The sequence below is a fragment of the Odocoileus virginianus genome, chromosome 16, assembly GCF_023699985.2.
Source record: "Odocoileus virginianus isolate 20LAN1187 ecotype Illinois chromosome 16, Ovbor_1.2, whole genome shotgun sequence".
Lineage (NCBI taxonomy): Eukaryota > Metazoa > Chordata > Mammalia > Artiodactyla > Cervidae > Odocoileus > Odocoileus virginianus.
The window spans coordinates 57,997,143-58,069,231 of record NC_069689.1 but is presented as its reverse complement, the minus strand read 5'-3'; the positions used below and the strand labels follow the sequence as shown (position 1 = coordinate 58,069,231).

Below are 72,089 nucleotides of genomic sequence, written 5' to 3'. Positions count from 1 at the left end.
ATCTCTATGCTTACAGACACTGCAGTCTAGTGGAGGTGGCAATCAAAAAAATCATTCAGAATGAGTATAAAATTGCAACAGTGATCAAATCTAGGAAGGGTAGGCACCAGGTAACTGGAGAGCCAGAATAAGAGGCTTGACTTTATCAGAGAAATAAGAAGAATGACTTAAAATCTGAAGGTTGTAAAGCACTTAACTGGATTAAGAATAAGAACGTGCTTTCCAGGCAGAGAGCAGCATGAAGCAGGAAGGAGAAGGCCAGCAGGGGCAGAGGAAGCACAAGGTGAGTTAAAGCCACCTCGTTAAAGTGGGAGAGGCCATGCCCAGTTTCTTCTGTAGCCTTAGAGCAGTAAGAAGCCACTGGGGGTTTCTTTTTGGGGTGTGTGTGTGTGTGTGTGTGTGTGTGTGTGTGTGTGTGGCAGGGGGTATGGAAAGATTGGAGAGAAAACTAGTGAGTGAGTTTAGGAAGCTACTGAACTGATGTGGATGAGCTATTACAAAAACTTAGAATACCAGGGTGGTGGATGAGACACAGAAGAGCAGTTAGATTTAAGAGAGATTTAGGAGGCAAAGCTGATAGGACGTGGTGATAAACTAAATTTAACAGGGAAGTGAGGCATAAAGGGGCTTCCTAGGTGGCGCCAGTGATAAAGGAACCTGCCTGCCATTGCAGGAGACATACAAGACAACGGGTTCAGTCCCTTGAGGCATGAAGCGTCGGTCTAGGTTCCTGATTGCTCAGCTGAAGAAGTGGAGGTGCCATTCACCAAGAAAGGAACAAGCAAAAGGGGCCAGAATTGTTGGGGAGAAATATTTTGATTAGGGGTATAGTATGTTTTGAGGTGCCGTTGACTATCTGAGAGGCCTTGTGAAAACTGGTCTGGATCTAAGAGAAGTGGTCTAAGCAGAGATGTAAGTTTGAGAGGCATTTCCATCTAGTTAGTGATGGCAGCTATGGAGGTGGAGGAGCTGTGCTCAGGAGGGAACATGGGATGAGCAGAGGAGAGTGTGCAGACCCAAGTGCTGAGGAACTCTAGCACTTCATGACTGAGTCTAGGAGGGTGAAGCGACATAGGAGACTGAGAAGAAATAATGAGGAAGACGGGGGAAAGAGATTTCCAGAAATAGAAAGAGTGGTCAATAATGAAAGTTACTACTGGAGAGGTCCGGTAAGATGATGACTAAGACTGTCTGATGCATTTCACCATATAGAAGTCACTGTGGACCTTGAAATTACCAGAGAGGGCTGTGCTGAAAAACCAGGTTGAAGTAGGTTGACAGGGGTGAGTTAACAAGTCTAAGAAGTTATATTGTGAACAGAGAAGGGATTCAGTGAGTTTTGTTTTCGGGAGGTTATGACCACATACAGAAAATACTGATTAGTAAAAAAAAACGATTTGAATAAATCATAAAATAAGTGACCACAGCCAATAGAAAAGAAATGCCAATAGAAATATCAATAGAAAGTCAATGCCAAAGAACAGAAAGCAATTTGGAAGACTTTCAGTAGTAGTAATCAAAATAATCATTCTTTATGTGTACAAAATAGTCATGTGTATGCTGTACCTGCATATATGTGTCAGTCCTTAAAACAACCCTGTATGAGGTAGATGACATTACAGTTCTATTTTATATATAAGGAAACTGGGACAGGTGAAGTTATCCAATATAATACATGTAGCGAATGACAGAGCCAGGATTTGGGCCCAGGTGGTCTGATCAGTCCAAGTCTGTGGTCTTCTCCAATTCAACAGACAGCCTCAGTGTCTGCAATAACGTAATGTTTATCAAATGCCCAGGGTGGCCGGGATACTCTTATGACCCTCATCCCTGGCAAGAGCTGCCAGAGGATCAGAAGATGAGTAAGACTTACATCCATGCTATGAATATGATTGTTGTCTAAAGGCCAGAGTCAGATGTACGTGACTCCTTTAACTGATTATTTAAAGATGAGCAGGAAGACAGCATGACTCAACAAAAAGACAGCACACCCAAACAGTTCATTAGAGTCTTTAATAGGATGAATAAGGGTTTTGACAAAGTGGACCCAGGGGATATAGTTAAAATTTTTTTCAGATTCATTTAAACCTTTAACCTGTGATTTCCTTCCAGGTTAGACCAAAAATTCAATTCTTGGAAGATTTTATTTCTGTAAGATCCAATTAACCAATGATTCATTGGAAAGAGGTTTGGAAAAACGGATTTTTAAAAAATATTTATTTTTCTTAAGATATTTAGTCACTGGGTAGGACATAAAGGAATTCAGTAATCTCTTTCAAGTAGTTTACCAGCCATCACCATTTTAATATCTTTTAGACTTTTCTAGTGGAAGACTTGAAAACTTTAATACTGAATTGAAAGAGTTAAAAACAAAAGAACCTGTGAGGCTATGTTTCAAACTTATATATTTCAGGTCGGATTATCGTCCTTACAAAATAGACAAACAGCCTCGCCATGCACCAGAAGAATATAAACCAAAACAGGGGGTGATTGATCTTGGCACCACCTACAAACGGGATTTTAATTCTTACAAAGTACATCCTGTGGTGATAGTTCGGCCTCTGGAGAGACAACAAGTTAAAAAAGGAAAGCTGGACACTGTCCCAACCTATAAAGGTAACTTGCCATCTCCAAAATTAAAGCACCAAAAAACAAAAATTTAACCTTTAGCTTTGACATCCAACATGTAATCGCAGTTCTGGCAGACTGCCAAACTTAAGTCTCCAAGGCTTAGGAGAAAACTTCTTTCTCTTTTGTCAAAATAATATTGCATAGTGAGGAAAAAAGACCATTTGCTTGGTTGAGAGTTAAGAGACCTGGGTTCCTGTCTAAATTCAGCCACTAAGTTTTCTCTATCTCAAACCATGAAAACAAAGGATACTACTGAACAAGCATTATGTCCTATTTGTCACATTATGCCATTTTGAGTTGGCACTTCTCCTTTCTTCCCAGTATGAAACTACTGAGCATTCTGAAGGCTTTGAGAAAGTCAAATAAATAGCAACCCTCTTCACCATTCAGGTTCTGAACCAACCAAAAGAGTTGGCAGGGAGAGAACCAAAATATTGCCTTTTATGTTGATAAAGGCTGGGATAGAGGATGACACTTACCTCTGTTAACAGATGGTCCCTGATACTGAACTTCAGGATAAAACAGGCGTGTTCACCCAGTGAGACAATGTTGGATCTTCACACAGGCCACCTGCTCCTCTTGGCCTTCCAGCATGGAATACCTTCTGCCTGCTGGCAACCAACTGCAGGGAAAAAGGGGCTGGACGATGTGTGACCAGTTTCTTTCCAAAAATCAATCTGGTCTTACAACACTGTTGCTTTGGGCAGTTCTTTATTTTCCAGCAATAGGCTATCTGGTTAGTTCATACTATTTCTATATTTTTTGTTAATAATGTAATTGCATATTTAGGCTTACAGTCTTTTTACTCATATATGATATAACTGAATGGCTATGTCCTAATATGAAACCTTTTTATAAAAGTGATGCCATCCACAATAACAATAATGATTTATATTTTCAACAAATAATAAATGAATACACACTTATTCTTTAAACATCACTCTTAGCAGTTCAATGGGCAAGTAAAGTGTATGTTCCCTGGAAAAGGAAATGGCAACCCACTCCAGTGTTCTTGCCTGGGAAATCCCATGGACAGAGGAGCCTGGTGGGTTACAGTCCATGGGGTCACAAGAGAGTCACTCTTTTTAAGACTGAATGACTAAACAACACAGTATATGGAATTAGTATAGTATGATCTATAAGTCAGCTCAGTAGGGAGATCAGGAACAATGTTCTTTGTTTTGTTTTGTTTTTTAAGTTATGAGCATATAAGACCATACAAGGAACAAATTTTTAAGATAACACATACAGTGAGCATATCAGGGCTTCCCTGATAGCTCAGTGGTAAAGAATCCGCCTGCAATGCAGGAGACCCCGGTTCAATTCCTAGGTCAGGAAGATCTGCTGGAGAAGGGATAGGCTACCCATTCCAGTATTCTTGGGCTTCTCTTGTCATTCAGCTGGTAAAGAATCCACCTTCAATGTGGGAGACCTGGGTTGGAAAGATCCCCTGGAGAAAGGAAAGGCTATTCACTCCAGTATTCTGGCCTAGAGAATTCCATGGACTGTATGGGGTCACAAAGAGTCAGTCATGACTGAACAACTTTCACAGAGATTTTCACATACAGTGAACAAAGATATTTTTATAATATAGCATATAGTAATTGCTAAGATATATATTAATTGCTATGCATAGGAGATAATGTATTACATAATAATTTGACATAAAACTGGTAAAATGTTTGTACTGGGTCTTTTATTTTATTTTCCATTCATTTTTATTAGTTGGAGGCTAATTACTTTACAATATTGTAGTGGGTTTTGTCATACATTGACATGAATCAGCCATGGATTTACATGTATTCCCCATCCCGATACCCCCTCCCACCTCCCTCTCCACCCGATCCCTCTGGGTCTTCCCAGTGCACCAGGCCCAAGCACTTGTCTCATGCATCCAACCTGGGCTGGTGATCTGTTTCACCCTATATAATATACATGTTTCGATGCTGTTCTCTCAAAACATCCCACCCTCGCCTTCTCCCACAGAGTCCAAAAGTCTGTTCTTTACACCTGTGTCTCTTTTTCTGTTTTACATATAGGGTTATCATTACCATCTTTCTAAATTCCATATATATGCCTTAGTATACTGTATTGGTCTTTATGTTTCTGGCTTACTTCACTCTGTATAATGGGCTCCAGTTTCATCCATCTCATTAGAACTGATTCAAATGAATTCTTTTTAATGGCTGAGTAATATTCCATGGTGTATATGTACCACAGCGTCCTCATCCATTCGTCTGCTGATGGGCATCTAGGTTGCTTCCATGTCCTGGCTATTATAAACAGTGCTGCGATGAACATTGGGGTGCATGTGTCTCTTTCAGATCTGGTTTCCTTGGTGTGTATGCCCAGAAGTGGGATTGCTGGGTCATATGGCAGTTCTATTTCCAGTTTTTTAAGAAATAGCCACACTGTTCTCCATAGCGGCTGTACTAGTTTGCATTCCCACCAACAGTGTAAGAGGGTTCCCTTTTCTCCACACCCTCTCCGGCATTTATTGCTTGTAGACTTTTGGATAGCAGCCATCCTGACTGGCGTGTAATGGTACCTCATTGTGGTTTTGATTTGCATTTCTCTGATAATGAGTGATGTTGAGCGTCTTTTCATGTGTTTGTTAGCCATCTGTATGTCTTCTTGGGAGAAATGTCTGTTTAGATCTTTGGCCCATTTTTTGATTGGGTCATTTATTTTTCTGGAATTGAGCTGCAGGAGTTGCTTGTATACTTTTGAGATTAATCCTTTGTCTGTTGCTTCATTTGCTATTATTTTCTCCAGTCTGAGGGCTGTCTTTTCACCTTGCTTATAGTTTCCTTTGTTGTGCAAAAGCTTTTAAGCTTTTGTTTATTTTTGTTTTTAAAGCTTTTGTTTATTTTTGCTTTTATTTCCAATATTCTGGGAGGTGGGTCATAGAGGATCCTGCTGTGATTTATGTCGGAGAGTGTTTTGCCTATGTTCTCCTCTAGGAGTTCTATAGTTTCTGGTCTTACATTTAGATCTTTAATCCATTTTGAGTTTATTTTTGTGTATGGTGTTAGAAAGTGTTCTAGTTTCATTCTTTTACAAGTGGTTGACTAGTTTTCCCAGCACCACTTGTTAAAGAGGTTGTCTTTTTTCCATTGTATATTCTTGCCTCCTTTGTTGAAGATAAGGTGTCCATAGGTTTGTGGATTTATCTCTGGGCTTTCTATTCTGTTCCATTGATCTATGTTTCTGTCTTTGTGCCAGTACCATACTGTCTTGATGACTGTGGCTTTGTAATATAGTCTGAAGTCAGGCAGGTTGATTCCTCCAGTTCTTCTTTCTCAAGACTGCTTTGGCTATTCGAGGTTTTTTGTATTTCCATACAAATTGTGAAATTATTTGTTCTAGTTCTGTGAAAAATACTGTTGGTAGCTTGATAGGGATTGCATTGAATCTATAGATTGCTTTGGGTAGTATAGCCATTTTGACAATGTTGATTCTTCTAATCCATGAACACGGTATGTTTCTCCATCTGTTTGTGTCCTCTTTGATTTCTTTCATCAGTGTTTTATAGTTTTCTATGTATAGGGCTTTTGTTTCTTTAGGTAGATATACTCCTAAGTATTTTATTCTTTTTGTTGCAATGGTGAATGGTATTGTTTCCTTAATTTCTGTTTTCTCATTGTTAGTGTATAGGAATGCAAGGGATTTCTGTGTGTTAATTTTATATCCTGCAACTTTACTATATTCGTTGACTAGCTCTAGTAATTTTCTGGTAGAGTCTTTAGGGTTTTCTATGTAGAGGATCATGTCATCTGCAAACAGTGAGAGTTTCACTTCTTTTCCTATCTGGATTCCTTTTACTTCTTTTTCTGCTCTGATTGCTGTGGCCAAAACTTCCAAAACTATGTTGAATAGCAGTGGTGAGAGTGGGCACCCTTGTCTTGTTCCTGATGTACTGGGTCTTTTAAACAACCATAGTAAGATTTTCTTTTTTTCTCCGTAAAGTTCACTTAAAATACAATAATACTGATAATCTTGATGCCTTGACTATTTACATGTAACATATACACATGCACACACACACTCACACATCCAATACTAGTTCTGGCTTCTCATTACCTGGGCTTCCTATAGATTCATGTACTTCTACTCCCACAACCCAATGTTGAGGATTCCTGGATTCCTTCTGGCCTCCCCTCTCCTGATCTTTCCTAATGAGGAAAGGTTATCCTTGTATTTCCAGGTTGGGGGCATGAGACAAGAAAACCTATGGGCCAAGGGGACATGTTACCATCCTGTGTGATGACCACACTACAGCCTCTGTAGATCCTTCCATAAGGACAGATCTGTAGCTGAAGAGGAATCACAATGGGAAGAGCCTCTCACTATAACTGAACAGTTAGAGCATAGAGGGAAGATGGAAATGGGATATGATTAAAAACAAAAAAAACTACAAGATGGTGAGAAGGGCGTCATCTAGATTCTGGAGATGTGGCTCTATGGAACTGGTGACTCTTAGACAGAAATTTATCTGCCCCCAGCAGCCTTGGTTTAGAAACTTATTCAGACTAAAGTGTACATAAAGAAAATAGGTCAGTATTTGATTTGATAAATACTTTTTAGGGATTACTCTTCTGTGTGCCAGGCACTACAAGGAATAGAGATCTGAATGGAGCAGGGTTGCTGACATTTAGAAACTTTACAGGTGAGGGGAAAAAAAGCAATATAGCATGAAAAATTAAATAGTCACACAAGAAATAAATGAGATATCACAAGGAGGAGGGAATGATTCATTAGAAAATTATGAAACAATTAGTGCTTCAAAAATTTAGACTGAACAAGATATCACTGCAGGCTAGTCTGAGAATGCATCAGAGACTAGTAAGTATTGATGTATGGAAAGAGGAGGGACGTCCTAAAAGCTAGAGTGAGATGAGCAAAAAGTCATAAAGCCAGAAAAATAAAAGGGTATTCAGTGAACATGGTGTGGACCAGAGAATTTCAGGATCTGAGTAATTAGTGTCTAATTCCAAAAATGTAGGTTAAGATTGTGATGTTTTGGTTGTTAGACTGAGGAGCTTAACATTTTTCTACTAGCCACTAAAATTTTTTGAGTTCTGCTACCAGGTAGGATATAGTAGATGGCAGAAAGCCATAACCTCCACTGAAACAGCTAAAAACATACATAAATTTTTTAAAATCTTTTTTTAAATAGAAGCAAAGAACTAAATTTACAGAGATGGAGGAGCCCTTCCTAGATAAGCTGAGGTGGCCAACTGTTCACTCCTCTGGAAGCATCTGTCAAGTCCAGGCGAGGCTGAAGATTGGGGTGGCATAAGCAGGGGACTCTTCTAGGGGGAAGGGAAATCAGTGGAGAACCTCACACATAGGCAGGTATGACAGTTAGAATCTATAAATACCCCAGATGCAGGGCTGGTTTCCCTTGTGGGGTGTTTGCTAAGTGTCGAGGGGGCATGGTGGGCTAGAAGACTGGGCTAGAAAGAGCTCACAGAAATGTCCCACAGTCTCTCTTGGGAACAGGTGCTTGGAAGACAAAGCCCCACTAGAATGAATGCAAAGCTACAAACACATCACAGGTCTTGTCCGAAGAAATTTGTAATTAGAGGAAGACTTTGTCTAATTAAAGATGTCACTGAACGCCAGTCTTGCTCAGTTCCTGACTGGATCAAGGTGGTCTGCCCCACATCCTATCTGCCCAACAGAGGGAAGAGCAAGCTGTCTTCTGTTGAAAGTAACACTGATTTTAGTTTCTATGATTTTCTTATGCATAACGTCCAGCATAAAATAAAACCTTATAAGACCTATGAAGAATCAGGAAGTATTTGAAGAGATAATGGTCAAAGAATTTCCAAAATTGGTGAAGGAATTCAGGCCACAGATTCAAGCGCTTATCAAACTGCAAAATAAACACAAAGCCATGTCTGGCAACTGTCATCAAACTTCTGTGGTTTTTTTTTTGTTTTTTGTTTTTAAATTTTATTTATTTGTTTATTTACTTCTAACTGCACTGGGTCTTGCTCGCTGTGCACGGGCTTTCTCAAGTTAGGCAAGCGGGGGCCACTCTGCAGTCGCAGGGTGTGGTGACTTCTCTGGCTGTGGAGCACGGGTTCTGGGGCACTCAGGCTCAGTAGCTACGGTGAACAGGCTTAGTTGCTCCACAGCATGTGGGATCTTCCCGGACCAGGGATTGAACCTGTTTCCCCTGCCTTGGCAGGCAGATTCTTAACCACTGGGCCACCAAGGAAGTCCCATCATCAAACTTCTGAAAACCAAGTAAAGATAACTTCTTAGAAGTAGTAAGATCAAAACTACGCGATTATCTACAAAAGAAAAGTTAGAAATGTACTTAACTTCACCAGAAACTATAGAAGCCTGAAGACAATGAATGACATCTTTAATGTTAAAAGGAAAAAAAATTGAGAATTTCAAACCCAGTGAATCCTAGAATTTTATATGTAGTGAAAATATCCTTCAAAATAATGTAAAATAAAGAGGTTTTTAGGGAAGGAAAAAAAAGGAGAAAAAGTGTTAGTAGCAGATACATACTACAAAAGTAATTAAAGGAAGTTCTTCAGGTTGAAGGAAAATGATTCCAGAGAGAAGCACAAAGAGCAGCAGTCAATGGGTCTGTAAAGAGAAAATTGATGAAATGGAATGCTGATTCTGTTAAAAGATTGCAAAGTTGAATAACCCTAACAACAATGACCAAGGAGAAAAATAAAAAGAGAAGATACTAACTACAAATATCAAGAATGAAATAAGGATCTTGCTGTAAAGCCTATAGAACCTTATTTTACAATATTTATTTTTCTATTTCCTTATTCTTATTTTTGAGGATTTCATCAGGTTGCTATTCATTGCATGATTGCTTCAGATGGAAAAACTTATAATTTAGAAAGTAAAATAAACAGGATTTGAAAATGACTTGAAACAGAGAAGGGAGTGAGGCAGAAAAAATTAACTGGGTGAAATCTTTACATGAGATGCCAAATTCAAAATAGTGTTTTATTGTTGTGTTATTTAGGGAAAATGAGTCTGAGCAAGATGGTGAACTCAGTTGGGGCAAACTAAGTTTCAATTTACCTCTTGGACATTTGAATAGAGATTGTCCAGGAGGAAGATAGATATGTTGGTTTGGATTTCAAGGGAAGTCTGCAGTAGAGATTCAAGTTTGGGAGTCATCAACTTACAGGTAGGATTAAAACTGTGAGACAAGTTTGATGATGTGTAGATTGAGAAAGAAAGGATGGAGTCCCCCAACTTTATGAAAATTGGTCCCACATTCTTGGTGCCATAAGACAACGCAGAGAACAGAGCCCCAACTACCAAGAGAAAGAAACTGCATATGCCGCTGAGGACTTTTGTCCTCAAAGAGGAACCCAGAACAGCTCACTGTGTAAGGATGGAGTTGGAGCTCTGCATCTGGATGTTCATGATGAGCAAACACATGCAAGTACCTCATGGACTTAAAGCTGTTTAGAAGAAAGCAAACTTCCCATCTAAACTGAATGGCCCTTATCTAACAAGTGCAGTACTGTAGTTGCCAAATGACCAGATGCATTGTTAGATGTAGACGGCATTATGTTTGATTTTTTTTCCGTAAGTGTCATAAGAGACTAAGAACCAATGATATTAATAAAGGCCATGATATTTTGAAGGTATTACTAGAGTGTTATTAATAAATATTATAGGAAAATAATAAATTTCCAGGCATATGAGCATAGGGATATTTAAAAGAGGCAAACCAATTTTCTGCAGATCTCTGGAATCAATACATTGCTATCAAATCTCGTCTCTCTAAAATTTTGCTTCCTTTTTGAAAACCAAACTTTTTTGGTAAGGGAGAGTATTCTTTTCTATTTAGTTTCTCTCAAGAAATTAACATCTTTTGTAGACATTTTGGCAACAAAGGGTCTCCCTGTATGTTCATATTGAACCATAGACCTTCCATTAACATCCTCTGGTTTCCTTAGTTACTGAAAAGTAGTGCTACAATTTTATACTTGAGGTAGCAAACAACAGAGTCCTTCATGGTGACTCAAGAAGAAGCGAGTTTGTGGTAAAGCTTCCTGTGAGGTGGAATTGGAAAACTATCACGTGCAGCAGAAGCTTGAGGGAGAACTACCCCTTGCCCACCCCACCACCGCCATCAGCTAGCTAGCTTTTCTCACAGCATCCTCACTCCCCTGGACACATCTTCTCTGATCGCCCTCCAAGGTCTAGCCTTCCCTGCCTATGTATCATGTCACTTTCCTTATGAGTCTATTCCAAAGTCTTCAGCTCACCATAGCTCTCCAATTCTGCTTCATGGCACCTTTCACATTCTTCTCCCACATGTATCTGAATTTGTTTTCAAATGTAAGTTCACAAGACCAAGAACGTGCATGACCCAGATCATGTTTTCTTACCAGGTCTCTACTATCCGAAAGATTGCCTGCTCTTAGGTTATTCACTCTTATTCAAACATCAGTAGCTTGAAGGTGGTGGGAGTAATCATTATTTGGTCAAAAACGTGGTTATTTTGGCAGAAATGCCTGTGACTGAGAAGCTTTTCTCTTCAAAAGAAGTATCCACAGAAGGAACATTTGAATTTTTGCCTTTCCAATAAACACTGCATGGCCTTTAGCCTAGACTCTAATTCTTTATCATGTATATCTTCTGTCTCTTATAAATTAATTTTTGGTATTTAGAGATACGTATTTTGGGGTGAAGTCAATTCCATAGCATTTCTCAGCTTTCTCCCTTTCTCATCTAGAAACAGAAAGCCTAAATAAACCTCAGTTAAAATATAGGCACTTCAGTTTTCCATCCATGGTCGGGGTGAGCTGCAAGAATAATTAAGGTATTTAACATGAAATCCCAAGTTCAGCCCTGATGTTTATTTCTAAATTCCATACTTAGTCTCTCACACTTTAGAGAGCATTCATTCAGTCTGGGCCCCTCACCTCCAATGAAGCCCATTTCCCGAGGAGGAAAAATCGAAGCCAGTGCTCCTCCTGGGATAGTACAAGTTACCTTGGACCTTGTATGTTTGCTCAGGGAGTCCTGTTGGCTTCCAGGGGTACAGTGGAGCTGAAGTTTTCTCTACTTTGAGGAGTCCCCCCAAAGTAAGGAGTAATATCCACATCACTCTTGCCCACACAGTAGGGCCCTTGGTTTTATGTTAATCCCTAGCTTTTATGTTTCACACTTCAGCATGTTATAACAAAAATCCCAACCAGTTCCTGGGAACACAACCCTAATCTCCTAAATTCTGCCTTCACCCAAAACAACCTTTTTGGTTTTCAAAAACAATCAACAGTCAGGCTCAGATGTTCCATTCCCATGTTAAATCACAAGAATCTGAAAGTGGAAAGTTGTGTGTATTAAAGTGGGGAGATAGGAAGAGGAAAGTAGAAGTGAAGGAAAAAAGGAATAAATCTGAGGGGAAATCAGTGGAACTTCCTACTTAATTGGTGTTGAGATACCTAAAGGAAATGCAAGGACGGCAACGAGAGAAGTCAATCATGATTTTCAGAAGGTGGTGGTGTCCTTCAGTATTTAAAAATGCTCTCTCTTTTAAATTTTCAAGATGATTATAGAGCTTGGGACATTCAGAAAAGTGAACTCTACAAGCCACAACAAACTTACTATCCCCCTACTGTGAGATTTGGAAATTCAACAACATTTCAGGATGACTATGTCCCTCGGGAGATAAAGCCTAGACAAAGCTGTAAACCCAGCCCGGCGGTCAAACGCTCTACCATCCCATTTAGCGGGAACACAAGTCATCGCCTTGATTATGTGCCTCATCGGCCAGAATTCAAGCTGGCAAGGCCAAAAGACAGCTACAAGCCACCCGACCAACCCTTGGAGGACCTCACAACTCACCGATGCGACTTTCAGGGTCTCGTCGGTGAAACGGCAAAGATCTGCCGACCTGCACACACCAGAGTGGCCCAGGACGCTCCATTCGAAGGAAGCACTGAGTTCCGGGACAGTTTTCAAGCGTGGGCACTCCCAGCACCGCAAGTTCAGAAAGTGCCGGAGTGCGTCCCTCCCGCAGGCACCATGCAGCTGCAGAGCACCAGCCACCTCGACTATGTCCCGCATCAGGCCACGCGTGTGCTTCCCATCAGGCCCGCTTCTCGTAGGAGAAATCATAACTTTCCTTTCCAAGGAAAGAGCACCACGATGCAAGATTTCCCAGCATGGGAAAGCTGCCGTCAGGGACTCATTAAGCAGGAGCCGCAGATCCCCAGCCCATCCGGAAAATTCGATGGCCTGAGCACTTTCAGGTCTCACTACGTGCCCCATGAACTAATTCCCACCGAGAGCTGCAAACCTGCGGACGCTCCCTTGAAGAGGTCGCTTCCGTTTGATGACGTCACCATGTACTCTCTGGAGTATATGCCCAAGAAACTGGAGACCTGCCCGGCTAGCTACCCTTCCCCTCCTGGCTACCTGTTTGAAACTACAGATTCCCGAGGTCATAAATTCTTCCGCAAGATCGCTCCCGCGGTGAAGGCCTTCTAATTCTCAAATCAGGTTTAAAAGGAAGCGGACTTACAGCATGTTGGCTTCTCAAGGACAAAATCAATTTTCTATAGTAGAAAAAAAAATTTTTAAGTGAAAACTAATCATTTTTTAAATTTTTAAACAAGAAATTTAGAAAATCTGTCAGAAGAAATCAGGATTTTAAAATCCATTTCGAATTAACATTTTAACCAAGATTATTCTTTAGTATGCATTTCTGAGACTTAAATTATGTACATTCCCATCAGAACTATTTTTAATCCCAACATACTGTTTGGTAACTTGTTTCAATCTATTATCATTTATACTTGTGTTTATACTTAAGTCAAGTATATGGTTATTCACATAGGTGTGATCATTCATCAAGTGCCTTAGGACTTTTCTAGAGCACCACGGAAAATGACACACGGATTCTTCTTTCAAGACCACAGTATTTTTCTCCTTAGACTTCAAGGCATCTATGAGGTGTTCCCCTGAGTCAGGTTTTCATTGGTGGCTGTTAAGATGGCTGCACTGCTCCTCACAGGGTTCAGGTTAGTAAGAGGCACCCTAACGTTGAAATCTAAGGCTCCGTGGGTTGGAAATCGAAGCACCTGAGTTCACAGTTCCAATGATGTTAATTTCTATCTGTGTTACCCGAGGCAAGGGACTCTTGTCTTTGAGTCTCAGTGTCTTCATCTGTAAAAGAATGTCTGCTCTGCCTACCTCACAGAAACTTTGCTCTGAGCATCAGGTCCTGTGATGCCTTGAAATCCACAAAGTAAGAGTGCTAACCAAGAATCAGGGGTTGTTCATAAGTCACCTAATCTCTTTTTGTACCTGTTCCTCCATTTTCATATTAGGAGAATTCCCTACTCCATACTCCCTTTTGGCCTGTAGCAAGGATTGTAGAATAACCTAGCCTGCTTCGAGCTGATGAGGAGTATGACTTCTGAGAGGAGTCTTCCCCCCTAAAACTTCACAAGCATCCTAGGAGTTGTTACAGAGAATGGAGAGTGTTGGTAGGGGAATAATGTGGTTTGAATGACACTATTTCCAAAAAAGAAAAAGCATTTGCAGAAGTTTAGAGTATGCCCAGCAGCTCTGAAGAAAATGTTCAGGGTAACCGCTGGCAATTATGCACCCAATTGCCGCTCCCAGAATCACAGTGCAGAAGAAGAACCAGGCTCAGTAGGAGCACAGTTACAGTGTGAAGAGCAATGCCAAGAAGGGAGGGAGGGAAGGAATGGTGGCACCAAGTGAAGTAGACAGAACAGACTGTATATATAAATGCTGAACATTCCCTAATGAATGAGACTCTCCCCCCCAACCCCAGCCACGCCATGCCGCACTTGAGATCTTAGTTCCCAGACCAGGGATTGAACCCGTGCCCCCTGCATGGGAAGCGTGGTGTTCCAACCACTGGATTGGCAGGGGAGTCCCATGAAATAAATTCTTACTGGGTGTTTTTGGGGGTGATATGATTTATTTTATCTCAAAAGTTTAGTCTTGTAGTTTTAGAATTGTTTCAAAACATATATCCATAACTAAGAATAAGTCCATCAACTTTTGGTTAAAGTCTTTTTCATTATGTGGCAGTAAATTGTTTTCATTTGCTTTTGTATTTATTAGAGGAAATTATGTTGAATTATATATATCTAGTAATATTAATAAAATATCACTTAATGAAATTTCATGAAATCATTTCTTCAACCAATTTTCTCTGGAAGAGACCTTGTTAATAAAGTATTTTCTAGGTTAATGTATGCATGATTCACACACACACACAGTCACACAACATTTTAAAAGCACTGGAAACTAGTAATATTTAACCATCTGCCAGATTTAGAATGAGTTTCCACTAAGCCAAACTTGGATGAATCTGGTGAAGAATGGGGGACATTTGGAGACAAAAAGCAGTAGAAAGTTACACCCCCACCCCATCCCGTCTCTACCCTGTCTCCCTGCATATCCTTGTTGTGGAAAATAAGACCACAGAATTAGAAAGAAAGGCTCTGTCATTCATAAGAATTGGAGGGACAACAGCACCAAGAGTGAACACTATGTGCACCATGGACTTTGGGTGATTATGCTGTGTCAAGGTTAAGCCACCCACTGAGACACCCACACCCTCTGGGCACAGGCTATTAAAGGTTGGGAGGCTGTGCAAGTGTGGGGGCGGGAGGCACAGGTTAACTCTCTGTTTTTTCCACTCAATTTTGTTGTGAACCTAAAACTCTTCTAAAACAATAAAGTGATTAAAGAAGAAAACCAAAAACTAGGCAGCAGGAAGAACAGAGGGGGGTGTTCAGCAATCGGAGACTGGGAATCCCCATTCCCCAGCCCCTTAAAACATCTGATTTATAGACTTTTGTACAAACTACCCAAGGCCCTCTCTGGGGCTTCCCTGGTGGTTCAGCTGGTAAAGAATCATCCTGCCAATGCAGGAGACGCAAGAGATGCAGGTTCGATCCCTGGGTCGGGAAGATCCCCTGGAGGAGGAAATGGCAACCCTCTCCAGTATTCTTGCCTGGGAAATCCCGTGGACAGAGGAGCCAAGTGGGCTCCAGTCCATGAGGTTGTAAAGAGTCAGACATGACTGAGCAACTGACACACACAAGGCCCTCCCTGAGAGTCTCTTTGTGAGAGCAGCCTGTGAGGGGAAGAGGAGACCTCTGAACATTCATCAAAGAAAGGGAAGATGAACCTGATAATCCTAAATTAGCAAATTTCAAACAAAGCTGTTTAAAAAGAGTGCTGATAACATACTTTTCGAAGGTCACAGTATCCAATACAACAACAAGAAACTTTCACCTATTCTTCTCTTTCCACTCAGTGCTGTTTTACGCGGACATGCAGATTTTCATCTTATGTCACAGACTTAGGATTTTCACCAATGTCACCATCCCCTGCCCCTTCAACTGCACACACAGGTTGCCAGCTGCTCTCTAGGGCAGCTAGGTCTGTGTCTCCATCACCTCCAGCATCCCCAGCAAGACTTCTTTACTTGAATCCATTAGGGAGGTAGAGTGGTTAGCAGGGAAACATGGCCAGGAGATGCTGATGGTCAGCAAGCCTTGGAAGACGGGAGCCAGAAGAGGGGTGAAGACGCTAGTTTCTTCCATAGACAGACTAACGTATGTGACCTGGTATATGTTGCCTTCCCTGTCTGAGCCCTGTTTCTTCATCTACAACACAGACTTCAAAGGCTGTGTATCCAGAATATATAAAGAGCTTTTAAAACTCAACAGTAAGAGGAAAAATGGATAAAAGATCTAAACAGCTACTTCACTAAAGATTATACACAGATGGTGTATTAGTTTGCTAAAGTTGCTGTAACAAAGTTTAACAAAGCAAGTGGGGTAACCATTTTACTTTCTCACTGTTCTGGAGGCTACAAGTCCAAGGTCAAGGTGTTGGTAGAGCTGGTTCCTCCTGAGGACTGCAAGGGAGAATCTGTTCTGTTCTTCCCCCTGCTTCTGGAGCATTGCTGGCAACCTTCAGTGTTTCTTGGCTTAGCAATCTCAGCCTTTATCTTCTCCCTATGTGCAGGCACCTGGGTCCAAATTCCCCATTTTTGTAAGACTACCAGTCATGGGACTTCCCTGGAGGTCCAGTGGTTCAGATTTTGTCTTCCAATGCAGGGGTGTAGGTTCCATGCCTGGTCAGGGAACTAAGATCTCACATGCCTCATGACCGAAAAACCAGAACATAAAACAAGCAAATATTACTACAGATTCAATAAAGATTTTAAATAATGGTCCACATCCAAAAAAAAAAAATACCAGTCATATTGATATTCACAGACTCAGGTCTTTGACCCACCCTAATGTTGCACACCCTAATGGTCTCATGGTTTGCTGATAATTTGCAAAGACCCTAATTCCAAATAAGGTCACATTCTAGGAGTTAGAAATTTTTTGGGGGGGAGGGGGAATGGACAAAGTTCAATCCATAAAAGATGACAGAGGAGTATATGAAAACATACTCAACATCATTAGCCAACAGGGAAATGCAGATTAAAACTACAATGACATACCACTATATTCCTATTAGAATAGCTACAATACACACAGACACACACCTGACAAATGTACATCATTAGTCAATAGGGAGATTCAGATTAAAACTATGAGACACCTATTACCCAGTTGTCCCACACTGCAGGTGGATTATTTACCATCTGAGCCACCAGGGAAGCCCAATCAGACACCACTATGCACCTATTAGAATGGCTACAAAATACACATGCACACCTGCATGCATGCTCAGTCACTCAATCATGTCTGACTCTCTGCAACCCCATGGACTGTGGCCTGCCAGGCTCCTCTGCCCATGGGATTCTCCAGGCAATAATATTGGAGTGGGTTATCATGCCCTCCTCTGGGAATTTTCCTGACCCAGGGAATGAACCTGCATCTCATGTCTTCTACATTGGCAGGTGGGTTCCTTACCACTGGTGACCTCTGGGAAAGCCCACACATATACACATACAGACACAAACATGACAATCTTGTACTGACGAGGATTTGAGCAGCTGACACCTATATGTCGTTAGTGGGAACATAAATTTTGGAAAACAGTTTGACAGTTTCTTCTAAACATGCACTTATTATATGAGCCAGAAATCCACTTCTAGGTATTTATCAAAGAAGAATGAAAATTTAAGTTTTCCACAAAAGCCTGTACATGAATGTTTATACAATTTTACTCATCCTCATTCCACACTGGAAACAATCCTGATGTCTTTTAACTGGAAGAATTACACATATCTCTACTATACTCAAACAAACTCAATTAAAGGAACAAACTGTTGATTTCCCAATATTATGCATGAATCTCAAAGGTGTTTTGGTCAGTGAAAGAAGCAGGGCCTCAAAGGCCACATAATGAATGATCACACTTGCATAAAATTCTGGAAAATGTAAAACTGTAGGGACAGGAAATAAATCAGTAATTGCCAGGGGGTGGGGCATGGAGAAATTAGTGATTACCAAGAAGCAAGATAAAGGGATTTGGGGCATAAAGGAGCTGTTATGTTAGAAAATGTGGTGGTTGACAAACAACTGTATTTGTTAAAACTATGAGAACTGTAGGGGCTTCCCAGGTGGTGCCAGTGGTAAAGAATCCTCCTGCCATTGCAGGAGATGCGAGAAAATGTTTCAATCCCTGGGTTGGGAAGATCCTGGAGAAGGAAATGGCTACCCACTCCAGTATTCTTGCCTGGAGAATTCCATGGACAGAAGGGCCTGAAGGGTACTGTGTATGGAGTCTGCGAAGAGTCAGACATGACAGAGTTCACATGTGTGTGCGCACACACACACATACGCATGAGAACTGTAAACCACAGAGTCAACATGACTGCATGTCAAATGATAAAAACCATCAGCCAGGAGGTGGGGAGAACCCAAGAAGGCACACAGACTGTGACAAAGGAGTGTAACTGTACAACAGATGAACGCCATAACCACACTGAAGGGGGCGGGGGAAAAGGGGGTGACCTGAGTCACCCTGGAAGAGGGTTCTGCTTGGAAGCTGTAAGGCAACAGACAGAAACAATGATGTAACCGCTCTACATTCTCATTGGTCATATTTTTTCTTTCACAGGGAGTATGCATCATCAATTCTGAGACTACTTGATATGTATATGAGAGTCAAACCAGAAAAATACATTGCAAATAATGCACCCCACGCTCATCCCTCTCAGAGAAAGAAGTTGTCAAAAAAAAAAAGAAAAAGATATAATTGTATTATACTTTTATTATAAACATGACCTTTATGGTGCTGGATTGGCATCCAAGATTTCAGTGTAAATTCATACATGTGGAAGGAAAACAGTTGTGTGTGCATGTATGCACTTGTGTGTATGTGTGTGCACATGCATGCATGTGCATGTGTGTGTGTGCATGCATTCATGCACTAGTTTATATGCAGTCAACCTTTTAACTCTCCCAATGGCCAAACATAATGATTTGAGCAACAAAACAATGACAGTGTTGGATTTCAACCCATTTATACATACATACATACATATATATATGTATATATATATATGTGGAAGGAAGGAAAGAAGGAGGGAGGAAGTAATGGAGGGAGGAGGGGAAAGAGGAAGGTCAAGTAGGTTGGCAGTAAAGAAGGAAAAATGGGTTAGAGAAAAAACACAAAGAGCCAAAAGACATACCAAACTGAAGAGTACAAATTACATTAAGATATACATTTTCATCCATCAGATTGGCAAAATTTTTAAAACACTGGAAACCTATATAAAGTTGGTAAAAAGGGGGACTCTCATATACTGTTGGTAGAGACATTGTGATGGTAATTTAGCAGTATCCAGATGAGCATGTCAGTCAATTTAAGTCCATATCTAAAATCTATCCTATAAGAGTATTACCCTTTAGGCATAAAGATATATGTTCCAGGATGTTTACTGCAGCATTTGTTTGTGATAGCAAAAAACAGAAACAATTAAATGTCCATCAGCAATGACAAGAATGAGGTAATAGTAAATACAACAATTTAAAAGAATGAAGTGACCCTTATGTACTCAGATGGAGAAAAGTCAATAACATATTGATCAGTAGGAAAAAAAGCAAGTCTCATAAAAAATATGTCTGGTTTATTATAAAGAAAGCACAAACCAGGTGTGTTTGTAATATAAATATATCTTTGAGCATGCAAAGTAAAACATCTCTGATGATACATATCAATCAGTGTATGGTGTCTATCTTATGAACAAAATTGGAAACTAGGTTTTCTGTTGAGAATCAGGGTGGCTGTTCTGAACATTTTCCATTCGAGAAGAATAGTTCTGGCTGGAATTGTGTTGGGAATAGGAAATGCAGCTGACACTACATCGACAAAACATAGTGAAGTTTCAAAATGGAAACTGAGCCAATGGTCAGAGTCATCTCATTTTCCCCAGAAACTCATGATGTGGAGGAGGAAGGAAGAGCCATAGAGTGAGCATCTGCTGTGACTCAGGCCGCTAAGTGCTTCACACTAAACCAGTTAATCAAAACCTCCCAGACACAAGACAATCTACAGAATGGGAGAAAATATTTGCAAATGACACAACCAATAAGGGCTTAATTTCCAAGATGTACAAAGAGCTCATACAACTCAACAACAACAATAAAAAACCTATCCAAAAATAGGCAGAAACCTAAATAGACATTTCTCCAAAAAAAGAAATACAGATGGCCAATAAACACAGGAAAAGGTACTCAACATCCCTAATTACTAGAGAAATGCAAATCAAAATTACAGTGAGGAACTACCTCACACCAGTCAGAATGATCATCATTAAAGAGTCTACAAATAAATGCTAGAGAGGGTGTGGAGAAAAGGGAACCCTCCTTCCCTGCTAGTGGGAATGTACGCAGGTGCAGCCACAGTGGAAAACAGTATGGAGGTTCCTCAGAAAACTAACAAGAGTTACCATATGATCCAGCAATCCCACTCCAGGGTATAAAATGGACAAACTAAAAATCAAAAGGATACATGCATCCTGATGTTCATAGCATCACTATTCACACAACCAGACATGGAAATGGCCTAAGTGTCCATTGACAGAGGAATGGATGAGGATGTAGTACATATATACAATGGAATACTACTCAGCCACAAAAAAGGATGGAATAATGCCATCTGCAGTGACATGGATGCAACTAGACATTATCATACTAAGTGAGATGTCAGAAAAAGAAAGACAAATACCATGTGATATCACTTATGAGTGGGATCTAAACAATGACACAAATGAACCTACATATGAAACAGAAACAGAATTAGTGACAGAACAGACTGGTGTTTGCCAAAGGAGAGGAGGTTGGGGGAGGGACTGAGTGGGAGGCTGGTGTTAGCAGAAGTAAGCTTTTATATACAGCATGGATAAACAAGTTCCTAATGTGTAGCACAGAGAACTACATCAATATCCTATGATAAACTATAATGGAGAAGAATTTTAAAAAGAATGTGTACATATGTGTAACTAAATCACTTGGCTGTAGAGCAGAAATTAACACACACTTGCGTCAGCCAACTACACTTCAATTAAAAAACAACTTCCCAACCATAATATGACACGGACAGTAATACCCCATTGAAGATTAGGAGCTCAGAAAGTTCAAGGTCACACCAAGAAGAGAGTGGCAGAACTCCAGATTCCATTGGTGGCCCTCTCGGCTCTCTCCTCACTTTCTCTGGCTGGAGCATGTTCCCCTAGGGTGGTGGAGCTGCCAGATGGAAGGCGTCTGGATCTCAGAGTGACCTCAGGGAGCAGAGCTCTTCTATCCCCTAAACCATCTACCAGTTCAGACTTTTATACTGGACGGAAGCAATCTTCTTGTGTAAGCCCATCAACAAGATAACAGTTCACTTTATTCTCTGCCAACCCACTGTCCCAACATCCTAATCAAACAGTTTCTAAACAGAGGAATACATTTAGAATAATTGAAAACACTAGGATCCAGATTTAATCTGTAAATTAAAGAGAACTGACGAATTTGGAAAACTCAGCAGTGGCCATGGGACAGGAAAAGTGACCTTTTCATTGCAATCCACAAGAAGGGCAATGCCAAAGAATGTTCAAACTAATGTACAATTGTGCTCATTTCACATGCTAGGAAGGTTATGCTCAAAATCCTTCAAGCTAGTCTTTAGTAGTCTGTGAACTGAGAACTTCGAGATGTACAGGTTTGGTTTCGAAGAGGCAGAGGAACCAGAGATCAAATTGCCAACATTCGCTGGATCATAGAGAAACCAAGGGAATTACAGAAAAACTTCTACTTTTGCTTTCCTGGTAGCTCAGATGGTAAAGAATGTGCCTGTAATGCAAGAGACCCGGGTTCGATCCCTGGGTCAGGAAGATCCTCTGGAGAAGGGAATGACAGCCCACTCCAGTATTCTTGCCTGGAAAACCCCACAGGCAGAGGAGCCTGGCAAGCTACAGGCCATGGGGTTGCAAAGAGTCGCAGATGACCGAGTGACTGACACTTATTCTTCTTTGCTTCATCAACTATGCTAAAGCCTTTGATTGTGCAGATCACGTGGATCACAACGACCTGTGGAAAATTCCAAAAAGAGAAGGGAATACCAGACCACCTTACCTGTCTCCTGAGAAGCCTGTAAGTGAGTCAAGAAGGAATAGAAAGAACATGAAACAACAGACGGGTTCTAAATTGGGAAAGGAGGACGTCAAGGGTGTATATTGTCACCCTGCTTCCTTAACTTATACATAGAGTCCATCATCCAAAATGCCAGGCTGGATGAAGTACAAGCTGGGATCAACATTGCTGGGAGACATATCAACAACCTCAGACATGCAGAGGATACCACTCCACTCTAATGGCAGAAAGTGAAGAGGAACTGAAGAGCCTCCTGATAAGGATGAGAGAGCAGATTGAAAAAGCTGGCTTGAAATTTAACATTCAAAAGCCTAATAAGACCATGGTGTCCAGTCTCATCACTTCATGCCAAATAGAAGGGGAAAAGTGAAAGCAGTGACACATTTCCTTTTCTCAGGCTCCCAAATCACTGTGGATGATGACTGGGTCATGAAATTAAAAGATGCTTGCTCCTTTGAAGGAAAGCTATGACAAACCTAGACAGCATATTAAGAAGTGGAAACATCACCTTGCCAAAAAAGTCTGTACAGTCAAACCTATAGTTTTTCCCAGTAGTCACATAGGGATGTGAGAACTGGACTGTAAAGAAGGCTGAGCACTAAAGAACTGATGGTTTCAAATTGCAATGCTTTTCAAGGGAAGACTCTTTCGAGTCCCTTGGATTGCAAGGAGATCAAACCAATTAACCAATTTCCTAAAGGAAATCAATTTCCTAAAGGAAATCAAGGTGATGAGATGGCTAGAAAGAATCACTGACTCAATGGACATGAATTTGAGCAATCTTCACAAGATCTGAAGGACAGGGCTTCCCTACAGACTGCATGCTGCAGTCCATGGGGTTGCAAAGAGTCAGACACGCCTCTGTGATGAAACAGCAAGAGCATAACATACACCATGGAGGATGGCATCATAAGAAATCATAATTGAACTGTGCATTATGAGACGTAGTGTATGGGCGGGATGATGCCATTTTCAGACATCACAGTGCTTATCTGAGGTGGGAAAGGTTGTGTGCTGACCTAGGGTGGGGCCAGTACCTCTTTGTGTCATCACAGCCGGACTCAGAACTGTTGGGGTGCTGACAAATTATGTGATGCTGCTGCATCCTTACAATGCGACCCAGGCAACGTCCAGGACACTGAAACGAAAGCACAGTGCAGTATAAACAACCTTGTGAGAAACTTCCCTGTTGGTCTACTGGTGAAGACTGTGTTCGGGACACAGGGGGCATGGGTTCGATCCCTGGGTGGGGAACTAAGATCCCGCAGGTGGTGAAGCATGGTGAAAATAAAGACTGATCTTAAAAAATTAAAAGAAAACAACCTTATGAGCTCATCATGCTGGGGTACCCAAACCATGTGCTGTGGCGCCGTTGCCAGAGGCCAGCTTACAGGGGGTTAGCTGGCCGAAGGAAAGTTGTTGTTCAGTTGCTCAACTGTTTCCCATTCTTTGTGACCCAATGAACTGCAGCAGGCCAGACTTCCCTGTACTTCACCATCTCCCGGAGTTTGTTCAAACTCTTGTCCATTGAGTTGGTGATGCCATCCAACCATCTCATCCTCTGTTGCCCCCTTCTCCTCCTCCTGCCCTCAATCTTTTCCAGTATCAGTGTCTTTTCCAATGAATCAGCTCTTTCCATTAGTGGCCAATGTATTGGAGCTTCAGCTTCAGCACTGGTCCTTCCAGCGAATATTCAGAGAAGGTAGGGAGGAGGGAAGCCCAGCTGTAAGGATCAGATTGCCCTCCTTCAGAGCCAGACAGCTTCCTAAGTTTCCTTCCATCCTCTTTTCCTCCTCAGAAACTGAGACCACCCCTGGGGAGAAGGAGTGAAAAGCACAGGGCCAATCCCTAATTGACCAGGTTAACGTTCAGAAATCACTGTGCTTAAAAAAATTAAAAGCACATGCTACAGCCAAGTTTGTGTTTTCCTGCTTAGAGCAAAAATAGAGGCTTGTGTGTAGGGGTGAGCTGAATTATAGGAAGAAAATTAACATTCAGCTCTTAAATTTTTCTGTACTAATAACCCATATCAATGTTTTCTTGTCATTTGTTTTATGCTTGAAAAGGTCTTTCCCATCCTGGGAGTTCTATTCCAGTTTAATGACTACACTAAAGCACTTTAACCAAGGCAGAATTTATTCTGTTGTATGTGGTGAGTTTGGGCTCTCATTTTATTTATTCCTCTTAAATTAGTTGACCACTTTCTCTCTTATACAATTGCTTTTTTAAATTTTCCAACAACATTATTGAGATACAATTCACATAGCCTAAAAGTCACTGTTCAATGTATACAGTTTACAGTAAATCCCCTACATAAGAACCTTCAAGTTGAGAACTTTCAAAGATGCAAATGTGCTCCTGTATGTCAGCTATTCTAACTGTACAACTGTACTTTTCCAAGGTCGTATAATGTAAGATGAAGAACGTTTTATTTTGTGTTTGCTTTTTATGTGTTATTTGTGTGAAAAGTATCATAAACCTATTACAGTGCAGTACTCTATAGCCAGTTGGGTTTGTTGGGTACCTAGGCTAACTTTGTTGGACTTACAAACAGGCCTAGAGACACGCTTCCTTTCATGTATATGATTTTTAAATATTTTCTCCCACTCTGTGGGCTGTCCACTTTCTTGATCACATCCCTTGTAGCAACAAAGCTTTAAATTTTCATGCAGTCCCATTTATCTACTTTTGTTGCTGTTGTAGCTTGTTTTTCGTATCATATCTGAGAAACCGTCTCCTAATCCAAAGCATGAAGATGTATGGCTACAGAGTTTCTTCCAAGGGCTTTATTGCTCTAGCTCTTAAATTTAGGTCTCTGATAAATTTTGAGTTAATGCTTTGTACACCTTATATGCTAGGAGTCCAAGTTCATTCTTTTGCATTTGCATATTCAGCTGTCCTTCACCAATGAGGAAGAAATTGTTTTTCCCTCATTGAATTGGTATTGTCACTCTTGTAGAAAATCAACTGACATAGATATATGGATTTATCTCTAGACTTCCAACTCAATTTCATCAATCTATGTGTCTATGCTATGTTAGCACCATGTTGTTCTTCAGTCACTAAGTCACATCCGACCCTTTGCGATCCCATGGTCAGTGTGGACTGCAGCCTGCCAGACTCCTCTGTCCGTGAGATTTCCCAGGCAAGAATACTGGAGTGAGTAGATCCAGGGATCAAACCTGCATCTCCTGCATTAGCAGGTGGGTTCTTTACTCCTGAACCAACTAGGAAGCTCATGTTAGTACTGCACTGTCTTGATTATTATTGTCTTGTTGTAAGTTTTGAAACTGACATGTCTGAGCCCTCTAACTTTGTTCTTTCTCTAGATTGCTTTGGCTATCCTGGGTCCTTTATATTTCCATATGAATTTTACGATCAGCTTGCCAATTTCTGCAAAGAAGCTGGTTTTTTTTTTTTTTTTTTTTGCTTTGGGATTTTTTTGTCCATGTATTTTTATTACTTTACAATATTGTAGTGGCTAATACTTTACAATATTGTAGTGGTTTTTGCCATACATCGACATGAATCAGCCATGGATTTACAAGTGTTCCCCATCCCGATCCCCCCCTCCCCCTCCACCCGATCCCTCTGGGTCTTCCCAGTGCACCAGCCCCGAGCACTTGTCTCATGCATCCAACCTGGGCTGGTGATCTGTTTATCCCTTGATAATATACATGTTTCGATGCTGTTCACTCTAAACATCCCACCCTTGCCTTCTCCCACAGAGTCCAAAAGTCTGTTATGTACATCTGTGTCTCTTTTTCTGTTTTGCATATAGGGTTATCATTACCATCTTTCTATATTCCATATATATGCATTAGTATATTGTATTCATCTTTATCTTTCTGGCTTACTTCACTCTGTATAATGGGCTCTAGTTTCATCCATCTCATTAGAACTGATTCAAATGAATTCTTTTTAATGGCTGAGTAATATTCCATGGTGTGTATGTACCACAGAAAAGCTGGGGTTTTGATGGGGACCGTGTTGAATCTGTAGATCAATTTACTGTCACGTGAATAACACTAAACCTTTTGATCCGTAAATACACGACGCCTTTCATTTGTCTAGGTCTTCTTTACCAGTACTTGGGCTTCCCCGGTGGCTCAGACGGTAAAGAATCTACCTGCATCGCAGAAGACCTGGGTTCGATCCTCAGGTGGGGGAAATTCCCTGGAGAAGAGAATGGCTACCCACTCCAGTATTCATGCCTGGAGGATGCCATGGGTATGGGAGCCTAGCAGGCTACAGTCTATGGGGTCCAAAGAGTCGGACACGACGGAGCAATCAATGCATTCTTTAATGTCCTTTAAAAAAAACTTCCTGTAGTTTTATAGTGTTCATTTTTTAAAAAGTCTTCTTCCCTCTATGATTAACTGCTTTTGGACATTGAACTTATTTTAAACGGATCTGTTTCAGGACTTTTATCATACTGCACGACTTAAGTGTGTTCTGCACTGATGCTGCACTGTTTTACTTAACAACAGCTTTGCAGGACACTCTGACATCAGATTAGGAAAGCCTTTCTATATTCCTATCAATATGTTTTTCTGAAAATCTCTTGTCCTCACTCACTCTCCCATATGAATGTCAAAATCATATGAGGTTCCGTGAAAAGAATTCTATGGCAATTTGAATTGGAAGTACATGTTCTGGTTCATTTAAGGGAATGGGCCACTTTACAGCATTCAGAGTATCTTTACTTATCCAAATTTTCTGTTATGTGTTTCAACAATATTTTGTGTTTTTCTTTATGGGTTCGGTGAGGATTAATTTTATGTGTCACTTCTCATCCGTACCTGGTGAAGTGACATTTTAATAAGGTTTGGACTTGGAATTGATGTTTGAATGGTTTAAGAATTCTGAGGATGTTGATGTAAAAGAACAAAATTAGAACATTTCCTAATACCATATACAAAGATAAACTCAAAATGGATTGAAGCCCTAAATATAAGGTCAGAGACTGTAAAACTCTTAGAGGAAAGCATAGGCAACACTCGATGACATAAATCAAAGCAACAACCTCTATGACCCACTTCGTAGAGGACGCTTTGCTAAAGTTAAGTTGGCCTGGCATGTTGTGACTGGGACCAAGGTGGCCATTAAGGTCATAAAGAAATGGAAACAGAGCTTCTCCAGCCTCCAAGAGTTCTTTCGTGAGATAAATAGTATGAAGCTGCTAGACCATGAAAACATCTTGTAACTCCTTGATGTCATTAACACGGAAGAAACTCTCTTCCTGGTTATGGAATACATGCGCGGGGGAGACATGCGCACCTCCCTGGATGAGCAGGGCCGCATGACCGAGAAGGAGGCCCAGCGTCCCTTCCGGCCGCTCCTATCGGCCCTGAACCACGGCCGCGAGCGGGGCACCGTGCACCGGGGCCTGAAACCGAGCAACTTGCTCCTTCATGCTGACCGAATGTGAAGACTGCAGACTTAGTCTGAGCACCGAATACCACCCTGGAGAGAACCTAAACACATTCTGCGGCAGCCCTGCCCACGCAGCCCCTGAGGTATTCCTGGGGTCGATGTACTTAGGTTAGGCCCGCCGGTGGATGTGTGGAGCCTTGGCGTCATCCTGTACGTCATGGTGACTGGGTACGAACCCTTCCGAGGACGAGATTACCGGGAGATGAGGCAGAGTGTGCTCACAGGGCGTTATTATGTGCCCGACTACCTATCATATGAAATAAGAACATTAATAGCAAGCATGCTGACCCTCAACCCAACGGACAGAGCTACTTTACACCATCTTCGGCAGCATCCGTGGGTCTAGATGGATAAGGAGCCACTCCAGCCACTCTGTGAAGAGGACTCGGAGGTGACAGTGCAGAAGCTTCTGGGCTCTAGGTGGGCTGAAAGCCAGAGCTCAGAAAGCCTGAGCTTGAACAAACCCAGGGTGGGGTCCCAGTCCATCCTTGTGAAGCCCTCCCTTGCCATGAAGGACTTCATCATCCAAGAACTCCAGCCTCCAAGCCCTGAGATTCCCACCATCATACCAGCCTGTCTATTCCTGGGGGAGACCATTCGGATACCGGAGACAACACAGGAGTCAGATGAGATCACTGACCCTACCACTCCCCCACCTACCCCATCTTCCTGGTGTGACCATGGGGTCACTCCCTCCACCCATGGCACCCCCGACATTGGCCACACCTGCCACACGCCTGACACCCGGGGCACTAACGATATCTGCTGCACAGGAGGCACCCGAGACACCAACAGCGTCCAAGACATCAGTGGCACCCGTGACACCAGAGACACCAGTGGCATCCAAGACATCAGTGGCACCCATGACACCCGAGACACCAGCAGCATCTGAGACATCAGTGGCACCCATGACACCCGAGACACCAGCAGCATCCGAGACATCAGTGGCACCCGTGACACCCGAGACACCAGCAGCATCCGAGACATCAGTGGACCCATGACACCCGAGACACCAGCAGCATCCGAGATACCCGTGACAAGAGCAGCAGCCGTGACACCAGTGGCACCTGTGACATTCGAGGCAAGAGGAGCACCCAAGACACCAGCGGCACCCGGGACACCAGCAGCACCCGGGACAAGAGTGGCCCCCGAGACACCCACAGTACCCGTGACATCAGCAGCAAAGCCCCAGAGGGAACCCACTACCCCCTGAGTGTGGCCAACACCGCCGGAAGCTCTGACCAAGCTGGGCAGTCCCACTCCCCAGCCACTCCCTCTGGCCTCAGAAAGAAAAAGAGGGGCGTGGCTGGGAGAATATGGAGGTTTATAAGAAAACATTGCTGTTGTGGATGCCCAGCAAAACCCGCACAAGTAAAATAGGCCCAGAACAACCCATGGATGACTGACCAAGACAAAAGGAGCCCTGCTGAGCTCCCTGGGACCCAGTCAAGTGGACTATGGGATTCAAATCCAGCACCTCCATGGCCTTCAGGAACCCTGGCCAGCTCAGAGGATGGTCTGGAGTAGCCTGGGAGACCAGAAGAGGCGTCACCCTGACCCAGCTGCCCCTCCTCCGCCACTGGGTGAAACTTCACAGACTGGACTGTCCCCCGGGGCATGTCCCCCTTCCCCCGCACTCCCCTCCTTCCATGTTGGTGGTGGAGGGGATAGTTCTTGCCAACTCCTTGGTTCTTCATAGTTTTAATAAACTTTATTTCTCCAGAAAGATGTATCTGTCTGTTTTGCATCCTCTCCAGTTAGAGAAGTGTGTAGTCATGTAGGACTTGGGGTTAATGACCTAAGAATTAGCACAATGATTCTCAAGAGCAACAACTGCTGCACTGCAGGGCAGAAATGCAGAAAGTGTATTATTCTCCCACACTGACAATACTGAACATTTTCAGAAGGGCTGAGGGGAACTTTTGATCTCTGCAGCCTGTGTTAATTATGACCGGGAGGTCTAGGATAGGATAGTAAGTCCCCTGAACCAGCTGGTGTGTGGTGTGGTCAGCTCCCTGTGCAGATGAGTTTCCTGAATGTCCTGCAGGAGTCCATGCTCTCCTCTCCCCTGTGGGGAGGGGCCCTGATGGGTGGGGTTTTGTTACACATTGCTTGTTTTATGTTTTGGCCTCATGGCATGTGGGATCTTAGTTCCCCGACCAGGGATGGAGCCCACATCCCTTGCATTGGAAGGCAAATTCCTAACACTGGACTGCCAGGGGAAGTCCCTTTTTGGATGTGTGGGTTTGACCACAGGGCCTGGATGATTTTAAAACACTAGATTTGTCAGCATTACCTGGTTCCCTTGTTCAACGAGCCCCTGAACACAGGGGTGACTGGAACAGGGTCTTCTCCCCAGAGGCCTGTCTCTGGGGATGCACACTCTCGGCGGCAACGCCTGCACCGTTCCATTGGCTCTTGTGTGCTTACACGTCACTTGCCAACTGCGGAATCCTTCACCACAAGACACAGAGCACTCTGACCACGTGCCTGTGAGCCACCTAAGAACAAAAACTACAGGAGCTTAGTAGGACGGTCCCTATGGGACTGCCTTCCAGAGAGAAAGCCTATCCCAGCAGTATGACTGCTTCAGGGCCGACACATGTCTCTGCGAGTGGGCAGCAGCACAGTAACTCCAGCCATACTCTCAGATCTCCTTCCACTCAGAAGCAACAGAATCACCGTGCAGACAGCATGGCATCGGGGTGGGATAGTCATCCTCAGGGAGGTAGAAGCCATCAGCTGTGTGCCCTCAGAGAGCAGAGCTAGGTGGAAATTTTAGAAAGGTGAATTTCAACTCATTGAAACCAAAGGGAGGAAAAAAGGAGGTGGCACCTGTGTGCTCCTTGTTGTTGGTTTTGTTTGGTCGCTCAGACGTGGCTGATTCTTGCAACCTCATGGGCTATAGCCCACCAGACTCCTCTGTCCATGGGAATTCCCAAGCAAGAATACGGGAGTGGGTTGCTATCTCCTCCCCAGAGGATCTTCCCAACCAGGGATCGAACCTGTCTCCTGCAGCTCCTGCATTGGCAGGCAGATTATTCATCACTAGCGCCATCTGGGAAGATGAACTGGGAGACTGGGATTGACATATATACACTACTATGTATAAAACAGATAACTAAGGAAAGGCTACTGTATTGCACAGGGAACTCAGCATGCTGTGGTGACTAAATGGGAAGGAAATCCAAAAAAAGGGGGATGTATGCATACATGTGACTGATTAACTTTGCTGTACAGTAGAAACACATTGTAAAGCAACTATCCTCCAATAAAAAATAAATAAAAGATGTTTCTGCTTATAGAGTGGACAAGGCACTCTAGAGAGGAGACAAAACTCAGGAGGCTCCTGATGTGGCCCGTACGAGGAATGACAAAGACATTGGGAACAGTGGGAAACTGACAGGAATGGATGGCAGTGAGAGGAAAGAGGGGTGGGTAGCTTAGGATGTAGTCCTTGTGATCTGGAACACTAACTAGGGGCAGATCAGATTTGGTGGAGATTATGAGTTTGATTTTGGATACTTTTAAAACTATTGATTTGTGTCATCTATGATATCGAAAGGTTATTAATGGCTTTACCCCTGGGGATGCAGATGATACCACTCTAATGACAGAAAGTGAAGAGGAACTAAAGAGTCTCTTGATGAGGGTGAAGGAGCAGAGTGAAAGAGCCAGCTTAAGACTACATAGTAAAAAAAAAACTAAGATCATGGCATCTGGCTGCATTGCTGCATGGCAAATAGAAGGGGAAAAAGTGGAAGTAGTGACAGATTTCCTCTTCTTGGGCTCCAAAATCACTGTGGATGGTGACTGTAGCCATGAAATCAGAAGAGGACTGCTTCTTGCCAGGAAAGCGATGAGAAATCTAGACAGTGTGTTGAAAAGCAGAGACATTATTACTCTGCCAACAAAGGTCCGTATAGTCAAGACTGTGGTCTTCCCAGTGGGCATGTACAGTTGTGAGAGCTGGACCACAAAGAAGGCAGAACACCAAAGAAGTGATGCCTTTGAACTGTGGTGCTGGAGAAGACTCCTGAAAGTCCTTTGGACAGCAAGGATAGCAAACCAGTCAATCTTAAGGGAGATCAACCTGAATATTCACTGGAGGGACTAATGCTGAAGCTGAAGCTCCAGCATTTTGGTCACCTGATGAGAACAGATGACTCATTGGAAAAGTCTTTGATGCTGGCAAAGGAGAAGAGGGCAGAAGGAGAAGAGGGCGTTAGAGGATGAGATGCTAGACGGCATCACCAATGCAATGAACATGAACTTGGGCAAACTCCGAGAGATGGTGAGGGGCAGGGAGGCCTGGCGTGCTGCAGTCTATGGGATCACAAAGAGTCAGACACGACAGGCGACTGGATAACACCACCACTCGTGGGGGTAGAGTCTAAGGAATGGTGCTTCTCATGAGTGCCTCTTGTGATGCTGCCCTTCTGCCATATCTCTGAGGTGAACCCATGAAGTCAGCTTTCCTATGCTCTTAAGGTCCATTGTGATTGCAGGGAGCAGGTGAGAGTGGCAATTAAGACCAGAAGCTCTGAAATCAGGCTAACCCAATTTGAATTCTGGCCCTCATACCTGTGTGGCCTAGGGGAGTTTTTCCAACTGTATAATAGAGAATGAACAACACTGGAGACATCCCTGGAGGTCCAGCGGTTAAGACTCTGAGCTTCCGGTGCAGGGAACTTGGGTTCAATCCCTGGTTCGTTACGTGGTGTAGCATAACCAAAGAAATAAAATAAAATAAAATAAAATAAATGTTTTAAACAGGAAAATGAACAATATTGACTTGATAGGTGACTGTGAAGTGATCCATATAAACTACTTAGCTGAGCACCTAGTATAGTCCACGTAAAACAAATCTTAGTGGTTGAGTTATTCAGCCCAAATTACTGTGCATTTTAAAACAAGTCAAACCCTGGTAGCAAGGAGAGAAGAGTGACTGCACACACCTCGGGGGGCAGCCCCGGATGTTACAGGGCTGGAACGCAGCCCGTGGCTCCGGAGCTGGTCACAGAAGGCCTCGCTCACTTCCTCCCATTGGCCATCAGGCACTGGGGTCTCTGACCTTGGGCTCCCAAGTGGCCGCACATGGCAGAACAATGAGTCCAGTTGCCAAGCTCCCAGAAAGTCTCTGCAGAAAGAAAAGGAATCTCACAGATGGCCACCGGAGGAAAAGGGATGATGGGCTGAAGACAACCCAGCCAAAGACAACTATGAGCTGCTTGCTGGTTAGCTGCCCATCGGGCTCTCTGAGCAGCACACAGAGAATCTGCCATCAGATGGGGTAAAGGGGTCCTTTAAATCTCATTTTCCCTTGACTAGCTCGTTGTCATAACTGCGGGGGGTTATTACAGCCAGGATGGAGCCGTTGGTCCTGCAACTGGACTGGAACCCAGTATGTCTGTTGCCAAATCTACCTCTTTCAAAATACTACCTCACATTTCACAAAGGCCCCTTGACAGTTCAAGGCAAGACATACAGCCTGGGAAAGGGGTTGTCTCAGGCCAGCTAGATCTGCCAGAAAAGTCCCAGAGAAGGAGGAGAAACTCTGTGCAGTGGGCCGGCTTCTCAAGAGTCTCCAAGCAGAGCCAAGAGGACAAGACAGGAGGGTCTCTCCAGGGGATGCCCTAATGGATCCTCTTTCTCAAAAGTGGATCAGACTGAGAGAGGCGAAAGATGATTTAGTGGGGAGCAGGGATTAAGCAGACAGGTTCAAGATACACTTCAATGCCATTCTTACTTCTCCACTAATTCTTAATCTAAACTTCAGATGAGTCCTGAAGCTGAATAAACAATTTGCCATAGAGCCCTCTGGAAAGGTGAAAATGGGAGTTTCCTTTAAAAAAGCTGAAGCTGACCACCTCCAATAATCATGGCTTGTTTTCCTTTTAGTCCTTGTTCCAAGCAGCCTTTCCTTTCCCTTTTGACACTGGATAAAAAGATGAAGTAGGACATGATGATGACAGATTTGTGTATGATCACAGAAAGTACCAGATTTTCTTGTAATAATCACAAGTAAGTAATAGCTACCAGCTGTGTCCACAGGCTGCTCCACCGAGTATACCTATGCCTTTAACTTAACTGTTTTCCAGCGCTTCCTTCTGATGTTGGAATTTTGTCCTAAGTTGTATATCATTTGTAAAGCACAACAGTACACATTTTTAGCTGCCCTACAATTTATTTAAAACATTTTTTTAGAAATAGCTAAGTTTATTGAGACGTTTCCAGTGATAGGTACTGAGTGAAACACTTTAACATCATTTTTCCATTTAATTCTCATAGCCATCTTGTGATTTAGATTATATTTACTTGCAGAGGTAGAAATGGAAAGAAGCTATGTGACTTTTCCAAGGTCCTGCAGCTGGACTGGAACCCAGTGTGTCTGATGCCATACCTAATTCTATGTCACATTTCATAAAGGCAAGACAGTTCAAGGCAAGACATACATGCATTTCTTTAAAAAATATACCTCTTTTTATTGAGGAATAATTCATATATGATAAAATGCTCATATGTCAAACATGCAGTTCTATGAGTTTTCATGACTGTATGTACTTAGGTAACCATGATCCAGAGCAAGGTATATACATTTCATCACTCACAAAGCTTCCTCTCGTCTATGAAGCAGGTTAAAGGCTAACAGAGTTTTGCCAAGAGAACACTGTCATAGCAAACACCTCTTCCAACAACACAAGAAAAGACTCCACACATGGACATCACCAGATGGTCAATACCGAAATCAGAGTGATTACATTCTTTGCAGCCAAAGATGGAGAATCTCTATACAAGTCAGCAAAAACAAGACTGGGAGCTGTCTGTGGCTCAGATCATGAACTCATTATTGCCAAATTCAGACTGAAATTGAAGAAGGCAGGGAAAACCACTGCTTTCTGAATGAAAGACCATACCTGAATGGCAGACCACTCAGGTATGACCTAAATCAAATTCCTTACGATTATACAGTGGAAGTGACAAGTAGATTCAAGGGATTAGACCTTATAGACAGAGTGCCTGAAGACTGAGGTTCGTGACATTGTACAAGAGACAGTGAGCAAGACCATCCCCAAGAAAAAGAAATGCAAAAACACAAAATGGTTGTCTGAGGAGACCTTACAAATAGCTGAGAAAAGAGGAGAAGCTAAAGACAAAGGAGAAAAGGAAAGATATACCCATCTGAGTGCAGAGTTCCAAAGAATAGCAAGGAGAGATAAGAAAGCCTTCCTCACTACCAATGCAAAGAAATAGAGGAAAATAATAGAGTGGGAAAGACTAGAGATCTCTTCAAGAAAATCAGATATACCAAGGGAACATTTCATGCAAAGATGGGCACAATAAAGGACAGAAATGGTATGGACCTAAAAGAAACAGAAGGTATTAAGAAGAGGGGGCAAGAATACACAGAAGAACTATACAGAAAAGATCATCATGACCCAGATTACCACGACGGTGTGATCACTCACCTAGAGCCAGACATCCTGGAATGTGAAGTCAAGTGGGCCTTAGGAAGCATCATTATAAGCAAAGCTAGTGAAGGTGATGGAATTCCAGTTGAGTTATTTCAAATCCTAAAATATGATGCTGTGAAAGTGCTGCACTCAATATGCCAGCAAATTTGGAAAACTCAGCAGTGGCCACAGGACTGGAAAAGCTCAGTTTTCATTCCAATCCCAAAGAAAGGCAATGTCAAAGATTGTTCCGACTACTGCACAATTGTACTCATCTCACTCGCTAGCAAAGTAATGCTCAAATTCTCCAAGCCATGCTTCAACAGTACATGAACTGTGAACTTCCAGATGTTCAAGCTGGATTTAGAAAAGGCAGAGGAATCAGAGATCAAATTACCAACATCCATTGGATCACTGAAAAAGCAAGAGAGTTCCAGAGAAACATCTACTTCTGCTTATTGACTATGCCAAAGCCCTTGGTTGTGTGGATCACAACAAACTGTGGAAAATTCTTCAAGAGATGGGAATACCAGGCCACCTTACCTGACTCCTGAGAAATCTGTATGCAGGTCAAGAAGCAACAGTTAGAACCGGACATGGAACAACAGACTGGTTCCAAATCGGAAAAGGAGTACGTCAAGGCTGTATATTGTCACCCTGCTTATTTAACTTATATGCAGAGCACATCGTGCTAAATGCTGGGCTGTATGAAACACAAGCTGGAATCAAGATTGTTGGGAGAAATATCAATAACCTCAGATATGCAGATGACACAACCGTTATGGCAGAAAATGAAGAACAACTAAAGAGCCTCCTGATGAAAGTGAAAGAGGAGAATGAAAAAGTTGGCTTAAAACTCAACATTCAGAAAACTAAGATCATGGCATCCAGTCCCATCACTTCATGGCAAATAGATGGTGAAACAACAGAAACAGTGAGAGACTTTATTTTTTGGGGTCTTCAAAATCACTGCAGATGGTGACTGTAACCATGAAATTAAAAGATGTTTTCTCCTTGGAAGAAAAGCTTTGACCAACCTAGACAGCATATTAAAAAGCAGAGACATTACTTTGCCAACAAAGATCCAAGTCAAGGCTATGGTTTTTCCAGTAGTCATGTATGGATGTGAGAGTTGGACCATAAAGAAAGCTGAGCACCGAAGACTGATGCTTTTGAACTGTGGGGTTGGAGAAGACTCTTGAGAGTCTCTTGGACTGCAAGGAGATCCAACCAGTCAATCCTAAAAGAAATCAATCCTGAATATTCATTGGAAGGACTGATGCTAAAGCTGAAACTCCAATGCTTTGGCCACCTGATGTGAAGAACTGACTCATTGGAAAAGACCCTGATGCTGGGAAAGATTGAAGGCGGGAAGAGAAGGGGACGACAGAGGATGAGATGGCTGTATGGCATCACCGCCTCGATGGACATGAGTTTGGGTAAACTCCGGGAGTTGGTGATGGACAGGGAGGCCTGGCTTGCTGCGGTCCATGGGCTCCCAGAGAGTCAGACATGACTGAGCAACTGCACTGAACTGCACTGCCCCTCCTCCCAGGCAACTACTTCTTTATTTCTGCCAACATGCATCAGTAGTATGTGTTCTTGGACTTCATACAATATGTACTCTTTTCTGTCTGGCTTCTTTTGCTTAACATGTTTTTAAGATTCACCCATATTTTTGTGTATATCGGTAACTCACTCTTTTTTATTGCTGAATACTATTCCATTGTATGAATATACCATGGTTTGTTTATCCATTCTCCTATTGATGGTCATTATGAAGTAAAGACTGTAAAGAACATGCTTGTATGTTTTTCTTTTTTTGTGAACATGTTTTCATTTTTCTTGGGTAAATACCTGTGAGTGTAATTGTTGGGTCAAGAATAGGTGTGTGCTTAACTTTATTAGAAACTGCCACATAGTTTTCCAATGTGGTTGTCCCATTTTATCCATCTATCTGCAGTGCATTGGGAATTTCTTTTGATGCCAAAATGTTTACATCATCAGTTGGTTTTCACTATTCTGGTAGGTGCGATACTGCATCTCATTGTACTTTCAATTTTCATTTTCCTGATTCCATCTGTCAGTCTTTTTTGTGAACTTCAAGTCTTTTGCCATTGTCTTTCTCAGGGAGGGGAGAGTTCATTGTTAAACTGCAATAGTTCCTCATATATTCTGGATATAAGTTCTTTATCAGACACAGGTACTGCCAATCTTTCTCCCAGTCTAAGGCTTATGTGTTCATATTCTTAATAGTGTCTTTGATTAGCAGATTTTTGATGAGGTCCAATTTGATTTTTTTCATTTTATGATGAATGATTTTTGACACAAATGAATTGAAAAAGTAGATCATTATTTCCTCCCATACAGAACTCCTCAGTGGCTTCTCATAGTTTGGGAATAAAAGTCCAGACTACCTTGACCTTCAAAGCCTTGAATGATTTGGTCCTCAGAAGCTCTCCAGCTTCATCTCACACCCCTTCTCCTGCTACCCCACTGAACCCTCACCACACAAATCTTCTTTCTGTTCCTTGACCACGCAAAGCCTGTGCTCACTTTAGAGTCCTCGCGCTCACTGTTCCCTCTGCCAGAAATGCTCTTTCCTCACCTCTTGGGATGGATGGCTCCGCCCCATCCTTTAGGTCTGGACTCACGTTTCACCTCCTCAGAAGGGTAAAGTAGTTATATGCAATCACCACTGGGCTCACCACCCTATTTCCTTCTCTTCATAGGACTTTCCACAGAGAAGTATCCTGTATTCTTATTTGTTTACTGGTTTATTATCCATCTCTCTGACTGGAATGGCAAATCCTTGACACTAGACATATTATATACTTAGGTGCTCAGCCAGTATTTGTTAAGGTGACAAATGAACTTCTTTGAAATGCTAGCCACTGAAGGGTTGGCATATTCCACAATGTACACACACACGTGTGTGTGTGGTGCGTGTGTGTGTGTGCAGGAGGTGGTAGAACAATGTAGGTAGTTTCAATAAATCAAAGTTTTAAATATTCCAAAGATGTCAACTTTACCAGCAACTTCAGCCTCATGAGTATCCAATCTTTTAATTAACTGATTTGAAGGCATTCGTTTGATTTTCATGTTCCATTCCACATGGAACTTCTCTCTGCCTGTGCACATCCTGATTTCTCTGCCTGGAACATTCTTCTCCCTCCTCCCAGAGCAACATCCTGACTTCTGTGGAAACCTGGTTGGCTTCTCCAGAGAGCATTAGGGACCCCTCCTCAGAGCTACTGTGTCCTTTGGAGCTGACTCACTGGAAAAGACCCTGATGCTGGGAAAGATTGAAGGCAAAAGGCAAAGGGGGTGGCAGAGGATGAGGGATGAGATGGTTAGATAGCATCACTGACTCAATGGGCATGAATTTGAGCAAACTCCAGGAGACAGTGAAGGATGGGGAAGTGTGGCATACTACAGTCCACAGGGTCGCAAAGTGTCAGACATGACTTAGAGGCTGAACAACAAACAACTATTACAGTGTTTGTCACTTTGCTTCAAAATATCTGTTCACATGACCATCTCCTTCTCTAGACTATGAGCTTCTCAAAGGCTAGGTCATCTATGCATTCCCAGCTCTGGCAAAAGCAAGCAAGCACTGGGCAAATATTTGTTGAACATGGCTATGTTTGTGTCCGAATGTTTGTGTCTCTCTAAAATTTATGTGTCAAATCCTAACACCCAGGAGGTGGGGGCTTTGGGAAGTAATTAGGTCACATAGGCGGAGCCCTCATGAATGAGATTAGTGCCCTAAGGAAAGAAACCCCAGGAAGCCCCTTCATCCCTTGGCCATAAGAGGACACAGCAAAAAGATGACTGTCTGTGAACCAGGAAGCTGGCCCTCATCAGACATCTAATCTGGCCCTACCTTCATCTTGGATTTCCCTGCCTCCAGAACTGCAAGAAATAAATGCCTGTTGTTTATAAGCCACCCCCTCCATGCTGGTCTGTGCTATGTTATTATGGTAGTGCAAACAGACTAAGATGAATGTTGAATGAATGGATGAAGGTGCTTCTAAGGATGGTAGCACTATGTCTAAAAGAAGAGAAAATGGTATCACATAAATAACCCTAGATAATAATCTCATAAATAACATGAGCTGGCTTGTTGAATGGCGACTCAACATGATTTTCTCCTTCTATGCTCTCCCTGCATCCACATCTCTAGAATCTCTATCTGCTGAATTACATTCTACATGACATAACCTGAAAATGAAAGACACTAGCTAAAGATTTAAAAGATTGAAATGATGTAGCCTTTACTGTTCCTATAGAGTAGACAGAATAAAACATGAGGTCAGACAGCAACTTCTGTGTGTCCTTCTGCAATTCACTCATTTTAATCTACAAGGACCTGAGATCAGCAGTACGGGTTCCCTGTGATTCAAGCATTTCTGATTTTCTTTTTTATCCTAAGTACCAAGGATCTTTATTCTCAAGTCTGATATTGAATCTGTAGCTGTAGATACATCAGTATTTTGAGAATAAAGAGTCCCATCATCTTCATGCTTTGCAAGTCCTCAGCCACAGAGTTAAACCTCATTCTCATAAACATTTTGATTTTCTTAACTCTGCCCCTCTCTCTTGGCCTCTTAAAGAGTTTTTTAAGACACACTTAGATTAGGTTCTTGTGACTAAGCACTGATACATAACAAAGTTAATATGTGTGGGAAAACATACTTGTGAAAGACCAATGAAAGAATCGATTCAATAATCCTTAGCAAATCTTGCCTCTATAAACATTTACCAAGTTAGCAATCATTTTGCAACTAGAAAACCAATACCTGTGTTACCACAACTAATGATGGGCATTTGGGATATGAGCTCCATGGGCTTCCTCAGGAGTGAATTTTTTTTTTTTTAAAGCTTCCATATGGAAGGGACATGTTGAACAAGTTCTTAGCTACACAAACACATAGCATCTCTAAATGTTTTTTGGTTTACAGCCTAACAAGGTAGGAAAAAATACATTTACCAGAATTCCAGAAGGGACTGGAGGAAGCAGCTGGGGCTGACAGGCTCCTCCCCTCCAGACAGCTTTGGGAACAGGACAAGGGGTGATGCTTTATAGGGGACCTCACATGGTGACAGGTGCATGCTTTTGGGAGGGTTGTGCAGCGTAAGTGTAAGGGCAGACAATGGTGGAGGAATGCTGTATATTGTGTGACATCATTCTTGATTCCTCAGTCACGTGACTAGAGTCATGCGCTGCCTGACTGCAGAGACGTCTGAAGAGAAGAGGTGTGTGGGGCAGGACTGAGACACCATGCAGACTCCTGAGTGGAGCGGGGAAAGAAGGGGTAAGGCCGGAACTGACTTCTCAGGGATCTGAGAGAAGGCACTAGCATTAGACAGGCTAAGCCTATCCCATCTGTTGAAAATCTTCCATATTACAATCCTAGAGGACCACAGAGGTCTTTGGGCCTGGCGTGCTGCAGTCCATGGGGTCACAATCAGTCGGACATGACTTAGAGACTGAACAGCAAGAGGTACACCAGGGTCTTTCTGGCCAGCACTGAGAGTCCAGGAGGGTGATATGAGGAACACAAAGAGACAACTATATATTTGGGCTCTAGCACACACTTTTATGAGTCTCAGCTTGCCTCATTTATACAGCTGGATAAAAGATTACTGCCCCCAACACTGCGCTATTGTAAACATCAGAAGAGGTAATGGACATGAAAGTGCTTCCTGCATGACTGTCCCAACTCCCCATCTATTTATGTCTCTATGCCTGCACGTGTGCTAGGTTGTGTCCGACTCTCTGCAACCTTATGGACTGTAGCCCACCAGACTACTCTGTCCACGGGATTTCCCAGGCAACAGTACTGGAGTGGTTTGCCATTTCCTCCTCCAGGTGATCTTTCTGATCCAGGGATTGAACCCCTGAACCATCGGGGAAACCCATCTATGTCTCTGGGCTCCTCTAATTGCCAACAAGAAAAGCCATGGAGAAAGTTCTTTCCACCATCCCCTTAGTTCAGCAGTGGATTCTATAATCTCATACCGGTTCTGCCATTGATCCAATATTACCCATTTATGAGACACTTATTCAATACTTACACCTGTCTGAGGTGCTGGAGATACAAAGGGGGAGTAATGAATGATCTCTCATGTCAGTCTAGCTGACTTCTGTGATTAACTCTCAATCACTTCCAAACTCTGGGGGGAAAGAGGAGCATTATTTATTGAGTCTTCAAACCGTTGCAACTTGAAGCTCATTCTGGTGACAAGAGTTTGTTGAGCTGCAGATATTATCCCTAAAGACAGCAGCAGATGCATCCAAATGCCATCCTGTGCCAGGGGCTCACTGCAATGACCTTTCCCAAACTATAATACTGACTCCACTGCAAGCTGTCTTAAGACTCCACTGACATTGAGCACCTGCTGGGTGCTTCATACTATATTATACTCTTAGGGCACAAAAGAAACATTAGACATGGTCTCTACCATGAAGGGACCCACAATTTAGTGGAGGAAACAACTGGAGACTAATGTGTGTCAGGACTCAGTCAGGGACCAAGCAGTGAGACCTGAGAAAGGAGAGGTCCAAAACAATCAGAGAAGGATTCACATAGGAGATGAGAATTCAGGTGGCTTAAAGGATGGTGAGAGAGCTAATTCTTAGGTAGGTCAATAAGGAGACCAGGTCCCTGGAGGAGGAGAAAGGGACAAACTTTTTTCCTACATTCCTTGTCTTAGTCACTTAAGACATTTTTTTCTTAAGCTCTGAGTTGCTACAACAACAATCTACTTCCCCTAAGACTAACTTTCTTTAAGCCCAGAGCTAACTAATGATTATATAACATCAATGTATCTTGAGGACATGTTTCTCCTTCTTAACAAAAACCTTCTGACTAACTCTGTTATTTTAAGATATATGTTGTGGGAGCGGGTCTAGAAAGACCTTTAAAACCCTGAGATATTCTTTTAATCTATTGCTAGTAACCAATTGAAAAAGTACATAAAGTCACACCAGAACTAGTGAGTGGGGGCACTCTCCGCTCCCATCTGATGTTTATGTCAGAAGCTTTCTCTGTCCCTTTTTCACTGTAATAAAATTTTGGCCATATGAAGTTCTGAGTGACTGAAACTGTGTCTTTGGTCCCAAAGCAAAATTCTCTCCTTCGGAGATCATGAATCCGACACTGTTTACCATAAGCTATCAATGGGAGGTACTGGGGCAACATGACTAAGGCAGTGAAGACCACCTCTTCCTGGGAGAGCAGTATGAATGGAAGCCAGATTTCCAGGGAAGCTGCATGGTGTGTGTGTGTGTGTGGTGTTGGATCACAGGGTGGGAAGCTCTGTGTGTGTGTGTGTGTGTGTGTGGTGTTGGATCACAGTGCGGGAAACTGCGTTGCCTAGAACAGAGTTTAGTTATAAATTAAGGAGATGTAGGGCCAGAAGGGGCTTCCCAGGTGGTGCTAGCAGTAAAGAACCTGTCTGCCAATGCAGGGGATGAAGGAGATGTGGGTTTGATACCTGGCTTGGGAAGATCCCCTGGAGGACGACATGACAACCTACTTCAGTATGCTTGCCTGAGATCCTACAGTCAGAGGAGCCTGGCGGGCTACAGTCCATGGGGTCACAGAGAGTCAGACAGGACTGAAGCAACGTGGCACACAAGCATGCACACAGAGGCAGAGTATGAAGGATCTTGATTCTGGGCAGAAAGTTAATATCTCATTGTGGGTTCTTAGGCGGAGAAGCAGCAGCAAGGCAGTCACAGCCTTCTGAGAGACGAGCAGGTAAGGCAGAGGGTTAAATTTAGAGGCAGTTTGTGAGTGGGCAGTGACAGCAATGGTTAAAACCATATAACGTCCACTTGTTAACTCCTTGACTCCAGAATCCACAAAACCGGGTCCTACTTTGCACGTATTATAGGAAGCACTTGAAGACAACAAGGACTTGGTGCTTACCAGGCTAGTGGAGGACGGAATTGCTATTGCCTTTCCAAGAGCGTTAGTGCCTGTGCAGACATAGGTGCCTTCCCTTTCAAGGGAAAGGTTCTGCAACAAAAGGGATCCACTGAAAAGCAAGGAACTATTGTCACTCAGAGATCCTCCTTTCTTCAACCAAGTTACATTAGGCTGAGGGACACCTTTGGAATAAAAACAGATATGACAAAGGCAAATTCCTTTAAGAACAGAGCCACAGAACCATATGACAAATACCATTTAGCATTCTGACTACAAGCCAGCAAATGGGTTTCATCACACATAATGGGAAAAATGGCTCTTTCTATTTCTACCACTACTCTATGGCAGGTGAAGGATGCTGCTGAAGCAAAGGGCATTGGTCAGCTGAGCACGGGGTAGTTTACTCTGTGAGTCAAAGAGGGTGGGCTTGCTCTGCAGTGGAAAGGGAGAGTAGTCTGAAGTTGAGTAAAGGTAATGCAAGGCTGGTTGGAAAAGAGGAGCTGATGAAGCCAGATCAATGTGAAGGCAGAGAAACAGAAATTCCTAGCAGTGGGTTGTCGCAAAGAAGACTTTCGGAAACAAAAATATCAAATATGGATTGTTAAGTGGCCCACTGTGCACATGCAATGTGACACTCCTCCTTCAGGAAGGATACAAAATCTTTAGGGAAATAGATTTTGCTCATCCCCACTTTTGTGAAAGAGGATAATATCAGGGAACACAAAGAAGGGTTGCGTTTTACATTTGGGTCAGTGTGGGGTGAACAGACTGTATGTGACATCTCGGGACACAGACAGGAACATGAGGGATTGAAAGAATTTCTTCCCTCACATCTTGAGAAGTCTCAAAGTCTCAGCAATTTGCTGGGCTGTGGGGTGTGAAGCTCAGAGTAATTGCATTAGGCTCCTTTTTAAAAAATAAGTCCATTTGCATTTTTCTAAATCGGTATCATTTTTTTTTTATTTTTTGGTCGCACTGTGTGGCACGTGGGATCTTAGTTCTCTGAACAGGGATTGAACCCGGGGCCCCTGCATTGGAAGCGCAGAGTCCTAACCACTGGACCACCAGAGAAGTCCCTCACTTGATTCTTAAGAGTTGGGGTAACCTCGGATGATGTCTGAGATCCAGCAAGGTTACTGGTTTTGAGGATGTCCCATCTTCCTGCAGTGCTCTGTCTAGAGAGACTGGCAGACACCACAAGTCTTTCTGACAAAAAAGAGATGTCACTGCTCTAATTATGAAATCTGTTATGCATCTCACAAAAGGCAAAACATATGCTTCATGAACCCTTAGATTCTCACAGTTTTTTTCCAACTCTGGGGAAGCAGTCATTGTTAGCTTTGACTTACAGCTAAGGAAGCTGGTCAAGGCAAAACCAGCCCAGAACCTAAATATCCAGAGAAGTGCTAATCACAGGTGTACTTATCTTTTGTTGTTGTTTCTTTTCAAATATAAACACAAGGAAAGGTTAAACTTCCCTAAAGATACCAGCTAGCAAACCCTGGATCTGAAATTCACACCCATGCACTTTCCTCCAGAACTTACCTCTTAACCAGAGTTTAGGTAGGTCCTATATATTTCTTGATAGATTTATTACTAGGCATCTTATATTTTTTACTTCCATAGTAAGCAGGCTCTTTTAAAATACATTTTATAGTTGTTTATTGCTGACAATTAGGAAAGCAATAAACACTGGCATATTTATCTGCTATATAATCATCTTACTAAAGTTTATTATTTTGAATAGTTTTCAAGTAATTTTCTTCTTTTTGTAATAGTAAACAATCATATCACCTCTATGTAATGACAATTTTATCATTTTTTTCCTATATTTATACCTATGAAAGTGAAAGTGTTACTCGATCAGTCATGTCTGATTGTTTGCAACCTCATGGACTGTAGCCTGCCATGCTCCTCTGTCCACAGAATTCTCTAGGCAAGAATACTAGAGTGGGTAGCCATTCCCTTCTCCAGGGGATCTTCTGAACCCAGGGATTGAACTCATGTCTCCTGCATTGCAGGCAGATTCTTTACCATCTAAGCCATCAGGGAAGCCCTATGTATTTTTCTATTAACTATTAGATTGTATGAACTAAAGTCTCTAGAACAATGCTGAATAATAAGTTAGAGCAGGCACATTTCTCTCGCTTCCAACTCTAACGGGAACATTACTCATGTTTTATCCTTAAGCAGGTGGTTTGCTTTTGTTTTCTGATAGTTGTCAAATCAAATAAATTTCCTTGTAACTCTAACTCACATGGAAATTTCTAAAACTTTGAGTTAGTATTTGTGAAAAAGGGAAAGTGTTAGTCACTAAGTTGTGTCTGACTCTTTGTGACCCCATGGACTGTAGCCCACCAGGCTCCTCTGTCCATGGAATTCTCTGGGCAAGAATACTAGAGTGGGTTGCCATTCCCTTCTCCAGGGGATCTTCCCAACCCAGGGATTGAACCCAGGTCTCCTGCATTGTAGGTGGATCCTTTACTGACTGAGCCACCAGAGAACTGTCTTTTAAAAAACTTAAAATATTTAAATATACTAATTTTCTTTTGAGTACAGCTTTGGCTATATATCTTATACTTTGAAATGAAATAAATCATTACCATTATTTCATTCATTCAAAAATGTTTACAAGATCCCTACTTTGTGTGAGACTCTGTGCTGGAACTAAGGATATGATGTGCACTAGGTTTCTTCAAGAAACTTAATTTTAGAAAGGGGCTTTGCGGGGAACAGATGATTGCAGTAACATGACATAAGGGCTTCTGACAAACACTGGATGCCACTGGCACATAAAAACTGTATTTGATGCAGGCTGGAGAGAGGGCTAAGATTTTAACATGCAGGAACAGCTAAGTTAATACATGAGGACAAGGGGATGGGGATTGGGGGAAAATTGTTTTACATAGAGGGAATGGTGTACCAAAAGGCATACACATGAAGGAAAATATAATGCACTTGGGGAATCATAAATTGAGTTTTTTTATGACTGAAGTTTAAAGTACATGGAGTGGGAGTAAGGAGAGATGACTAAATAGGCAAACAGGTGCCCATAAAATGAAAATTTATTAATATTATGCATACTAAGGAGTTTGATGGAATTTATCCTAAAGGAAATAGAAAATGGCTTAATTATTTGAAGCAGTGGTAACATATCAGATTGGTGCTTTAGAAGCATTGTCCTGGATGTGACACAAATGGGGAAGGGTAAGGCAAGGGGCAGCAGGACCAGTTAGGTGGTCACTGAACCAACTGAGGTGAGACACAAAAGGGTGGGAGCAGGGGAACTAGAGAGAACAGATCACCTTAGTAAATACTCAAGAAGAACCAATAGGACTTGGTGACGGATTTGATACAGGGGAGTGAAGGAGAAAAAGGATTTAAGGAGGACATGCAGATAGAGGGTGGTACCATTAACTGAAACAGGGAAAATAAGAGGAAGAGCAGACCTGCATAGAGAATCTGATAAAACTTTTTTTTCTTTAAAATAACTGTAATTAGCTTGCAAGTAAAATAAATAAATTTTAAAAAAAACAGTCAAAATTCACAAATATTTAAATGGTTAAGGATTTGGAGGGTATAATAAAATATTTAGGAAAGAAAACAAAACAAGAAAATAAAATAACTGCATTTTACTATTTTTTTAAATCAGGGTACACTGCTTTACAATGTTGTGTTAGTTTCTGCTGCATAGCAAAGTGAATCAGCTACATGTACACATGTACCCCTCCCTCCCAACCCCCGCCCACCCCACCCCCATCCCACCCCCTAGGTCATCACACAGAACTGGGCTGAGCCCCCTGTGTTCAGCAGCTTCCCACTGGCTGTCTATTTCACCCATGGTAGTGTATGTACGTCGATCCTGATCTCCCAGCTCATTCCACCCTTCCCTTCTCCTACTCCATGTTATATGCCAGTCATGAAAAGAATAAAGCTGGGTCATTTGTAGACATCGATGAATCTAGAGTCTGTCATACAGAGTAAAGTAAGTCAGAAAAAGAAAAACAAATATGGAATATCATATATTAACATATATATGTGGAATCTAGAAAAATGGTACAGATGATCCTCTTTCCAGGGCAGGAATAGGGAACATAAGTTGCTGTAAACATGTTGAGGTCTGAGGGGCAGGCATCTAATTTAACACACACTCGTAGGAGCCTGCTGGAACAGTCCAGGGACAAGGTCCGTCGGGTGACAGCGTCACACTCTCCCTCTGCCGTGCTCCGGAGCTCCAGAGTCTCCCAGGAGAGAGCGTTTACTCAAGCTGGCCCTGACTTCTGAGGGTGCCATCTAGGGGACACCTCTGGATCACCTGACTCTGGAGGACAGGGGAACCCGTAATAACTGGAGTCACCTGGAAGAGAGCTCATGCTCGTATCTGGCACCCTGATTTCTGTGACTGTGGTCAGGGGACACCTCTGCATCACGTGGCTCTGGTTTAATGGGGCTTATATTTGTGGGTCCCACAGGATTCTGACCAGTGGAGAAAGAGTTCTTAAACTCCCCCGGGGCACAGCAAAAGGCCAGAGACGCAGGTGCTCCTTCTTCCTTGAAGGAAGTCTATTAGCTAAGCATCCTGACTATGTCCACGGGACAGGTTTCTGACAACACCTGCATCTGGGGACTGACAGTGATCCCTTCCAGAGACAACTGAGGCTGGCAGCTGTCTTCAAGCTCACCCTCTGCCATGCTCCGTGGGGCCGGCGCTCCCTGGAAGCAAGCTTTACTGTTGGTGAAAGTGAAGGTGTTTGTCACTCAGTCGAGTCCGACTCTTTGTGACCCCATGGGCTGTAGCTCACCAGGCTCTTCTGTCCACGGAATTCTCCAGGCAAGAATACTGGAGTGGGTTGCCATTTTCTTCTCCAGGGGATCTTCCTGACCCAGGGATTGAACCTGGGTCTCCCGTATTGCAGGCAGACTCTTTACCGACTGAGCCACCAGGGAAGACATCACTGTTGGCACCCTGGTGTATACATATTACACTGGAGTACAGTTGATTAACGGTGTCGTTAGTTTCGGGTGTACAGCAGAGTGATTGTTATACACATACATGAATCTATTCTTTTTCAAACTCTTTTCCCATGTAGGTTGTTACCGAGTACTGACCAGAGTTCCCTGTGCTGTACAGGAGGTCCTTGCTGGTTATCTATCTTAAACATAGCACTGTACATATGCTGATCCCCAACTCCCAGTCTATCCCCCTGCACCATACCCCTTTGGAAACCAAAGGTTCTCTTAGCCTGTGAGTCTGTTTCTGTCTTCATTTGTATCTTGTACCGAGGTTTTTGTAGCTGCCAGCCAGGGGATGCACCTTGATCTGGTGGCTCTGGGGGCCAGCGGTGGGATGAAGCGGTGGGAGGATAGGGAGGTGTAGGGGATGTGGGGATTGCATTCCAGGGTCCCATGGGACCACGGCAATCAGAGAGATGGTTCTTGGTGGGCTACCACCTCCCGAGCACCGCCCAGGCAGTGCACTGAAACACACCCCCAGCCTTTCTGAGGGGGAGGTCTCTTTGCTTGTCCTGGAGCTTAGGTCCGAGGGCTGGCTTCAGGTCTGGCTCACATTTAGTGGCCTGTGTAGCTGCTTTTAGGGAAGGTAGGCTGTCAGCTGTAGTGGCCTCTTGGCGCTTGGCCTCCACCCCACTCCATCTCACCAGCATCACCCAGAAAAACAGCTGACAGGCTCATTTGGAGCCCTAATTTCTGCAATTGCCACTCAAGGGACACCTCCAAATCCTCTGATCCTGGTGGCCATCAGGGACCACATTTCCAGTCCCACAGGACTGTGTATGTCTGGGTATGTAGAGAAAACCTGATTCTGAGGGTCTCACTTCCAGCCCGCCTGAATCTAGGTGATGAGAGTCTCCCTGTGGGACACAGACAGGTCTTGGCACGTCCTTAGTTATGAAAAGGTGTTAAAAATACAGCAGGCTGAGGAGGGGAGCAGAGTTTGGGGAAGAAAAGACACATGTGTATACATGGCTAAGTCCCTTCACTGTTAACCCGAAACTATCACAACATTGTTAACTGGCTATACTCCAATACAAAATTAAAAGTTTTTTACGTTAGAGAGACAATCGGGAGCTGAGCTGAATGACAAATTCATCTGCATGAGGCTGCTCCTTCAAAACTGGGACATGTGGTTGCTTCAGCTACTGTACAGAAGCCAACACAGAGACACAGAGTGGTTGAATGGATGAAAAATGAAGAGCCATCCACGTGCTGTCTACAAGAGACTCCCTTTAGATGCAAGAAGGGCACTCCAAGAGGGAGAGGATATATGTGCATATACGGCTGATTCATTTTGGTCTACAGCAGAAACTAACACAACATTGTAAAGCAATTACACTCTGAGAAAAAAAAAGAAATTGTTCTTCTCTGCAGTAGATAACTCTGGCTGTCTTCTAAAGAGGGTGATACTTTTCCTTTAGAACACCTTGGAAGTTTAGCTGCATGCGTGTGTAGGCAGGGGCTATATAAGAGGGAGAGAAGAACTTCAAGTTTCCATGGCAATCCCAGGAGGTTAAGGGTGAGGACAGGAAGGCTGAGGGTGAGCAAGAACAGGGAGAAGGGCTGAGAAGTGACATGCCTTTGCCATGATCCCTGAATCTTTGGCTTTTCTTGAAATATTTGCCAAATGCTTGGTATTCATGGATGTCTTACTATGAACAGAAACTACTCAAGGAAGTGAGTTGTGCATTCTTGGCTGATGGGGGGCAAAAGAGAGACCACAACAGGTCCGTGTCAGAGTGAGTGAGAAGCAGAGGGTTCGGGGCAGTGCAAGCTCCCCAAGAATGATTGGGAGTCAGTTCCAGAAGGCTTTGGAATCTCCAAACCCTGCAAATGATAGGGATCATAGATAATTCCACTTTATTTATTGTTAAGTGAAAGATAATCGCTTTACAACATTGTCTTGGTTTCTGCCACATATCAGCATGAATCAGCCATTGGTACACCTTTGTCCCCTCCCTCCTGAACCTCCATCCCACCCCTCTAGGTTGTCACAGAGCCCTGGTTTGAGTTCCCTGAGCCACACAGCAAATTCCCACTGGCTATCTATTTTATATATGGTACTGTTTATGTTTCCATGCTACTCTCTCCATTAACCCTCTCCTTCCTCTCCCCGCCGTGTCCACAAGTAGAGATAATTCCACTTTAAACCTAAACCTCAGCCTGGCAAGGGGTATAGGATACTGAGTTTACAGAGACTGTGATGTTCTACACAGATAAGGGATTTCAGAAAATAAAGCCAGAGTTGGAAAGTTTGTAGATGTCGAAGCGGAGACAAAGGTCTCTAGCACTGAAGGAAGGAACATCTCAACACCTAGAGCATCACCACCACACATGGGAATGTTTTCCAAGAACTGCAGAGGCTGGGGGAAACTCCGGCGGAATTCTTTTTGGTTTTTCAAACCTACAAATGTTTGCTCTGTTGAGAAAGCTATAAAATATCAGAAACAGTTTAAACTTATTTATCTAACCTCAAAGACAGGCTATTTCCCTCAAGACTTACAGATCTGAAATATTCAATGTTCTCTTTCCACAATGCTGAAATCACTTTTGGAAGGCAAATGTTATGGGGGAAAAAAGTTCAGATCTGGAGGGGCTGTGCAACACATGTAAAATGTCTGCACCTCTGGGGTGCCTTTAAAATGGTCACTCTTTAAAAACACATTTCCTTCATCCTTGAAAGGCCCATGAAATATTCTACACTATAAAATCCTTTGGCCTCTTCAGGCTGCTCTAAAATGCTAGAGTTTTTTCTGTCAATGGATCACATACGTTATACTTATATGTTTTGTCCATTGGTTTGTTTCCTCCAGCTACTCAACACTCAGAAAATATTCTGTACTTTTTTCCCACATATGAAAATTGAAAGTTTAAGCTACCATTACTCACCTCCAGGGGATGTGAAGAAATCATGCTGCTGGTTTATAAGATTAGAGGTGAATCGAATACAGTGTAGGCAAGGCACAAAGGCAGTCATGACTAATAAAGAAGACAAATAAGAGAATATCTCAAAGCTACGAGCACAAAGGGTAGACACCCTTCACTGTGGGGTCTCCACAGGGTAGGACATTCTGCAAGGCATTTTCTTCTTCTGAGTTAGTTGCAGACCCTTTTGTTCTTATGGCAGTAAATACAGTACAACCATGGTTTTTGGTTATAAAGGACCATCCATCAGTGATGCCATCCGTGTATGTATGCACTCAGTTGCGCAGTCATGTCTGACTCTTTGAGACCCCATGAGCTGTAGCCCGCCAGGCTCCTTTGTCCATGAGATTCCCCAGGCAGGAATACTGACCCAGGCGGGAATACTGGAGTGGGTTGCCATGCCCTCCTCCAGGGGATCTTTCTGACCCAGGGATTGAACCTGCGTCTCCTGTGTCTCCTGCATTGGCAGGTGGATTCTTTACCACTGAGCCACCTGGGAAGCCATATCCAGAACCTCCTCCACATACAAGGCTATGGCTTTTACTATTCACAGAATTCTCTCCAATAGAGGGAGTACTTCTTCTTCTCTAGTAAAATGGTGTCAACAGACTGGTGTAGTCAGGTTCCCAAGTAATTTGATCTAAGGGACCTTAGAGACAACCTGGGTCATCAGATCAGCCCCCAGTTTCATCAGCAAGAGTCCTCCTCAAAGGTTTCTTTTTTTAAATTGTGTTTATTTTTTCACCCCAGTTTGATGCTTTTTTTCTTTTTTAAAAAAAATTTTTGGAAGATAATTGCTTTACAACATTGTGCTGCTTTCTGTCATATCCTCAAAGGTTTTTAAAAGGTGATTCTTGGGACTTCCCTGGTGGTCCAGTGGTTAAGAAGCCACTTGCAATGCAGGGGACTCGGGTTTGGTCTGTGGTTAGGGAACTAAGATCCCACAAGCCTCGAGGCAACAAAGTCCCAGCACCACAACTACTGAGACTACTTGCTCTGGAGCCCAGGTGCCACAACCAGACAATCCAGGCATCACAAGGAAAGATCCTGGGTGCTGCAACTGAAAGCCAATGCAGCCAAATAAATAATAAAAATGAGCTTTTTCTGCCACAGAGGAAGGGTGCCAGCAAGCCCTCGTGCTCATCCCTGACCTCTCAACAGCCCTGAACTCCGGCTCTGCATGGGACCAAGCAGTTCTCTTTAGCTCCGACAGTCACATGTTGTGAGCACTATGTCGTATCTCATAGCTCATGACAGACATATCTCAGTTCACTGCTGGACAGTGTCTGCCAGGGTCCCATTTATAGTCTGGAAAGGGCCTGTGAGAATTATACTATCTATTATCTCAAAACCAAAAACCCTCCAGTGTTCCCTGAAGAATAAGAGTCAAAGTCAAAGCTGAAGCAAATCAAGAATAGTGGTCACACACTGGAGTTAAGCAGTGGTGAAAACCACTGACCCTAGCACGGGGAAGCCGTCAACAGCTCAAACAATCTGGGGGCATCTGGAGGCCCTTCTTGGTATGCTGCAGTGTTGGTGATCTGTCAGTATAACACTGGGGCGTAAATGAACAAGCAGCTTTGACATGTCCCTTAAAAGCTACATTAATTGTACGGCTTGTTTGGCAGTCATGTACCATGACCTACAAGTTGATCTTCCTCCTGCCCCCTCCAAATCCTGCAGAACCTCATGTGGGTGGTGTCAGTGGAGTTCCCGGGGTGAAACCTCAAGGCTTGGTTGACTCCCCAAGGTTCCCTTTCCTCCTCCCTCAAAGCATCGACTCTTCTCTTGTGTCTCTGAGCTGACCCACTTCCTCTGTGAAGTGCTTCCTTTCTCCTTAGGAGTGATGGGGAGTAAGATTCACTTTCCCCAGCTCCAGAGCTTTGACTCTCTTGGAGGAGAAAAGACAAAAGCCCTTCAACATGCAGGTACCTCTGCTCATAGCAGCTCCTTCTCCAGCCCCAAGAACCTCACTGTTCTCATCTAACTGTGTGTAACGCTAAGATTTTCTGTGTCTTCCCTCCCTCTTATCACTTGGAAAATTTCTACTAATTCTTAAAGCTCTGTCTTAAGGTTGCTCTTCATGACCCTCTCTGACCCTGAAGCTGAGTTCTTTGCAGAACTCTGAATGTGTTGACATGCCTGATGCACCAGAACAAGCCCAGAGCATGGATCCCACCCTGCCCTTTAACCCCAGCCTCCGGTTCACTCCTTGTTCCCCGCTGTTCCCTGGGCGAGAGGCTCTCATTTTGAGAACATTTGAGGTAAGTTCCAGAAGACTCTTTGGCCCCACTTACTGGCTAAAGCACTGGTTCTTAACCTTGGCTGCACATCAGAATCATCTTGGGAGCCTTAAAAAACCCCATTCTCAGGCCATATGGCAGAGAAATTAAATCAAACTCTTTCAGGGCAGGGGGGATGGGGTGGGAGGTGATGTCCAGGCCTGAACTGACACTGTATGTGTCAGTTGCTCAGTCACATCTGACTCTTTTTGCGACCCCATGGACTGTAGCCCATCAGGCTCCTCTGTCCATGGGATTCTCCAGGAAAGAATACTGGAGTGGGTAGCCATTCCCTCCTCCAGGGGATCTTCCAGACCCAGGGATCAAACCCAGGTCCCCTGCATTGCACGAAGATTCTTTACTGTCTGAACCACCAGGGAAGCCTCAAACTGACACTATCCATGATAATAAAATGACTTGTATATTACTTGCCAGTCATGAAAATAAGCACATGGGTGTTGAATTATCAAATACAGAGCTAGGGGAAATAAATGAATGAAAAATAAGAAAAATTAAAGGGGCTCCTAAATTGGGATGTTACTAGAGATGTTGAAATTCTATTTGGGTTCTTTGTTATCACACCAAAGTGTAGGGTGTTCTCTCCACAGTGACAGTTTTTCTTCCATCAATGGTGTCTGAATGCCTTTTTTTCCAGCCTGAACTAAGAAGCCCTCATGCTTTTTAAAATTTCTGGAGGTTGAATTCCAGTGAAATTTCCTCTCCTTCAGCCCCCACCCAGTGTGGGTCCTGTGTGCCCCTCTCTCTTACCAGGAAGGCACAGTTAGGGCCAAGGAGTGAATGTGGACAAACGAGTCATTCAAGGGCTTCTGATGGTTCTGTGTGTTTTACATGAGAGATGCCTCCAGCCTCCATAGCCATCCTGAGCTCTCCATCCATGTCTGGGGTCTCACAGCATCAAAGAGCTAAAGTCAAGATCGATGGGGCAGACAGCAAGTAGGGCCTTCTTTACAGGTAAGTAGGTATGATTGGTTTTAGGCCTTGGCTCTTACTGCCTATATTTTTTATCTTTTGGCCCCACCATGTGGCATATGAGACCTTAGTTCCCCAACCAGGGGTCGAACCCCCTGCACTGGCATCATCGAACCTTAGTCACTGTGCCACCAGGTAAGCCCCTCTTACTGCCTCTAAAGACAAGCTCCCTCACTACTCCCTGGCAGATCTCAGACAGGTCTGGGGAGCTCTGCACCAGACACCCTGGCTTCCACTCCCACCACATTCTGAGGAGCCAGGAGAACACAGGGCGAGCCCTGGCACCACTCAGAGACCCGTCAGAGTGAAGCCACTTGTTACATTAGAACTGGAGCTTCAGATGATCACCAACAGGAGACGTTGGAAAGCAGGGCGGAGGAGGCAAGTCTCTGCCTCCGAGATGAGCATGCAGTCCAGCAAGTTCCATCAGGGCTGAGTCACCTCCATCTAGGGGGGCTTAGTGAGTCTTCATTACAGAACCGTGCTAACGCAAAAACCACGGGGGGAAAGCTGTGGTAAATCTGATATAAGATATCACTGTGGAGAGGTTATACATTAGTTTGGGAGCAGGAACCTGCCACAGGTCGTAAGACCTATTCTAGTATTCCAACCAAGGGTTTGCAAACAGTAACAGAACCAATTAAAAAAAAATTTAATATAAAGAAGTCCAATTCACAAAACTGAAAAAATGCGGCAGTCTTTTAGTTACACTGTTATGTTGGGGGAGAGAGTTGGTTTATCCACTGGTCTGTTGATGGTACATAGAAGAGAGGTAGGTAGTTATCTGCAGGGCAGAGAATAAACAGACACACTGTGAAATGACAAGCTCAAAGGCCTGTGGGTCAGCCGTTTTCACCATGTAAAGGGCTGAAGGTTACCATGGGGCTGGGTGTCTGAAGTTTTCAGGACAGACACATATTGCTGGGACCAAAGACAGGAGCAGATGCAGATATCTGGGGATGAAAGCAGTGTTGCTGATGACAGGACTGGCCCACGAGAGCTGCCATCTGAATGCTTCAAGAGATGGTGGGACTCTGCAAACCCAGAAGCCCAAGCACACGGCTTTTTTGCAATAAGAATGAAATTTGCCAGGTGCTTGAACAGCCCTTTCTGGTTTTCATTCTGCACATCTAGCTCTTAATCCCATGTTCCAGCGTATCTTTTTTTAAATTTATTTGGCTGCACTGGGTCTTTGCTGCAGCACACGGGATCTTTAGTCATAATGTGAACACTTAGTTGTGGCCTGTGGGATCTGGTTCCCTGACCAGGGCTTGAACCTGGCCTCCCTGCATTGGGAGCACAGGGTCTTAGCCACTGGACCACCAAGCTGTCCTCCAGCATTTCTTTCTACTTCTTGATCGTATAGAGACTCATGTTTTCTCCAAATGGGAAACTGAGATAGATCAAAGATGAGTAGAAAATCATGTTTCAAGGAGCATTCAGGATAGAGCTTTAGCAGATCCTCAAAGAATAGAAAACTAGTTTATAAGTGAGCTTTTTCATCCAATAGACCAATAACACAAGTGTATCAGCCTTAGGTGAGGCAGTAGGGAGTCATTACCAGACCGACTTGCCATATTCATTTCCTAATACTGCAAGCAAGGGGAGACCTCCATCCTCCTGGGGACAGAGAGGGCAGACCTGGTCAGACCTCTGGCCTAGTGCTGGCTGGCACCCTGCAGGCCAGCCTCTTGGTGGACTCTGCCTGGAACCTAGACCTCCCACACCAGATGGTCCTCCAGTGAGGCTGGGCCCTGGTTTTGCCCATACCCGAAGCCCTGACACCTTGTCCCCAAGCTGCGGCGCCTCCTCAGTCCTGCCTCAGACCTCAGCCTTGACACTCTCCCCTCTGGTTAGACCACGGGTCTCCATTCTGCTGCCTCAAGCCCAGAGCCTCGTCCTCCCTCCAGTTCCTCAAGAGTCATACAGACTTGGGACTAAATCTCAGCTCACACATCTGAGCATGTTAACTCATTAGCAATACAAAGATAGTAATGATATCCACCTCACAGCCTGTTCAAGCTGACACATATTAGGGACTCAAGTTAGGGTTAAGTTAAGGGCTACGTATTCTGAAAGTTATATGCAAAATATTGTGGATAAGTGTATTTTTCTGGAAAGAGAATTTTTTTTGTGTGGGGGCAGGAAGCAGGGGGGCAGCCAAAGGGATTTGTGACTTAGAGATGTTAAATCACCACCATTGAGTTCCACACCATACAGTATAAACCAACACTTGATGGGGGAAAATAATTGTCAGAGAGATGAGGCTGTGCTTAGGAATTCAAGCATATCATCTTGCTGCACAGCAAAAACTGTCAAAATCCTCCCCTGGAATTATTAAAGCCAGTAAAGAAAGCTAATAATTCAGTTACACACCAGCAAAACTCTAGGTATACTTCACAGCATTCTAACTCTTAAAAAAAAACCCAATCAAGAGAGTACCTTTAAAACTATATAATCTATCTCTTCTGAAATGGATCTCCATCTCTTATATACAAAAGGCTTTCCTTCTCTCTGCTCAACTCCTGGAGTACCCAGCCCCCTGATGCTACCAGGTTAGAACCTTGCTTCTACCATCTGCTGCACACACGCTGTGCGCACTCATTTTGCACCTTCTACCCACTTATCATTTGAAAAGACCCTGATGCTGGGAAAGGTTGAGGGCAGGAGGAGAAGGGGACGACAGAGGATGAGATGGTTGGATGGCATCATCGACTCAATGGACATGGGTTTGGGTGGACTCCAGGAGTTGGTGATGGACAGGGGGGCCTGGTGTGCTGCGGTTCATAGGGTCACAAAGTCAGACACGACTGAGCAACTGAACCCACTTATCTCCCACAACCCCTCCTATCAGTAGGGAGATAAAAAATGACAGGAATGTAGGGCTTAAATCTATACCACGGTTAAGTTTATGTTTTCTAGAAGGCAGTTTGCCTTATTTTGTTAGTTTTTCTTTAAACAACAAAGCATTACAGCTAAAGTTCTGTTCCCAAACTTTTTCCCTTCTTTTCTCTTCCAGCAGTACCAACAAACCTGACATTGGTATATACATGTCCTTCCCATGAAAGTTTGTATATTTTTTCCATATGCTCGTATGCTCACAAATAAAACATGATTGTGCCGTGGGTTTTAAAACTTTACATGCTATTATATTGTATTATGATTTTAATAAGATATAATTGAAACACTATAAAATTCACCCTCTCCAAGTCTACAGTTCAGTGTTTTCTTAGTATATTCATAAAGTTGTGAAACCACCAGACCTATCTCACTCCAGAACATTTTCCTCACCCCCAAAGAGACACCCGTGCCTATTAGTCATTACTCTCCACTCTCTTGCATTTTCCTCTCCTTTTGGCCACTGGCAGCCTCCAATCTGTCTCTACGGACTTGCCCACTCTAGACATTTCATGGAAATGTAATCATATAATATGTGATCTTTCATGTCTGGCTTATTTCACTTAACCCTGATTTTTAAAGTTTCATCCATGTCTTAGCACGTGTCAATATTTCATTCCTTTTTATGACCAAATAAAATCTCATTGTATGGATATACTACCTTTTGTTTACCTGTTCATTAGTTGATGGATACTTCAGTTGCTTCCACTGTTTGGCTATTAAAAAGAAAGTTGCTATGAGCATTTCAGCATGAGTTTTTGTGTGAACATGTGTTTTCATTTGTCTTGGGTATATATTTAGGAGTGGAAGTGTTGGGTCATATGCTTAACTTTTGGGGAAACTTCCAAATTGTTTTCCAAAGCATCTTCCTAGCTTAACTCCATTCCAAATCTGTGGACCAACAGAGTTTCTTAGAGACTGAAGAGGAGCCCAACACACAAGAACAGTTTAGAGCAGAGGCTCAGATTAGCCGCACTGCTAATGAGTTTAAGGGATAATAATGACAAGCAACCCAACACAGACATCACAGAAAATTATAGGATAAATGATGTTCTTACTAAGCATTAACACATGAAAAAATATGTAGCTATTGATATTTACTGGGCATTTTCCTCAGATGAGCTTCCCTTTCTTACCAGAAGGTGGCAGAGAGGGTGCAGTTTAAACTCCCACCTCCCTCATTTTTACAGGAAACTTTCTTTTTCTTTTTTTAAAGAATAAAACAATCACAATCTCCCAATTCATCCCACCTCCCCTTCCCCACTTGGTGTTCATACATTTGTTCCCTATGTCTGTGTCTCTATTTCTGTTTTGCAAATAAGATCATTGATACCATTTTTCTAGATTCCACTTACATGCAATACTATATAACACTTGTTTTTCTCTCTGACTTACTTCACTCTATATGACATAGCTAACTAATGAAAAACTACTATATAGCTCAGGGAACCCCACTCAGTGCTCTGTGGTGACCTAAATGGGAAGGAAATTCAAAAAAGAGGGGAAAATATACATACATATATTGATTCACTTTGCTGTCAGTAAAAACTAACATAACATTGTAAAGCAACTACCCCCCAATAAAAATCAATTTAAAAAATAAAAATAAGACAAATAACACTAGCAAATTACAGCTTTTAACCTTAGAAATACAGATTCTCAGGTCCTATTATTTACTATCATTTATTAGAAAATCATGCAAGTGTGACTAGGGAGAATCACTATTGATATCTATACCACATAGGTTAAATACAACATAAGCTATAAGAAAGAACTAATAAATATGTCTAAAAGTTATGAATAGATAAACCCACTCTAATTAGTATAAGCATTTTAAGGGCAACTGAAAAATAAAAATGTATACATGCCACAGATTGATGGGAATGATCACAATTTGCAACATGAAAGAAAATGTAATTTCAGAAAGCAGTTTGTCAGTGTTACGATGCCCTCTTCTATTAAATCAGAGACTGTATTAGATAATAGCCAAGGCCCCTTCTTCCACCGATACAGTCTATTTCCCGTTTTAGAGAGGTGAGTAGGACAGACACGTGACTCAACTGCCGTCATACGCTAGGGTCACCGTCTATATCTAAAAAGAAGAATCTCCATGAACAACTACGTGAGTTATGGCTTCTGCCCATAAGAAAACACAGTAAGTTCACTTCAGGCTTATTTAAAATGGCACACAACTCAAAATGAGGTGTTTATTTTGAAAAGGAAAGGACTCCTGATGAGTTCCTGGGGTCTGGTCTGTAGGGGTGGCTGCCAGGTAAAGAGAGACCAAATGGGCCCATTCCTAGGAAGGGCTGAAAGTGGGGCGGGGGCGGGGGAGGTGGGGGGGAGGAGGCAGAAAAGGCCCCGAGAGAGTGAGAACTGCACAGGGTCCAAGAGGCTGCAGGAGTCTGGAGTGGTCAGAGACGGCCCACACACTGCTGGGGCCTGGCCGGAGAGTAAACCGCGACCAGTTTAATGGTGTTAGCTGCAGGCTTCCCTCCTGAAGACAGTGTCCGCTGAATCCAGTCCCTGACCTATGACCGCAAATAACACATCCCACTCCTTTCAGAGGCTTGTCCCCCACCAACCCCCGCCCCCCACGAGTCTAATTGTGAACTATTACAGGGAAATAAGAAGTTTAGAAATAATGTTAAAAGTTGAGGTTTCTCTTAATAGAAGTCAGACCTATTTTGCAGAATCCTCTGCAGGTGTAGGGCCATAGAAATTCTAGATATGTGTGGCTTGGCAAACTGCTAAGTTCCGTTCTGCTTTCCTCCTTGCTGTGGCCAGAGAATGCTGGCCCTTCTACAATGGTGGGTGTGTTTCGCCAGAAAACTCACATATTTGCGGGTGGGGTCAGCTGGGCGGCTGGAGGGATCTTTCAAAAGTCCGGGTGAGGACTTCAAGCACTGCAGGGACTTACAAGGGGTGAAAACTAATACCGCGGGGTGAGCAAATTCCCACTGTCGGTGAAGCCGGAGGTGCCCTTCCAGAAACGTGACAGGTAAGCGACTGACTATCACAGGGAGGCAGAGCCTCAGAGCTGCAAGGCTGTGCTCTAGAATCCTGCCATCACATGCACCTTTTCTGTGGTACCCGGACCAGCAGTTAAGGGCTCCTCGGGTTACCCTGGGCTCTCTGGCCTTGGCGAGATTCATCTTAAGTGGCTGCAACTACAGGTACCCCCAAAGAATGTGGAAACCAGGCAAATACAGTTCTCTCCAGATAATTTAATCAATGCACAGTCAATAATAGGCGTATGCAAGGCCACCTTAAAACAGTAGATCTTCATTTTGAGGAGTTTATAATATTGATCTCAGTTTGGGGATGCAGAGGCTCAGGTTAAGTCTTAAGAATCTGTGGTTTAAAGAGATAGAATGGCCCTAGATTAAGATGAGATCAGATGAAAATGTAGTTTTTCTTAAAGAAAAGGTAAATCAGTTAGAAAGAAGGTTTATCGGCTGTTGCAAACAGAGCAGAAAGAGCCTCCGAGGCATAGAATGGTGACGCTTAGCCAAGGACAGTCCAGGACAGAGAGACTAGACCAGAGGACCTCGACATCCCCCCTTGCTGACTTGGCCTTCTCCAGCACAGCCTTGGTCAAGCTGGAGGACACAGCTAATGATTTCCCACACAGCTCCTCGCTCTGACTGTACTCTCTAGGCAATCACCTGCTAGAAGTTGGCCTTTTGTGCAGACCTGCCACAGGGACGGAGAGCTGTGGTCTGGCCAGTATGAACATGCTGGCTACAGGGAAGTCGTGCTCATGTCCTCCTAGCCCTCACTGAGAATGAGTAAACTGTACTCTATTTTACACACGAGCCTTACGAGCTGGTGTACACGCACTCTTGCAAGACAGATCTTCTGTCTGGGTGCTGAAAAATCAGATTTTTAAGCCCACAGGACTGTCTGAGCTACCAAAATGCTAGCTGGTGCCTCCTGGCCACCCTGGGCTGGCCTTAGTTTCCCTCCCACTAGAAATGGCCACACTCACCTTTTACAGGACACTGTATGGTCACATTTGCTTGCAGGGGTGCCTCCACGAAGCCGCCAATCACAACAGAGAGATGGCCATGCTCTGGTCTGGTGATGTTTCTTCCAACAGACAAGACGACAGGTGCCTCTTAATTCAAAGGGAGCAGGAAACTCTGTTAGATTCAGGCTTTTGCTCTGAGTGACCTCACTGCACTTGGTAAGCTCTGCCAAGCTCCTGGAGAGCAGGTGCAGACTCCTGGCTCGGTCCGCATCCCCCGTGGTGCCCCACGGGGACTTGCACACTCACAGGCTGCAGGGGCTCAATGGGTGGATGCACAGATGAGATATCTACAAAGAGGCAATGCAACCACCATGAGCAGACTGTGAGGGTATTTTGGCTTTATAACCAAAACTGGGGATAAATTAAAGAATAAAATTAGAGGGATAAAATCCTCTTTGATCATTTGAAAAAGAAGGGTCAGAAATTCATTCAGAGAAAGGCATGGCAGAGCAGGAGTGACATCTCTGCAGTGCATCCTTGGATGAGTAAAGGCAGAACCAAAACAGACCAGGTCCCGGGACCATCTGACTCTCTTTCTGGAAGGAAAATGTGAATAAAACCTGCACAAAACTTGCATGGAAAAAAAAAATAAAAACAAGGTCATAAAGAATCAGGAACTCATTCACAGACTTTTACTTTCCTGGATTTTAAGAACCATGTACTTTTACCAGATTCATTTATGAAGTCATTCAGGAAATGTACTCTGTGCCTGGGCTGGACAATGGAAATACCAAGTTGGAACGGAAACATTCTTGTCCTCAATCAGCTCAGAGACTGGTGGGAGACACCACTACCATCACAGGGTGATGGGTGATGAGGTGGAGAAACGTGCTGGTTGCCCAGGGGTCTCTCAGGAGCATGTGGGGGTGAGGGAAGGCCACGTCCCTCTACCATAGAGCTGCTGCCGTGGCTGGTTTCCCTCCTCCACCTTAGCATGGAAGCGTTTGGAGGGAGGGGCCGTGCTGGGCCTGCATCGCAGCGCACAGGCTTCTCCAACTGCGGCGCACAGGCTTCTCCGACTGTGGCACACAGGCTCGGTAGTTGCAGTGTGCGGCCTTAGTTTCCCAGAAGCAAGTGAGATCTTGGTTCCCCAACCAGGGATTCAACCCACATCCCCTGCATTGGAAGGCAGATTCCTAACCGATGGGCCACCAGGAAAGTTCTCACATATTTCTTTACTTTTTTTTTTTTTTTTAATCACTAATGCATAGCATGTGAAAGAGTAACAACATTTAGCTGTTTGGTAACCATGTCTTCTGCAGAAGAGAATTTGGGAATGACTACGTTCAGGTGGCCAAATGTTCCATTTGTTCCTTGAGTGCCTGGGGCACTGAAACGGTATGCTGGGAGTTGAAAATACAGGGACTCTCGGGCTGAGAGAGGGCTGTCGTTGTCAGGTGTCCTCTGGCCCTTAAAGACCTTGCACCAGCTCTCCCATGAATCTGGGTTATCCTGGGATGGACTTAAGAGGAAACTTGCAAGCTGCAAGAGAGACTTCTGTTTCTCCCAACAATCCAGAACCTCAGAACTGAGGTTTTCTAGAAAGGAGCAGGTGCTCGCAGAGGATAATCACCCAGGAGGATCAAGGCACAGAAAATCAAGGTGTGAAGGCCCTACCATGGGAATGCAGCCAGGAGAGGGATGGGGCACCAAGTCATGCAGATCCAAAGAGCTTTGAAAATCAATTGGCCCCACCTCCTCAGGCAGGTTATAGATGTGATGGACTGCCTACATCAATGCTTGGCTGTCTAAATGCTGGGTTCCAATCCCTGATAATTGTCTTTCTCCTCATCTTATCTTAGTTATTTGAGCCATAGATACCAGAAACCACAGAGCAGAGAGTTGGAGGGTAACTTTCTTATTTGACTTTTGATCCCAGATCATGAGCCTGCCACAAGGAAGCATTGCTTACAACTTTGCCAGCTAAAAATGTTCCTTCATCAAAAAGCACACTTTAATATTAAAATGAGCTTGTCTACTTCCTGGGACAATTTACACTAATTTACAATGACAATTTCCTGAAAGTGTTTTTAAGGATTGGGCAGAGGAGTGCCATTGGGAGGTATGCATCAACCTTTAAAGGATAATTATCTCTTTCGTTGGATGGTGGCATTTTAAAAACAAAAAGTCAGCACAATTAACACCACCAATGAAACCCCATCTTGTTAATTTCCAATTCTTAGAAGGTGAACTCTAGAGCAGCTGTTTTCAAAGTGTGGTCCTTAGGCCAGCAGTGTCAGCATAACCTGGGAACACGTTAAAAAGGCACATTCTTGGACTTCCCCGGTGTTCCAGTGGTTAAGACTTCTCTAAGACTGCACTGCAGGGGTCATGGGTTTGATCCCAGGTTGGGGAACTAAGATTCCACATGCCTCAAGGCCAAAAAAAGTGCACATACTCAGACTTCACTCCAAGCCTGCTGTGTCAGAACCCCTGGGAATGGGGTCTGGAGATCTGTGTTTTAACATCGCCTTCCCCAGTGATTCTGCTGTGCGAAGCATGGCAACTGCTGCTCCAGAGTTTAATGTTAAAAAACCAGACCACACCCAGGCACTCCAGGCTGCATAATGGGCATTACCTGCATACAGCACAGAAGAACTTTCCACATCTGAACCGAGATGATTAGCTACAGCACATCCATATGTTCCTTGGTCTTTCTTTGTAGGTTTCCGTATCTGTATTTTCCCCATTCCATCCAAAATGACTCTGTAGAACAGTTAGAAAGAGGATGTGTTCATGTGACACAATGAACTACTTGAGAACCACAGCGACCCAAAGAGAATGAAGACATTGACTTTGGGCTGGCAAGGATCCAGAAGATAATCTTGTCAAGCTTCCTGCCTATAAGCAGACCACTATGTAGACTGGAGCTGGAGGAGGGAATGGCAACCCACTCCAGTACTCTTGCCTGGGAAACTCCATAGATAGAGGAACGTGGCAGGCTACAGTCTATGGGGTCGCAAAGAGTCAGATACAACTTAGCGACTAAACATTAACATACAGACTGGAGGGTGGAAAAGTCACTCTTTTTGGCTGAAACTCATTGAGACGGTAGAGCTGGACTATGCTCAGAGATCCAGACTTCCTATCTCACTCTGCATGAGAACAGACTCTTCCGGATGGACTCAATGCTTAATTTACCATGTTTTAAAAAAGAAACTAGTGTTAGTTTGCTGGAGGTTAAGCCTGCATTTTCTGCCCTGAGCCTTTCTAACAGACTACAGATGTGAATTTTTCAGTTCAGATTTTCACGCTGGAAGTGAGTGGACCTTTAGTTACTGCACCCTGGCAATGGTTATTTTCTCATGGTCTGAAAAGCTCAGTGGAAGTAACAAAGCTACTGCTGCATTGTATTGGGTTTTGAGCATGCTGTTAAGAATCAGGGCTACACTGCGTGAACCCCTTATGGTTTCCCAATTATTGACATTCCCAAACATCTGCATGTAAATAACACTTAGAAAATCAGAGCTGGCCAAGAGTATCCTCACAGGCGAGATACTGATTCAGGGGATGGGAAAGAATACTTGTTTCACTTGAATTTTAATTTTTTCTTATTTGATTTGAAGTTGCTAATAGATTATCTGGATCAGCAGTCCATATACTATTTTTTCACCTGCCTTCTTCCCATTTTACAGATCTTAGCAACGTGGATCGTTCTGTTGTTGTTGTTCAGTTGCCCAGCCATGTCCAACTCTTTGCGACCCCATGGACTGCAGCACGCCAGGCCTCCCTGTCCCTCCCAGAGATTGCCCAAATTCATGTTCATTGCATCGGTGATCCCATCCAGCCATCTCATCCTCTAATGCCCTCTTCTCCTTCTGCCCTGCATCTTTTCTAGCATCAGTCCTTCCAGTGAATATTCAGGGTTCGTATCCCTTAAGATTGACTGGTTTGATCTCTTTGCTATCCAAGGGACTTTCAGAAATCTTCTCCAGCACCACAGTTCAAAGGCATCAATTCTTTGGGGTTTTGCCTTCTTTACTTCTGCCTTATTTACAGTCCAGCTTTCACAACCGTACATGACCACAGGGAAGACCAAAGCCTTGACTATACAGACCTTTGTCAGCAGAGTAATAATGTCTCTGCTTTTCAACACACTGTCTAGGTTTGTCATCACTTTCCTGACAAAAAGCAACTGTCTTCTGATTTCATGGCTGCAGTCACCGTCCGCAGTGATTTTGGAGCCCAAGAAGAGGAAATCTGTCACTACTTCCACCTTTTCCTTTCTATTTGCCATGCAGTAATGGGGCCAGAAGCCATGATCTTAGTTTTTTTTTACTATCTAGTCTTAAGCCGGCTCTTTCACTCTGCTCCTTCACCCTTATCAAGAGGCTCTTTAGTTCCTCTTCACTTTCTGCCATTAGAGTGGTATCATCCGCATATCTGGGATTGTTGATGTTTCTCCCACCTTCTGGCTTGTAACTCATCCAGCCCAGCATTTCTCATGATGTGATCAGTGTACAGGTTAAACAAACAGGGTGACAGCAGACAGCGCTGTCATACTCCTTTCTTGATCTTGAACCAATCAGTTGTCCCATACAGGGTTTTAACTGTTGCTTCTTGACCCTCATACAGGTTTCTCAGGAGACAGGGAAGATGGTCTGGTATTGCCATCTCTCTAAGAATTTTCCACAGTTTGTCATGATCTACACAGTCAACGGCTTTATCATAGTCGACGAAACAGAGATAGATGTTTTTCTGAAGTTCCCTTGTTTTCTCTATAACCCAGCGAATGCTGGCAATTTTACCTCTAGTTCCTCTTCCTTTCCTAAACCCAGCATGGACATCTGGAAGTTCTTGGTTTGCCTAATGCTGAAGTCTAGCATGCAAGATTTTAAGCATGACTGTTTTGACCAACTGCTAAATACTCTATGTTTCTTCATGAACTAAACTGGGCCACTTCATTTCCTGTCACTTTACATTGCTTGCTTACCCTCTGCTGTAGCCATAAAGAACCTCTAACAATTTCCAGAACATTCCATGGTCTTTCATCACCCTGAGCTTTTGCATAAGTTGTTCACTCTATTTGGAATGCCCTTCCCCACTTTTGGCAACTCTGACTTACCCACTGAGTCCTGGAGCAAATGTAATTTCCCTTGTAAAGCTTTCGCCAATACTCCTAGAGTTATCTCTGCCCCCTCTGGGCTCCTTCTGGTTTGGTTCATATATTTATTTGATGAAATATCTTTTTATTCTCATGAGATTGTGATATTTTCAAAAGCAGGGACCAGATTTTATTCACAGCTGTGCATTTTCAATGTCTAGCACAGTACCTTTTATATGGCAAGTTTTCAAAAACATTTAATGACTCAGTGAATGAATGACTAGAATAGAGCAGAATAATAGTAGAGAATCAATATACTAGAGAATGCAAGCTCCCCTGCAACCCACAAATGAAGTATACAAAGGTGGGAAGAGACCAAAACAGCTGGATTGCCCAGAACAAAAACAGGAATAAGGCAGAGGTAGCTGTGACCAGGGCTAGGCTCTCACTGTCAAATCCCTGTTAATGAACAGTTGATTAAGAAAAAAAGTAAAACTAATAACTCTACATGACAAATGTTTATGCATGAAAATCTTTTCTTAAATTATTTCATGTGTATGTTTGTATGATTTAGCAATTCTCAGAGGATTCCTTTGTTTCAGTGGTCTCAGTTTTACAGTACAGTAGGAAGTCACCGAGAAATAGCTGAGTACACATGAACCTTCCCGCCAGGTGATGTCACCCAGGATCCAGGCTGGGCCAGTCCCTGGGCTGGAGAACCAGAAGGTGGAGTTCTTTAAGGAATCTGATCTTGACCTCCACCACAAAATCTTATTCTTTACTTGAAGAGATAATGAAGCTGATCTCTCCACAGACATCACCCCCAGGGAATCCACCCACAGCCTTCGCTTCCTAGCTGTGATCTCTTACTCAGCTGGCATCCAAACACACTCCACGCCTACACTGTTGCCTCCTATTGGAGACGGGCGCTTGGAAACATCATTCCATTTCTGCATGACTTCAGTTGAAAAGATTTGTGAAAGTCAGAAAAATATATCTAAACTCGAGAACTTTTCTTGCATAAAGAAATTTAAACATAAGTTGAAAAAATTAATTAGGTGTATTGGAGAAAGAATGGAAATAAAAATAGATCTTTTAAAAATTCCCTTAAAATATTAAAAACAAAAACTCTTACTAGCCAACTAGGACTGCTTCAGTGTCAAATGGCTGGTCCCTAAAGTATGCAGAAACAGGTCTGATTTAGGATGGCAGAATCTTTATGGGATCTTCAGGAGCCTCAGCCACAGAAACTAATGCAAATTCCACTTGAGCAATTCAGATGATCACAAATCAACTCAGTTCATCAAACACTGACTTGAACTAACCACGGTCTTCTACCACATCCCTCTAGTACTTTATGGCCACAAATCAGCTGATCAACTTTCTCGGCCTCTGTTTCTCATAGTTTCTTTTTTTTTTTTTTTTGAAATAAACTTTATTTTGGAATGATGTTGGCATTACAGAAAAGCAACAAAGATAGTACAGAGGGTTCTTATCTCCTTTTTTCTTGGTTCTCCCTGATGTGAACATCTTCAGCATGTGATACTTCAGTATGTGATCAAAACTAAGGCACCAGCATTGGTCCATCACTGTTGTTAACAAAACTTCAGTCTTTATGTAGATTTCATTAGTTTTCCCACTAATGTTCTTATCCTGTTGCACAGTCTCCCATTCAGGACATCGTATTGTATTTAGATATTATGTCTCCTTAGTCTCCAGAAGGTCTGTGACAATTTTTCTGTCTTCCCCCAACCCCTTCCCTTTTTTTGAGGACTTTGACAGTTTTGAGGACTACTGATAATAATAGAATGTTCCTCAATTTGGGTTTGACTAATGTTCCTTATAATTTCTAAAGTGAAATTGTTGAGCAATCCTGAAAGGGTGGTCCTTGGATCCCAGGGGTCTGTGAGGTCAAAACTATTTTCATAATAGTAAATATTGATACTATACCATTATTTGCCTTTTTCACTGTGAGTGTTGACATTTGCACTGATAGTAAAGGCAGTTGTGGATAAAACTTGGCACCAGAATGGAATCAAAGCTATGGCAGCAAGGTGTACCAGTAGTCACTGTATTCTGGCTACCACACACTTGCAATAAAAACAAAATGCCAATTTCCCACAAGAATGTCCTTAACGAAGCAGTAGAACTTATTATTTCACTAAATCTCTACCCCTGAGTGTAACTTTTCTAACATTCTGTACAACAAAACAGGAAATACACACCATACATCTGCTATCTGCCAAAGTCTGTGGGTGTGACTGTTTGAATTGCTAGCTGAACTAGCTCCTTTTTCATGGCATACTACTTTACTTGAAATAATGACTGACAGATAAGCCAGGGTTATTTGGATTTAGGTATTTAGAAGTTATATTTTTTTAGTGAAAAAAAATGAGCTGGCCAATGCAAGGAAAATAACTGACAGTAATTGTTGCCGATGATAAAATTTAAGCTTTCGAGTGAAAATTAGAATTTGAGAAAATCAGTCATGCCCACCATGAGTCTGACTGCTTCCAAAAGCTCAAAGACTTTTCTGAAAAGTTGGGATTGTAATATCAAAGAATACGTGTATTTTTGGTATTGTATAATGAAATGTGTTAACATTTGGAAGATGTGTATAACTCAGTCAGCCAACATTTTCCAAGTGACCAATGTATGACATTATAAAATCTAGTCTAGTTAAAAGATCCATTCAAAGAACAAGATAAAGCAACAGATTTCATTGTAACAGACTACCAAAATCTCCTTAACATGGTTTTAGATTCCACATTCCATCTAACCTTTAAGAAACTACCACTTGTCTATTTTTAGTGTAGCATTAAAGAAGAATAGCCATAATTACCTTAAAAGATTATGAATATATTCCTTCTCCTCCCAACTAACCTATCTATATATGTATGAAGCCCAATTTTCTCCATAAACTTCAATTAAAACAACATATGGCAACAGACTGAAGGTAGAAGCATTGAGGAGAAAACCCAGCTATGTTTTATTAAGCCAGACATGAAAGAGATTTGCCAAGATGTAAAACAATGTCATTATCATTAATCTTTAAAATACTGCTTTTCAAAAATTATGTTATTTACATGAACATGAATTGGGCTTACTACTATTACTTCTAAATGGATTAACAAACAGCTATTTAAAATGTTTCATGGTTTTAATTTCTAACAGCGTAAACATCATGAGATATATTAACATATTGACATAAAGTTAATTCATATTAACAAAAGTTCTTTGGCTTCTCATCATTTTTTAAGTTTGAAGGAGTCCTAAAACCAAAAGATTTGAGAACTGCTAAGTAGTTGATCTGGAAGGTTTATTCCACTTCAAAAACTACATTATACTCTAATATTCAGAGTTCTAGGCAAAAAAATTAAAAATTAGATTTGTTCTATCTTTCCATTCTAAGACAGCCCAATGATTTATTATAAAAATTGAATTTTACCTAGATTTCTTTTAGTGCTTCACACATTAGGTGATGCAGAAAAAAAGGATGATAAAAATAAAACTTGTATTTTTAAAGTACCTTATGGTTTGCAAAACAATTTAACATCTATGTCTCTTAACAATCCCTGGAGGTGGAATAAGGAGCTGTTGAATGCGAATTGAAAGAAAGCAAGATGTCTACAGTCCTGGGTATGTTAACAGCAAGATTTGGAGACAGCAGAGAACACAAAATGAGTGAATGTTTCTGTTATTCCGTTATTTATGTAAAATGAATGAAATGTGACATTTTTCACTGACATGGATAGCTATTATAATAAAATAAGGTGACTGAATATTGTACTTCAAATATCTCAAAAAACTTTGATCCTTATCATCTTACTTTTGGATTTTGTGACATAAATCATTGCCTGATATTAGAAAATGACTTCAGGTAATCTTTCTACCAAAGCTATTATTTGTGTGACTCTCTAACATCCCTGGCGGGGTCCAGAAGACGTGGCCCCTGGTTCTCACTGGCCATGAATTAGTCAGGAGATTCTGTTCCTCAATGATCTCATTGAGAAAGTGTCAACTCCTGCCCTGCCAGACTCATGGGGCTGGTGTGAGTTCAAACGAGACACCACATCTCCCAGATATAGAAGATTCTTGCAGTTCCTGCACATTTTAGGAGAATTGCAAATATGTTTTTTTAATGGCCTGATTGATTTCACTTTTTTGGAGGCATGATTTTTTAATTTTTTGGCTGCACCATGCAACATGTGGGATTTTAGTTCCCCAACCAGGGATCAAACCTGCATCCCCTGCATTGGAAGCACAGAGTCTGAACCACTGGACCATCAGGGACGTCCCAGATTTTATTTTTAAATGTTAAGTGACCTGCAAAGAGAGAGTCTGTAGTTGCTAACATTTAATCTTATGGTATCAAGTTTTGTACCACCTTTATGGTAGTGACTGTGATGGTACAATTTCATTTTTAGAATTCCAATGCATATGTGAATGCCATGCCCTAACATTTTGGAGTTTCTTTCCGAAAGGATCCTGTTGGAAGCACATTCTTAGGAGAAGGAATTTGACAATATTTTAAGGAAAGCTGGAATATCCATTTAGAAGGCATCTCAGAGTAAACACTGTCCTCTGGCTGTACTTACCTTTCTGAGGGCTGTAACAGTGCTCCATCCTTGGTCCATGTATAGGTGGCCTCACTGGGGGTGACAAGCTCACACAGTATGTTGATGGCCTCCGTCCTTCTTGTAATGTAGACTGTATTTCCAATCCTTGAATTTACTGTTTTATTAAAGGAAATTGAGGTGGGTTGGCTCTGCCTCAAGAGGACAGGTCCCTTCGGCTTGAATGTCAGCTTGCCTGAGTTTTTGGAGTTCGAGCTTTGGGGCACACTTCCAGTCTCCCCCCTTAGCTGAGCCGTGGGAAGTGCCTCTCCAGGGATGCCCCTCCAGTGCGCATGTGCAGGCTGCCCCTTGGTTAACTCGGCCACCAGCTGATATATCACCTGGGATGCCAGGTCATCGCTGATCTCCCCTGTTTCCATGAGCTGGCTCATGTTCCTGATCAATTCATCAAACTGGGCGGTCTCCATGCTATAGGCTCCCTGTTTAACTGCTGCTTCAAACTGCTTGTTCTCAAATTCCCAGGAGTTGGCATTTCCTGCAGAAGGGCTGCAGTGGCCCAACAGAGCTCTCAAGAGAGACTGATTGTTAATTTGGCCATTGTGCAGATAAAGCTCATTTTTGTTGTTCCACATCAGCCTCATCTTATGCCATGTGGCTCCCAGATTACTGGCCTCGTTGTTGTCCATCCCAGGATATTCCCTGGTGTGCCCTCCAAGGGCTGGGGGTGCAATGAGCCGGTTGTCGGTACCAATGAGCTTAAGCACCACGGTCTCCTGTGCGGGGCCGGCGATGCACCGGTACTCACCAATGTCGAGGGCCGCAAGGCTGTGAATCTTCAGTGAGCCTGACTTTGTGAAGCCAAGTCGCTTGGAGTTCTGCAGACAACGCCCGTCCTTCTCCCACTGTATCCGAGATTTCTGGAATCGTCGCACGGGGCACTTAATGATCACAGATGTGTTGGGCAGCAGATAGGCTCTGCTCCCGACGGTCAAGTTAATGCGTTTCTCTTCCCTTGTCTGGATGTAGACTCTCTGGACTCCAAGGATCTGAGGACCCTGCTCCCCGAGTCTGGCCTTCATCTCTGGTTTCATTTCTGTTGGAAAAATAAAGAAAGCAAAATACAAATATCTTTATAATGACAACATTTGTCCATTCTCTTCCAAGGCTGACAGAAATCAGCAAATTCTTTTCACTTTCAAACATTTGAGAACTAAAAAAAAAAAAATATATATATATATATTGTTATTTATGCTATATAT

The 72,089-nt window shown here is 42.9% G+C and overlaps 1 protein-coding gene, 1 non-coding gene and 1 pseudogene across 4 annotated transcripts in view; 1 reads left to right on the top strand and 2 right to left on the bottom strand.

Moving 5' to 3' along the window:
* The window catches only part of SAXO2 (stabilizer of axonemal microtubules 2), a 20,478-nt gene extending 5,684 nt beyond the window's left edge, over positions 1 to 14,794 (top strand). For all 3 annotated transcript variants that reach the window (XM_020900969.2, XM_070478279.1, XM_070478280.1), the window contains 2 exons: positions 2,414 to 2,616; positions 12,188 to 14,794. In XM_020900969.2, coding sequence (XP_020756628.2) covers positions 2,414 to 2,616; positions 12,188 to 13,131 — 1,147 coding nt within the window. In that variant the 3' untranslated portion in view covers positions 13,132 to 14,794. The remainder of the gene's footprint in view (positions 1 to 2,413; positions 2,617 to 12,187) is intronic.
* Positions 14,795 to 18,517: 3,723 nt separating this feature from the next.
* LOC110122946 (ADAMTS-like protein 3) lies at positions 18,518 to 71,721 on the bottom strand (annotated as a pseudogene).
* TRNAG-UCC (transfer RNA glycine (anticodon UCC)) lies at positions 44,067 to 44,139 on the bottom strand. The gene has a single exon. It is a non-coding gene; the product is annotated as a tRNA-Gly (tRNA).
* Positions 71,722 to 72,089: the final 368 nt, after the last annotated feature.